Source organism: Petromyzon marinus, chromosome 68 (assembly GCF_048934315.1).
Source record: "Petromyzon marinus isolate PM22_M1 ecotype Great Lakes invasive population chromosome 68, UKy_Petmar_22M1.pri1.0, whole genome shotgun sequence".
Lineage (NCBI taxonomy): Eukaryota > Metazoa > Chordata > Hyperoartia > Petromyzontiformes > Petromyzontidae > Petromyzon > Petromyzon marinus.
The window spans coordinates 3311102-3372049 of NC_133734.1; the positions used below are offsets into that span (position 1 = coordinate 3311102).

The 60948-nt window shown below is 46.4% G+C and overlaps 2 protein-coding genes across 2 annotated transcripts in view; one reads left to right on the top strand and one right to left on the bottom strand.

Annotated features, from left to right (window-relative positions):
* Window positions 1–13420, bottom strand: part of LOC116956975 (uncharacterized) — a 20565-nt gene extending 7145 nt beyond the window's left edge. Inside the window, exons 1-2 of the mRNA XM_076054762.1 lie at window positions 13183–13420; window positions 4988–5398 (exon numbers count right to left, since the gene is read on the bottom strand). Coding sequence (XP_075910877.1) covers window positions 4988–5323 — 336 coding nt within the window. The 5' untranslated portion in view covers window positions 5324–5398; window positions 13183–13420. The remainder of the gene's footprint in view (window positions 1–4987; window positions 5399–13182) is intronic.
* A 19690-nt stretch (window positions 13421–33110) lies between these two features.
* On the top strand, window positions 33111–57727 carry LOC142906606 (uncharacterized). Its single transcript, XM_076054763.1, has 9 exons — window positions 33111–33177; window positions 37296–37374; window positions 42546–42674; window positions 45299–45445; window positions 47663–47773; window positions 49897–49989; window positions 51413–51555; window positions 54461–54590; window positions 56090–57727. The coding sequence occupies exons 1-9, from the start codon at window positions 33169–33171 to the stop codon at window positions 56284–56286; spliced, it is 1038 nt and encodes a 345-aa protein (XP_075910878.1). The 5' UTR covers window positions 33111–33168; the 3' UTR covers window positions 56287–57727.
* Window positions 57728–60948: the final 3221 nt, after the last annotated feature.

The following is a 60948-nucleotide window of genomic DNA, read 5'->3' on the forward strand; positions in this document are numbered from 1 at the left end:
TCACTCCGCCGTGGCCACGGAGGCCACCTCCTGCCGGCCCACGTGGGCCTCACCGTGACTAGTGGGGCCTCGCTCCGCCGTGGCCACAGAGGCCACCTCCTGCCGGCCCACGTGGGCCTCACCGTGGCTAGTGGGGCCTCGCTCCATCGTGGCCACAGAGGCCACAGCCTGCCGGCCCACGTGGGCCTCACCGTGACTAGTGGGGCCTCGCTCCATCGTGGCCACAGAGGCCACCTCCTGTCGGCCCACGTGGGCCTCACCGTGACTAGTGGGGCCTCGCTCCATCGTGGCCACAGAGGCCACAGCCTGCGGCCCACGTGGGCCTCACCGTGGCTAGTGGGGCCTCGCTCCATCGTGGCCACAGAGGCCACCTCCTGCCGGCCCACGTGGGCCTCACCGTGACTAGTGGGGCCTCGCTCCGCCGTGGCCACGGAGGCCACCTCCTGCCGGCCCACGTGGGCCTCACCGTGGCTAGTGGGGCCTCGCTCCGCCGTGGCCACAGAGGCCACAGCCTGCGGCCCACGTGGGCCTCACCGTGGCTAGTGGGGCCTCGCTCCGCCGTGGCCACAGAGGCCACAGCCTGCGGCCCACGTGGGCCTCACCGTGACTAGTGGGGCCTCGCTCCATCGTGGCCACAGAGGCCACAGCCTGCCGGCCCACATGGGCCTCACCGTGGCTAGTGGGGCCTCGCTCCATCGTGGCCACAGAGGCCACCTCCTGCCGGGCCAGAATGTAGAAACAGAATCTTTATTCAGGCCGGGGGAAGCGATCCGGTGAGCTGAGGATGGATCTTTTTTATTTTTATTTTTTTTTCAACCCGCAAAAAAGTCGTTTCACCGGGGTTCCACACAGACGTCCGGGTGAGTGGATAACGTGGCTGGGAGGGTGTGGGTTTGGGTGTGTGGGTGAGCGGATGAGTGTGTGTGCATGTGCGAGGTGGGTGGCTGAGTGGGCGGGTGAATGGGCGAGTGTGTGGGTAGGTGGGTGGGGTGGGTGGGGTGGGTGAGTGTGGGTGGGTGTGTACGTGGGGTAGGTGGGTGGGTGGGTGTGTGTGGGTGGGTGTGTAGGTATGTTGGGAGCGGTAGTGTAGCGGTTAGCGCTACGCTGCGCTATGAACCCGGCGACCCGGGTTCGATTCCCGCTCAACGGCCAACACCAGTGACGATTTTCTGAACCGGTCCCGGACCTCCCCTAGGTCGACTCAGCCTCTAATGAGTACCTGGTGCGGTGTGTAAACATTGCCACTGGGGAGACAAAGGCGGTCGGGCGTGGTGCTGGCCACCCACCCCCTCGTGTGCCGTCCCGGCCTTCATAGGTGCTGCTCGTTAACAGCACTTGCCCCTACAGTATGGTAAGGCTATACGGGGGATCTTTGTCTTTGTACGTGGGTAGGTGGGTGGGTGAGTGTGTGTGTGTGCTTTGGGTACGCGGTCCAAACCTCCCCAGAGACCCCTGGTTGACACAGGAGGTGTTCCGGCTGGCTGAGGAGGCTTACCGCAGCCTTCGCTCGGAGGTTCGGAGAGCCGTGAGGCGCTGCAAGGATGGGTGGTGGTCGCGGGTTGCTGAGGAGATGGAGTCTGCCTCAGTAGCCCGCGATCACAAATCGCTCTTTAGCTACATCAAAAAAGTAACTTGTAGCACCACACCTATCACCATCATTCAGAGAAAGATAGGTGATCTGGTTTCTGACCCCCAGGAACAAGTTTGTAGATTTGCTGAGCATTTCTGTGAGGTCTTGGGGGAGGGGAAATCTCTCAGCCTGGAAAACATCGTGGGACAAAGTGAGGATGACCCAGCCGAGGCTGCGGTGCCTCAAATATTGGAAGAAGTCACCCCCTGTGAGTGGCTGGCTGAGGTGCCATCTGTTGAGGTCAGTACTGAAAATCGCAGGGCAGATATGATCTCCCAAGCAAAATGCTGTGGGAGGGTGGCGTTTGTGCACAGACTGTCCTACTTTTTCAAATTTTCTTGCTGTGGTTTTCACACCTGATGATGATTGCTTGTGTTGCAGTCGAAACGTCGTGGGAATTTTAATGTTTTAGATTTTTATTATGTTATTGTTTCCCTTCTACGTGACTTTACCGAAAGAATCAAGAATATCATAACAACAGTCGGGACTACTGGGAGAGTTCCGAGTATTGGAATGATGCCCTGGTGGTCCCCCTCTTTAAGAAGGGGGACCGCACAGACTGTAACAACTACAGGGGAAATATCCTGGCAAGGATTGTTAAACATCACCTTGCCAGGCACGCTGAGGAGAGGCTTGCGGATCCCCAATGTGGTTTCAGGAAAGGGCGGTCCTGCACAGATGCCATATTTTCTGTCTGTCTGCTACAGCAGAGTTGTAAGGAATTCTAACAGGATCTACATTTTTGCTTTATTGACCTGGTCAAAGCCTATGATACCATCAGTAGGCCTTGGCTCTGGGTTGTTCTTCGTGCTTTCGGAGTCCCTGACCCTTTGCTCATAATCATTAAGGACCTTTATGGTGGTGGGAAGACATTTTTTGACCACGTGGTTCGTGAAGCGTTCGATGGCTGTACCGGAGGAATCTCCATATGGTACAGATACAACAGGATGCTGATCGATGCCCGGGTATGGTCAAGGGATGGCTCACTATTGGTCAACCACGTTACGTATGCCGATGATCTGGTGATTGATGCTCACTCAGAAAAGTTGGAGGCGCTGCTACTGAGACTGGAGCTTGCCACTAAGAGATGGGGCCTTAATATCAGCCCCACCAAAACTAAGCACCTGCCTGGGTATTTTGTACCATCAGACACTCCACCCCCACAACTCCCAATCGGTGATGGGGCAGTTGTGGAGAGAGTGGAGAGTTTCCCATACCTGGGCAGTGTGCTTATGACCGGCTCCAGTTTAACAGCAGAGGTCCCACTCCGAATCAGTCGAGCGGCAATATCTTTTCACCGGCTGCGTAACGCCGCTGTGTGGAAGCTACCTGGTCTGTCGCTCCGCACGAAGCTTCAGGTCTTCTCGGCCACGGTAATTCCCTCCCCTCTCTACGCTTACAAAAAGTGGACCCCCCCCCCCAATGGAACATCTTCACATTCAGGCTGGGCTCCTGCCCACGATCCATCCTGGGTTTAACCTGCAGGATGGATCGTGCGACGAGCTCTCAAATCCTTGACGGATCTGGACAGAGTCCGACAGGTGAGCGCCTCCGGCAGGCTGAGGCTGCGTCGTTAAATTCTGCCACCACCACCACCACCACCACCACATCAACGCAGCCCTTCAGTAGGGTTTGTCACGTTAACAGACAATGCCAAATTCTTTGGTTCCTTCGGGTAAAGTCGCGTAGATGGGCGAAGGCTGCTCGCGGTGCGATCGGAACGCCGCCGTTTTTTTTTTTGCTTTCATTTTTAATGTTACCTTGATGTTGGTTGCGGAATCCTGCACGTTAAACAGGCAAGGCCGCGTTGGCTGGGTCACGTAGCCCGCATGCCCGGCCACCGCATGCCGAAACAGCTTTTGTTCGGCCGGATCGAGGGGGCTAAGCGGGCGCGGCACGGGCTAGAGAAGAGATGGAGTGATGTGGTACAGGAGGACGTGGAGCTGAGTGGACTTGCCGATGACTGGTACCAGCGGTGTCAAGATCGGCCTCTGTGGAGGAGGCTCATGAAGGACGCCACTGGGCAGTTGGAGGCAGTCGCCCTCCAACAACAACGGAGGGCGGAGGAGCGACGCTCACAACAACGAGCGGAGCGCCGGGTGGCTAAAGCACAGCGGGTTGGCACAGTAGGGGGCACAGGTGGTGCATCAGCCAGTCATCTCGGTCAGTCGACCCGTGGCACCTGGGTCTGCCCCGTGACCTCCTGCCAGCGGGCATTCGACACTTCACGTGGCCTCAAGGTGCACATGGCCTGGCACAAGCGTCGTGGTGACGTCACCGCCACTTAATGGCGAATGGCGGTTGTTGTTGTTGTGTGCAGTGGGGAGCGGTAGTGTAGCGGTTAGCGCTACGCTGAGCTACGAACCCGGCAACCCGCTCACGGCCAACACCGTCAGAGACGATCGATCATTTTAACCGCTCGGCTGAGGTCGACTCAGCCTCAAATGTGTAAACATCGCCACTGGGGGAGACAAAGGCGGCCGGGCGTGGTGCTGGCCACCCTCCCCCTCGTGTGCCGTGCCGGCCTTCATCGGTGCTGCTACGCGCTAACGGCACTCGCCCCGACAGTCTGCCGAGGCTACACGGGGGACCTTTGTCTTGGTTTATGGAGCGGTGCACAGCGCTACCGAAACCCCGGCAAAGAGATCTGAGTTGAATTAACATCTCAGGGCCACTACCACCACTGCCCGCACCACCACCATCACCACCACCACCACCATCATCACCACCACCACCACCACCATCATCACCACCACCACCACCACCATCATCACCACCACCACCACCATCATCACCACCACCACCACCATCATCACCACCACCACCACCACCATCATCACCACCACCATCATCACCACCACCACCACCACCGCCACCACCACCATCATCACCACCACCACCACCACCATCACCTCCATCACCACCACCACCTCCATCACCACCACCACCACCATCACCACCCCCACCGCCACCACCACCATCACCACCACCACCACCCCCACCACAACCTCCCCTACCACCGCCACCACCGCCACCACCACCATCACCACCCCCACCACCACCGCCCCCACCACCACCACCTCCACCACCATCACCACCGCCACCACCACCATCACCACCACCGCCCCCACCACCACCACCACCCCCATCACCCTCACCACCACCATCATCACCACCACCTCCACCACCATCACCACCACCCCCACCACCCTCACCACCACCATCATCACCACCACCACCCCCACCACCCTCACCACCACCACCACCATTACCGCCCCCACCACCACCACCGCCCCCACCACCACCACTACCACCACCACCACCGCCCCCACCACCACCACCGCCCAAGTGAGTCACCTGCTGCTGCTGCTGCTGCTGCCGATGGCATTCTGAGACATCCCCGGCATCGGCGCTGGCGGCGCCTCCTCCTCCTCTTCCTCCTCCTCCACCTGCTCCTCCTCCACCTGCTCCTCCTCCTCCTGGTCCTCCTCCTCCTCGCTGTCCCCGCCGAGTGTCAACGAGCTCCAAGCCCTGCAGGAGGGAGCTCGCATCCCTGGGCCCCGACGGCACCTCTCCGTGGGGGCCGGAGTCCCAGGAGTCGCCGCGGCAGGCCTGGGGGTCTGGGCGCTTTCCCCTCGACGGGAGGTGGCAGCCGTCCCGCACGGCCATGTCCGGCTCCAGGTCACCCTCCATGTGGTGGTGGACAGGGAGAGATCTTCCCCCCTCTCTCTGTGTGTCTCTTATCTCTCTTTCGCTTGCTCTCTCTCTCTGGAGTGGTCACGTGAGTGGGGGCAGGGAGGGAGGAGAGGAGGGGAGGGGATGGACATCGTAAGGTGTCGAAGAGCGTGAAGGCGTTTAAGTTGTGTACATTGTGTGTGTGTGTCTGTGTGTGTGTGTCTGTGTGTGTGTGTCTGTGTGTGTGTCTCTGTGTGTGTGTGTCTGTGTGTGCGTGTGTACGTTCAACTCCATGGGCATCGTACGTGGTCAAACGCGCTCATCTGTGCCGAGTGGATGGGCGGGTGTCTGGGTGTGTGGGTGAGTGTGTGGGTGAGTGTGTGGGTGTGTGTGTGGGTGGGTGAGTGTGTGAGTGTGTGGGTGAGTGTGTGGGTGTGTGTGTGAGTGTGTGGGTGAGTGTGTGGGTGTGTGTGTGAGTGTGTGGGTGAGTGTGTGAGTGTGTGGGTGAGTGTGTGGGTGAGTGTGTGAGTGTGTGGGTGAGTGTGTGGGTGTGTGTGTGGGTGGGTGTGTGGGTGGGTGTGTGGGTAAGTGGGTGGGTGAGTGTGTGGGCGAGTGTCTGGGTGTGTGTGTGGGTGGGTGAGTGTGTGAGTGTGTGGGTGAGTGTGTGGGTGTGTGTGTGAGTGTGTGGGTGAGTGTGTGGGTGAGTGTGTGGGTGTGTGTGTGAGTGTGTGGGTGGGTGTGTGGGTAAGTGGGAGGGTGAGTGTGTGGGCGAGTGTATGGGTGTGAGTGGGTGGGTGAGTGTGGGTGGGTGTGTGGGTGGGTGTGTGGGTAAGTGGGTTGGTGGGTGTGTGGGTGAGTTGGTGAGTGGGGGAGTATGTGAGTGTGTGGGTGAGTGTGTGGGTGGGTGTGTGGGTGGGTGTGTGGGTAAGTGGGTGGGTGAGTGTGTGGGTGTGTGGGTAAGTGGGTGGGTGAGTGTGTGGGTGAGTCGGTATGTGAGTATGTGAGTGTATGTACGGGTGTGTGGGTGAGTGGCCTCAAGGTGCACATGGCCTGGCACAAGCATCGTGGTGACGTCACCGCCACTAAGTGGCGAATGGCGGTTGTTGTTGTTGTTGTGGGTGAGTGTGTGTGTGTGTGTGGGTGAGTGTGTGGGTGAGTGTGTGGGTGTGTGTGTGTGTGGGTGTGTGGGTGAGTGAGTGTGTGTGTGTGTGAGTATGTGAGTGTGTGTGTGAGTATGTGAGTGTGTGTGAGTGTGTGTGAGTATTTGAGTGTGTGTGTGGGTATGTGAGTGTGTGTGTGGGTATGTGGGTAAGTGGGTGGGTGAGTGTGTGGGTGAGTCGGTATGTGAGTATGCATGTGGAACTTCTTTCGCACCGTACGTAGCCAAACACGCTCATCGGAGGTACGGGCGAAGGACAACAAACTAAACACAACAACAAGCAGCAGTTCTAAGAAATTAGTTTGTCAATCTAGATGATGATTTATAAGTGCCTAGGTCCCAGTGGGTGCTTCATATCAGAAGGAAGAGCGTTCTAGATGGCATCACCACCACCACCACCTCCACCACCAATCAGCATGAGCCAAATAGTCTTCAATGCGTGATGTTGATTCTAAATGCGGTGGTCACAAAGCGACCAGCAGGACCACCTGCATACCAGGCGAAGGTGGTTAACATCTACTAGTCACAGTGGTGACGATGAGAGAGACGCAGACAGCATGCATCGTCAGGGTCACGGGAGCGAACCCACGAACCTCCTGCATAGTAGAGAAGAAGAAGAAAAACCTAGACACCGCAGCACTCCAGACAGACACACACACAGACAGACACACAGACAGACACACACAGACAGACAGACACAGACAGACACACACAGACAGACACACACAGACAGACACACAGACAGACACACAGACAGACACAGATAGACACACACACACAGACAGACACACACACACAGACACACAAACACAGACAGACACACACAGACAGACACACAAAGACAGACACACACACAACAACAACCGCCATTCGCCACTAAGTGGCTGTGACATCACCACGACGCTTGTGCCAGGCCATGTGCACCCTGAGGCCACGTGAAGTGTCGAACGCCCGCTGGCAGGAGGTCATGGGGCAGACCCAGGTGCCACGGGTCGACTGACTGAGATGACTGGCTGATGCACCACCTGTGCCCCCTACTGTGCCAACCTGCTGTGCTGTAGCCACCCGGCGCTCCGCTCGTTGTTGTGAGCGTTGCTCCTCCACCCTCCGTTGTTGTTGGAGGGCGACTGCCTCCAACTGCCCAGTAGCATCCTTCACGAGCCTCCTCCACAGAGGCCGATCTTGACACCGCTGGTACCAGTCATCGGCAAGTCCAATCAGCTCCACGCCCTCCTGTACCACGTCACTCCATCTCTTCTCTAGCCCGTGCCGCGCCCGTTTAGCCCCCTCGATCCAGCCGAACAAAGGCTGTTTCAGAATGCGGTGGCTGAGATGCGGGCTACATGACCCAGCCAATGTAGCCTTGCCTGCCAGAGGAGCTCACCGATGGGACCTTGCCCAGATCTTTCAAGGAATTGTGAGCTCCTCACACAATCCAGCCTGGTTAGACCCAGGATGGATCGTGGGCAGGCTAGCCTAAATGTTTCTAGCCGGCGAAGATGTTCCATTAGCCGGGTCCACGTTTCACAAGCGTAGAGAAGGGAGGGAATAACCGTGGCCGAGAAGACCTGAAGCTTAGTGCGGAGCAACAGACCAGGTAGCTTACACACAGCGTTACGCAACCGATGAAAAGATGCCGCTCAACTGATTCTGAGTGAGACCTCTGCTGTCAAACTGGATCCGGTCATGAGCACACTGCCCAGGTATGGGAAACTCTCCACTCTCTCTACAACTGCCCCATCACCGATTGGGAGTTGTGGGGGTGGAGTGTCCGATGGTACAAAATACCCAGGCAGGTGCTTAGTTTTGGTGGGGCTGATGGTAAGGCCCCACCTATTAGTGGCACGCTCCAGTCTCAGCAGCAGCGTCTCCAACTTGTCCTCTGAGTGAGTGGCAATTACCAGATCATTGAGGTACCGCAGCCTCGGCAGGGTCATCCCCACTTTGTGCCACGTTGCTTTCCAGGCTGAGGGATTTCCCCTCCCCCAGGACGTCACAGAAATGCTCAGCAAATCTTCGAACCTGCTCCTGGGGGACGGAGATTGGATCACCGTTCTTTCCCCCAAATGAGGGTAATAGGTGTGGCGCGGCAGGTTACTTTTTTTTATAGAATTAAAGAGCGATGTGTGATCCCATCAGCAACCCGCGACCACCACCCATCCTTGCAGCGCCTCACGGCTCTCCGAATTTCTGAGCGAGTCTACGGTAAGCCTCCTCATTCTCTGACGTGGTATGCTGTAGCCGATGACAGTGCGCCTGTCAATTTTTTCTCAGCCATCCTGAACACCTCCTCCGTCAGCCAGGGTCTCGGGGGAGGTCTGGACCGCGTACCCAAAGCAGCCGTTGCAGCTGCATGAGCCACAGTCCTAAGCCTCGCCCATTTACCCTCGACATCAGGAGAAGTCGGGGACAATGCCAATCCCAGCCGCAAGCGATGATGAAATTCTCGCTTGCAACTTTCATCAGATAACTGAGACCAGGCCACTTTATGTTGGAATGGGGTCCTGGGTGTACACCCACCACCGGAGTGGAAGAATGGCAGGCGCATCTTACAGATGACTAGTCGATGGTCAGAGGGCAGATCAGCTCCACGGTAGGTCCTGGTGTCAAGGACATGGGCTCGCATCCGCTGTTCCGTCACTATGCAGTCCAGCAGATGTTCTTGCTTGGACCCGGCATGCATCCATGATGTTGTGTGGATGCGCCGATGCCGGAACAGCGTGTTGGTAATTACAATCCCATGGGCTGCACAAAAATTCTAGCAGCCTCCTGCCGTTGTTATTGAGCTGATCCGGCCCATGCCTTCCAATCACTCCAGACCAGGTGCCAGCATCATGACCAACTCCGGCATTGAAGTCACCCAACAAGATGCCTCTATCCCGAGGGGCCACTTTAGCCAGCACCTGTGACAGGAGGCCTTGTCTGCATCCCTCCACGGAAACATCTCCTAGCGAGCCCAAAGTAACCTGGGGCTTACAGCTTCCCACAACTCACCGCCACGCTCCCACGCCAAACAACAGGGAGTGGCTCTTCAGAAGAAGAGCCACTCCCTGTTGTTTGGCAGTCTCCTGCCCCGAGTAGAGGACTGTCCATCGCTCATGGTGGCAGGAGCCGGACCAGGTCCACCGGACCTTTTGAATACCACAGAGATTCAGGCGGTACCGGTCCAGCTCCCGACAGCGTTCGAACATTCCACAAGGCCACACTGAGTGGTTTTTTTGTTGTTTCTGGATTCAGTCTCCTGGCTCCGCCAAATGGGGTTTGGCCAAGAGACATCATAGACGCCTGTCCCATCCGGCACAAGCTTAATACGTGTTTTTACTCATAGTTTAGTGGTAATTAATTGAAAGGTGGAGGGGTTACCAGCCCCTCGCACCCGTCCAGAGCCCCCGTTTGGCCGCTGTGGTGGTAGAGACGCCAGGAGGGGAATGGCCAATTAAAGTTGGCCATCCCCCCACAGACAGACACACAGACACACACAGAGACACAGAGAGACACAGAGACACAGAGAGACACACAGACACACATAGACACAGAGAGACACACAGACACACACAGAGACACAGAGAGACACAGAGAGACACAGAGAGACACACATAGACACAGAGAGACACAGAGACACAGAGAGACACACAGAGACACAGAGAGACACAGAGACACAGAGAGACACAGAGAGACACACAAAGACACACAGACATACACAGAGACACAGAGAGACACACAGAGACACAGAGAGACACACAGACACACATAGACACAGAGAGACACACAGACACACACAGAGACACAGAGAGACACAGAGAGACACACATAGACACAGAGAGACACACAGACACACACAGAGACACAGAGAGACACAGAGACACAGAGAGACACAGAGAGACACAGAGAGACACACATAGACACAGAGAGACACAGAGACACAGAGAGACACACAGAGACACAGAGAGACACAGAGACACAGAGAGACACAGAGAGACACACAAAGACACAGAGAGACACAGAGAGACACAGAGACACAGAGAGACACAGAGAGACACACAGAGACACAGAGAGACACAGAGACACAGAGAGACACAGAGAGACACACAGAGACACAGAGAGACACACAGAGACACAGAGAGACACACATAGACACAGAGAGACACACATAGACACAGATACACAGACACACACAGAGACACATAGACACAGAGAGACACACACAGAGACACAGAGAGACAGAGAGAGACAGAGAGACACAGAGACACAGAGAGACACACACAGAGACACAGAGAGACACAGAGACACACAGAGACACACACAGAGACACACACAGAGAGACACAAACAGACACACATAGAGACACACACAGAGACACAGAGACACAGAGAGACACACACAGAGACACACACAGAGACACACACAGACACACATAGAGACACACACACACAGAGACACAGACACAGAGACACACACAGACACACACACAGAGACACACACAGACACACACAGAGACACAGACACAGAGACACACACAGACACACACACAGAGACACACACAGACACACACAGACACACACACAGACACACACACAGAGACACACACGCAAAGAGATGCACGCACACAGAGACACGGGGAGACAGAGAGAGAGACGCAAACCCCAAAAATAGGAGGGGAGGAGCTGCTAGTAACGTTGGGTTGCTCGGTCAATGGCCAGGGTCAGTGGCGGAGCCAGGAATTTCAGGCCGGGGAGACATTCAACAGATGTTAACTTCAAGAATGATTTAGAGAGAGTCAGGCTGTTGAGCCAGACAACCAGCCCGATGTCACCCCTGTCACACCCCGCCGGCTCCGCCCCTGGCCAGGGTCACACGGCACCAGCACCACGTGGTGGTGTATTCTGCACAATATGCCCGACTGTGAGGGCGGGCACAAGCCGGCAGTGAGTAGGTTAAACGTTGAGTTTTATAAGGGGGGCACCACGGGGTGAGAAGCCCCTCCCCACCCAGCCCCTCCCTCTCCACCCAGCCCCTCCCTACCCTCTCCCACAAGGCCCACACCTCCCACGTGGACAGACATCCACAGACATACACAACAATTAATCCTCTGCCTCCTGTGAATTAATCCCGGTTTGGTTTTCCAGTCCAACAAGTTTCCCACTGCCAGGAACATTCGCATCAAACCCTGGTGCCCCTAACCACTCGCTCACCACTACGCTCACCATCACACTCACCACTACACTCACCACCACACTCACCACTACACTCACCACCACACTCACCACCACACTCACCACCACCGCTACACTCACCACCACCACTACACTCACCAACACACTCACCACTACACTCACCACCACTACACTCACCACCACCACCACACTCACCACTACACTCACCACCACACTCACCACTACACTCACCACCACACTCACCACCACACTCACCACCACCACTACACTCACCACCACCACTACACTCACCACTACACTCACCACACCACCACTACACTCACCACCACTACGCTCACCACCACACTCACCACTACACTCACCACTACACTCACCACCACACTCACCACCACCACTACACTCACCACACCACCACTACACTCACCACCACACTCACCACTACACTCACCACCACACTCACCACCACCACTACACTCACCACTACACTCACCACACCACCACTACACTCACCACCACACTCACCACTACACTCACCACCACTATGCTCACCACCACCACTACACTCACCACCACTACACTCACCACAACCCCCACACTCACCACTACACTCACCACCACACTCACCACTACACTCACCACCACACTCACCACCACTACACTCACCACCACCACACTCACCACCACACTCACCACCACACTCACCACCACCACACTCACCACTACACTCACCACCACACTCACCACCACACTCACCACTACACTCACCACTCACCACTACACTCACCACCACCACCACCATACTCACCACTACACTCACCACTACACTCACCACCACCACCACTACACTCACCACCACCACTACACTCACCACCACACTCACCACCACACTCACCACTACACTCACCACCACACTCACCACCACCACTACACTCACCACCACACTCACCACTACACTCACCACCACCACTACACTCACCACCACCACTACACTCACCACCACACTCACCACTACACTCACCACCACCACTACACTCACCACCACCACTACACTCACCACCACCACTACACTCACCACACCACCACTACACTCACCACTACACTCACCACACCACCACTACACTCACCACTACACTCACCACCACCACTATACTCACCACCACCACTACACTCACCAACACCACTACACTCACCAACACCACCACTACACTCACCACCACCACTACACTCACCACCACCACCACCATACTCACCACTACACTCACCATTACACTCACCACCACTACACTCACCACCACCACTACACTCACCACCACTACACTCACCACTACACTCACCACCACACTCACCACTACACTCACCACCACCACTCACCACTACACTCACCACCACACTCACCACCACACTCACCACTACACTCACCACCACACTCACCACTACACTCACCACCACACTCACCACCACACTCACCACTACACTCACCACTACACTCACCACCACCACCACACTCACCACTACACTCACCACCACTCACCACCACCACTCACCCAGAAGTGTCCGTGTCTATTTTGAATTCACTTCGGTGAAGGTACTGCGAAGAATCGATCACCCGATAGAATCGACTGCCGATTCCAATCAACGGTGATATATTTATCCCCCTTCGAAGGGCACACAGGACGAAGTCGACTCAAATGCAACATTTTACTTATCGATCCAAGGCTTTCGATCTCTTTATTTTAATATTTATTTGATACTTTGGCTTCAGGAAATCGTTTCTCCCGGAAATGGCGCGCGGCGGGGAATCGATTCCGACCTCGACTCCACAATTACCGGAAACGCCTTCCGACGGCCGTAGGAATCGAATCGGTTATTCCGATTCGACACGGCAACATTGAGTTTCGGATCGATTCCACGCTGGCCACGCCCCCTCCCCCGGCGGCCCGTGACACCACCACCACGTGGGCTGTGACGTCACTATGTGTGTCCCACTCATAGTTCATAGTTTTCATTTATTTTGGGGTAGCCCCTGTGAGCCATTCGGCTCTGGAATCGAGTGCAACCTCAACAAACTAAAAACACGAACAAGAGAAACGTCTTAAAGTGACTTTGTGTGTGACTGTGCAGACAGAAAATTCAGGAAAAAAATATAAAAAATATTCCTGATGCAAGTCATTAACAACAACACCAACAACCACAAGACAACTAAGATTAAAGCCATCAGTCTAACTCCGTACTACAATAAACAAAAACATGGGCCAAACCAAAAAAAACTTTTCGAAATCACCAAAATAAAGGCCATAAATGCAACGTGACAGTGATCACAGGGACTGTGACCGAATTTTTTAACAATAAACTACATAAATAAATTATAACACCAAAATCTAGAGCCATATTTTAGGCCACTGAATAGCAGTGGCAGCTAGGGGTTGTACAACTCCTCTAGAGCAAATGCAACATTCGCCAAGACTTTAAGAAAAAAGTGTTAATATGTAAACAAGTTACACATGTTCGCGGTTGCCGATAACAACAACAACAACAACGCCAATGGGCGGTAAAGCAAAACAACAACAACAACGCCAATGGGCGGTAAAGCAAAACAACAACAACAACAACGCCAATGGGCGGTAAAGCAAAACAACAACAACAACGCCAATGGGCGGTAAAGCAAAACAACAGCAACAGAACGACGTCATGGGGCAAATCGCTGCTGTGGATGTCCACGAAGTGATGCCGACGACGACGATGATGATGACGTAATAAGCCACGTGGTTGAGATGCAATCAACTACGTGATGATGATGATGATGTTATCAGCAACTTTGTTGAGATACAATCACTACGTGATGATGACGATGACGTTATCAGCAACTTGGTTGAGATGCAATCACTACATGATGATGATGTAATCAGCAACTTGGTTGAGATACAATCACTACGTGATGATGATGTTATCAGCACCTTTATTGTGATGATATCACTACGTGATGATGATGATGATATCAGCAACTTGGTTGAGATACAATCACTACGTGATGATGATGATGTTATCAGCAACTTGGTTGAGCTGATATCACTACGTGGTGATGATGATGTTATCAGCAACGTGGTTGATATGTCATCACTATGTGATGATGATGATGATGATGTTATCAGCAACTTGGTTGAGATACAATCACTACGTGATGATGATGATGATGTTATCAGCAACTTGGTTGAGATGCAATCACTACATGGTGATGATGATGATGTAATCAGCAACTTGGTTGAGATACAATCACTGCGTGATCATGATGTTATCAGCACCTTTATTGTGATGATATCACTACGTGATGATGATGATATCAGCAACTTGGTTGAGATACAATCACTACGTGATGATGATGTTATCAGCAACTTGGTTGAGCTGATATCACTACGTGGTGATGATGATGTTATCAGCAACGTGGTTGATATGTCATCACTATGTGATGATGATGATGATGTTATCAGCAACTTGGTTGAGATACAATCACTACGTGATGATGATGATGTTATCAGCAACTTGGTTGAGATACAATCACTACGTGATGATGATGATGTTATCAGCAACTTTGTTGTGATATCACTACGTGATGATGACGATGATGTTATCAGCAACTTGGTTGAGATGCAATCACTACATGATGATGATGATGTAATCAGCAACTTGGTTGAGATACAATCACTACGTGATGATGATGTTATCAGCACCTTTATTGTGATATCACTACGTGATGATGATGATGATGATATCAGCAACTTGGTTGAGATACAATCACTACGTGATGATGATGATGTTATCACCAACTTGGTTGAGCTGATATCACTACGTGGTGATGATGATGTTATCAGCAACGTGGTTGATATGTCATCACTATGTGATGATGATGATGATGATGTTATCAGCAACTTGGTTGAGATACAATCACTACGTGATGATGATGATGTTATCAGCAACTTGGTTGAGATACAATCACTACGTGATGATGATGATGATGTTATCAGCTACTTGGTTGAGCTGATATCACTACGTGATGATGATGATGTTGTTATCAGCAACTTGGTTGAGATGATATCACTACGTGATGATGATGTTATCAGCAACTTGGTTGAGATACAATCACTACGTGATGATGATGATGATATTATCAGCTACTTGGTTGAGATACAATCACTACATGGTGATGATGATGATGTTATCTGCTACTTGAGTGTGATGATATCACTATGAGATGATGATGTTATCAGCTACTTGATTGTGATGCTATCACTATGGGATGATGATGATGATCGAACCCACGACCTCCTGCGTACCAAGCGAGGCAGCTTACATCTTTACTAGATTTGAAGCTTTCGTGACTGCAAGGATCCATACTCTTTGGTTCTATTCGGTAAAGTCACGTAGAAGGTAAAAAATAAAACAACTACAAAAATCACGATGTTTTGGCCACAACACTTGATACTCCGGTCGAGACCATCGCACTACCATATATAGCAGGCGTTACTAAAAAGATTTCCAAAATTCTAAACAAACACAAGATCCAGGTCCGGTTCAATACAGTACACAAAATCCCTGACCTGATCCCATCCGTGAAGGATGTCGTTCCTGACCTACAGTACCCTGGGGTTTACAAATTGAGTTGTACCTGCGGTGATTGCTACATCGGTGAGACAAAGCGACATGTCTCTGACCGAATTCGCGAGCACAAATCAGATTTGAAACACGGCAGAACGAATTCTTCTGCCGTGGCTGATCACTGTTACAACGCTGTGGGTGATCACGATATAATTTTCTCTGACACCAAGGTCCTTTGCAAACCCACAGATTATCATCAAAGATTTGTCCACGAGGCAATTCAAGATTTACAAACACAGACACAATTTCAACCGAGAGGATGGTTTCAAATTAAGCGACCATTGGAAAGATGTTCTGAATCATGCCAAACATTAAACTAATTTCAATGGTACAGTATATTTATCCAAGTAGTGATATACCAAACTTTTGCATTGTAAAATTCCCCTCCCCCTCCCCCCTCCCCCCTCCCCCCTCCCCCGTGCTAAGTGTTCTATCAGCACTTGAAGTGTTCTATCAGCACTTTAAGTGTTCCATCAGCACTTTAGGCTAATTCCTTTGTCAAAGCGTTTGGTTTCCTCCCACACAGTTTAAAGGACTCGACCTGGGCTTGACTTTCTTCATTCCAACGCTGTCTTCGTGAAAGCACGGTCCCCCTTCGCCTGATGAAGGCCACTTGTGTTGTGGCCGAAACGTCGCGGATTTTTGTTGTTGAATTTTTTTTACCTACGTGACTTTACCGAATAGAACCTTGCCAGGGCCCGAGATGGATTCCCGCTCACGGTCACCACCAGTGACCATTATCTGGACCAGTCCTGGGCCTCCCCTAGGTCGACTCAGCCTCAAATTGGTACCCGGTGCGCTGTGTGTAGTAAAACATCGCTAGCACTGGGGGAGAGACAAAGGCGGTCGGGCGCGGTGCTGGTAGCCACCCACCCCCCCTCGTGTGCCACAGTGCCGGTAGCCTCCGTAGGTGCTGCTTCTCGCTAGCAGCACTTGCCCCTACAGTCTGTTGCAGGCTATACGGGGGATCTTTGTCTTTGTACGTGTGTGTGTGTGTGTACACAGACGGGCTAGAGAAAAGATGGAGTGATGTGGTACAGGAGGACGTGGAGCTGAGTGGACTTGCCGATGACTGGTACCAGCGGTGTCAAGATCGGCCTCTGTAGAGGAGGCTCGTGAAGGACGCTACTGAGCAGTTGGAGGCAGTCGCCCTCCAACAACAACGGAGGGCGGAGGAGCGACGCTCACAACAACGAGCGGAGCGCCGGGTGGCTAAAGCACAGCGGGTTGGCACAGTAGGGGGCACAGGTGGTGCATCAGCCAGTCATCTCAGTCAGTCGACCCGTGGCACCTGGGTCTGCCCCGTGACTTCCTGCCAGCAGGCGTTCGACACTTCACGTGGCCTCAAGGTGCACATGGCCTGGCACAAGCGTCGTGGTGACGTCACCGCCACTTAGTGGCGAATGGCGGTTGTTGTTGTTGTACACAGACGTAGTTTTCCTCTTTTAGTTTCTCTCGTTACGCATCATTGCCGTTTCGTTATTCATTTTTTTTGGAGCTTCAACTCGGCCCAAGCAGGCGCCGCACTGTCAAACCTGCACAGGGTCTGGGATCGAACCGACGGCCCTCCTGTATACCAGGTCAGGTGTGGGTGAGTTAGTGGGTGAGCAGTTGTGTAGGTGAGTGAGTGGGTGAGTAAGTGGGTGTGCGGGTGAGTGAGTGTGTGGGTGAGTGAGTGAGTGGGTCAGTGGGTGAGTGAGTGGGTGAGTGGGTGAGTGATTGAGTGAGTGTCTACGTGAGTGAGTGGGTGAGTAAGTGGGTGAGTGAGTGGGTGTGTGGGTGAGTGAGTGGGTGAGTGGGTGAGTGATTGAGTGAGTGTCTAGGTGAGTGAGTGGATGAGTAAGTGGGTGAGTGAGTGGGTGAGTGAGTTTGTGGGTAAGTGGATGGATTAGTGAGTGGGTGAGTGAGTGGGTGAGTGAGTGAGTGGGTGTGTGGGTGAGTGAGTGGGTGAGTGGGTGAGTGAGTGAGTGGGTGTGTTGTTGAATGTCTGGGTAAATGAGTGGGTGAGTGAGTGGGTGAGTGAGTAGTTGTGTAGGTGAGTGATTGAGAGTCTAGGTGAATGAGTGGGTGAGTAAGTGGGTGAGTAGGTGAGTGAGTTTGTGGGTTAGTGGATGCATGAGTGTGGGTGAGTGAGTGGGTGAGTGAGTGAGTGAGTCAGTGAGTGGGTGAGTGAGTGGGTTTGTGGGTAAGTGAGTGGGTGAGTGGGTGAGTGAGTGGGTGTGTGGGTGAGTGTGTGGGTGAGTGAGTAATTACGTGCCATAGTCCCGCTACTACTAACAGCCACTTGCCCCTACAGCCTGCTAGAGGCTACCCGGGGGATCTGTGTCTTTGCTACTAACAGCACTTGCCCCTACAGCCTGCTAGTGGCTACCTGGGGGATCTTTGTCTTTGTGCTACTACTAACAGCCACTTGCCCCTACAGCCTGCTAGAGGCTACCTGGGGGATCTTCGTCCTTTGGTGGTGGTGCTTCGGGAGATCTCAGCACAGCAGGAAGACAAAGGCGGCCCTGAGCCAGCTAGACGTAACGCCGTGTAATGGCTGCGGAGATCTTTGTCACGGTGATGGTGGTGCTGATGGTGGGAGCCTTGACAGAGGTGAGTGATGTATCTGTGTTGTCTGTGTCGTCTATGGGGGGGGGAGGGAGGGAGACAAAGGCGGCCGGGCGTGGTGTCGACCCTTCACGATAACCTCGCACCTGCGATCATCAAGATAGCAACTCAAGCAGGTGGCTGAAATCATCAACATCACGTGGACATTCATAGCAGCGGTCAAATCATCTATTCTAACAGGCGTAGAGATTTTGATTTAAAGCTTTCGTGACTGCAGGGATTCATATTATTGGTTCTTTCGGTAAAGTCACCACCACGTTAGAAGGGAAACAATAAAATAATAAAAATATAAAACAATGAAATGATTATTCTTGGTTCTTTGGGTAAAGTCACCACCACGTTAGAAGGGAAACAATAAAATAATCAAAAATATAAAACAATGAAATTATTATTCTTGGTTCTTTGGGTAAAGTCACCACCACGTTAGAAGGGAAACAATAAAAATATAAAACAATGAAATTATTATTCTTGGTTCTTTGGGTAAAGTCACCACCACGTTAGAAGGGAAACAATAAAATAATAAAAATATAAAACAATAAAATTATTATTCTTGGTTTTTTCGGTAAAGTCACCGCCACGTAGAAGGGAAATAATAAAACAATAAAATTATTGTAAAACAATAAAATTATTATTCTTGGTTCTTTCGGTAAAGTCACCACCACGTTAGAAGGGAAACAATAAAATAATACAAATATAAAACAATAAAATTATTGTAAAACAATAAAATTATTATTCTTGGTTCTTTCGGTAAAGTCACCACCATGTTAGAAGGGAAACAATAAAATAATAAAAATATAAAACAATAAAATTATTATTCTTGGTTCTTTCGGTAAAGTCATCACCACGTAGAAGGGAAACAATAAAACAATAAAATTATTGTAAAACAATAAAATTATTATTCTTGGTTCTTTCGGTAAAGTCACCACCACGTTAGAAGGGAAACAATAAAGTAATAAAAATATAAAACAATAAAATTATTGTAAAACAATAAAATTATTATTCTTGGTTCTTTCGGTAAAGTCACCACCACGTTAGAAGGGAAACAATAAAGTAATAAAAATATAAAACAATAAAATTATTGTAAAACAATAAAATTATTATTCTTGGTTCTTTCGGTAAAGTCACCACCACGTTAGAAGGGAAACAATAAAATAATAAAAATATAAAACAATAATGGAGGCATGGTCGTGGCAGAGCCAAGTTACGCTCCCAGAGAGGGGGGAATGGACTATTTTCATCACAGTAATTTTATGCAGTCACGAAAGCTTTAATACTTCATTATCACACTTCTACGGGGGAAGTTACCGTTGTAATTACGTGTAAGATGTAAGAGGTGGCCCTTTTTTGAGTTGCCGTTTTGTATTCACAAGAGGTGGTCCTTTTTTGAGCTGCCGTTTTGTATTCAGAAGAGGTGGTCATTTTTTGAGCCGCTGTTTTGTATTCACAAGAGGTGGTCATTTTTTGAGCTGCCGTTTTGTATTCACAAGAGGAGGTGGTCCTTTTTTGAGCTGCCGTTTTGTATTCACAAGAGGTGGTCATTTTTTGAGATGGCGTTTTGTATTCACAAGAGGTGGTGGTCCTTTTTTGAGCTGCCGTTTTGTATTCACAAGAGGTGATCACTTTTTGAGCCGCCGTTTTGTATTTACAAGAGGTGGTCCTTTTTTGAGCTGCCGTTTTGTATTCACAAGAGGTGGTGGTCCTTTTTTGAGCTGCCGTTTTGTATGTGTAAGATGTTGCGTGTTTGAGCTGCCGTTTTGTATTCACAAGAGGTGGTGGTCCTTTTTTGAGCTGCCGTTTTGTATTCACAAGAGGTGGTCCCTTTTTGAGCTGCCGTTTTGTATTTACAAGAGGTGGTGGTCATTTTTTGAGCTGCCGTTTTATATTCACAAGAGGTGGTCCTTTTTTGAGCTGCCGTTTTGTATTCACAAGAGGTGGTGGTCCTTTTTTGAGCTGCCGTTTTATATTCACAAGAGGTGGTCATTTTTTGAGATGCCGTTTTGTATTCACAAGAGGTGGTCATTTTTTGAGCTGCCGTTTTGTATTCACAAGAGGTGGTGGTCCTTTTTTGAGCTGCCGTTTTGTATTCACAAGAGGTGGTGGTCCTTTTTTGAGCTGCCGTTTTATATTCACAAGAGGTGGTCATTTTTTGAGATGCCGTTTTGTATTCACAAGAGGTGGTCATTTTTTGAGCTGCCGTTTTGTATTCACAAGAGGTGGTCATTTTTTGAGATGCCGTTTTGTATTCACAAGAGGTGGTCATTTTTTGAGCTGCCGTTTCGTATTCACAAGAGGTGGTCATTTTTTGAGCTGCCGTTTTATATTCACAAGAGGTGGTCATTTTTTGAGATGCCGTTTTGTATTCACAAGAGGTGGTCATTTTTTGAGCTGCCGTTTTGTATTCACAAGAGGTGGTCATTTTTTGAGCCGCCGTTTTTGTATTCACAAGAGGTGGTCATTTTTTGAGCTGCCGTTTTTGTATTCACAAGAGGTGGTGGTCCTTTTTTGAGCTGCCGTTTTATATTCACAAGAGGTGGTCATTTTTTGAGATGCCGTTTTGTATTCACAAGAGGTGGTCATTTTTTGAGCTGCCGTTTTGTATTCACAAGAGGTGGTGGTCCTTTTTTGAGCTGCCGTTTTGTATTCACAAGAGGTGGTGGTCCTTTTTTGAGCTGCCGTTTTATATTCACAAGAGGTGGTCATTTTTTGAGATGCCGTTTTGTATTCACAAGAGGTGGTCATTTTTTGAGCTGCCGTTTTGTATTCACAAGAGGTGGTCATTTTTTGAGATGCCGTTTTGTATTCACAAGAGGTGGTCATTTTTTGAGCTGCCGTTTTGTATTCACAAGAGGTGGTCATTTTTTGAGCTGCCGTTTTATATTCACAAGAGGTGGTCATTTTTTGAGATGCCGTTTTGTATTCACAAGAGGTGGTCATTTTTTGAGCTGCCGTTTTGTATTCACAAGAGGTGGTGGTCATTTTTTGAGCTGCCGTTTTTGTATTCACAAGAGGTGGTCATTTTTTGAGCTGCCGTTTTGTATTCACAAGAGGTGGTCCTTTTTGAGCTGCCGTTTTGTATTCACAAGAGGTGGTGGTCCTTTTTTGAGCTGCCGTTTTGTATGTGTAAGATGTTGCGTGTTTGAGCTGCCGTTTTGTATTCACAAGAGGTGGTCCCTTTTTGAGCTGCCGTTTTGTATTTACAAGAGGTGGTGGTCATTTTTTGAGCTGCCGTTTTATATTCACAAGAGGTGGTCCTTTTTTGAGCTGCCGTTTTGTATTCACAAGAGGTGGTGGTCCTTTTTTGAGCTGCCGTTTTATATTCACAAGAGGTGGTCATTTTTTGAGATGCCGTTTTGTATTCACAAGAGGTGGTCATTTTTTGAGCTGCCGTTTTGTATTCACAAGAGGTGGTGGTCCTTTTTTGAGCTGCCGTTTTGTATTCACAAGAGGTGGTGGTCCTTTTTTGAGCTGCCGTTTTATATTCACAAGAGGTGGTCATTTTTTGAGATGCCGTTTTGTATTCACAAGAGGTGGTCATTTTTTGAGCTGCCGTTTTGTATTCACAAGAGGTGGTCATTTTTTGAGATGCCGTTTTGTATTCACAAGAGGTGGTCATTTTTTGAGCTGCCGTTTTGTATTCACAAGAGGTGGTCATTTTTTGAGCTGCCGTTTTATATTCACAAGAGGTGGTCATTTTTTGAGATGCCGTTTTGTATTCACAAGAGGTGGTCATTTTTTGAGCTGCCGTTTTGTATTCACAAGAGGTGGTGGTCATTTTTTGAGCTGCCGTTTTTGTATTCACAAGAGGTGGTCATTTTTTGAGCTGCCGTTTTGTATTCACAAGAGGTGGTCATTTTTTGAGCCGCCGTTTTTGTATTCACAAGAGTTGGTCATTTTTTGAGCTGCCGTTTTTGTATTCACAAGAGGTGGTCATTTTTTGAGCTGCCGTTTTGTATTCACAAGAGGTGGTGGTCCTTTTTTGAGCTGCCGTTTTGTATTCACAAGAGGTGGTGGTCCTTTTTTGAGCTGCCGTTTTATATTCACAAGAGGTGGTCATTTTTTGAGATGCCGTTTTGTATTCACAAGAGGTGGTCATTTTTTGAGCTGCCGTTTTGTATTCACAAGAGGTGGTCATTTTTTGAGATGCCGTTTTGTATTCACAAGAGGTGGTCATTTTTTGAGCTGCCGTTTTGTATTCACAAGAGGTGGTGGTCATTTTTTGAGCTGCCGTTTTATATTCACAAGAGGTGGTCATTTTTTGAGATGCCGTTTTGTATTCACAAGAGGTGGTCATTTTTTGAGCTGCCGTTTTGTATTCACAAGAGGTGGTGGTCATTTTTTGAGCTGCCGTTTTTGTATTCACAAGAGGTGGTCATTTTTTGAGCTGCCGTTTTGTATTCACAAGAGGTGGTCATTTTTTGAGCCGCCGTTTTTGTATTCACAAGAGGTGGTCCTTTTTTGAGCTGCCGTTTTGTATTCACAAGAGGTGGTGGTCCTTTTTTGAGCTGCCGTTTTGTATGTGTAAGATGTTGCGTGTTTGAGCTGCCGTTTTGTATTCACAAGAGGTGGTCCCTTTTTGAGCTGCCGTTTTGTATTTACAAGAGGTGGTGGTCATTTTTTGAGCTGCCGTTTTATATTCACAAGAGGTGGTCCTTTTTTGAGCTGCCGTTTTGTATTCACAAGAGGTGGTGGTCCTTTTTTGAGCTGCCGTTTTATATTCACAAGAGGTGGTCATTTTTTGAGATGCCGTTTTGTATTCACAAGAGGTGGTCATTTTTTGAGCTGCCGTTTTGTATTCACAAGAGGTGGTGGTCCTTTTTTGAGCTGCCGTTTTGTATTCACAAGAGGTGGTGGTCCTTTTTTGAGCTGCCGTTTTATATTCACAAGAGGTGGTCATTTTTTGAGATGCCGTTTTGTATTCACAAGAGGTGGTCATTTTTTGAGCTGCCGTTTTGTATTCACAAGAGGTGGTCATTTTTTGAGATGCCGTTTTGTATTCACAAGAGGTGGTCATTTTTTGAGCTGCCGTTTTGTATTCACAAGAGGTGGTCATTTTTTGAGCTGCCGTTTTATATTCACAAGAGGTGGTCATTTTTTGAGATGCCGTTTTGTATTCACAAGAGGTGGTCATTTTTTGAGCTGCCGTTTTGTATTCACAAGAGGTGGTGGTCATTTTTTGAGCTGCCGTTTTGTATTCACAAGAGGTGGTCATTTTTTGAGCTGCCGTTTTGTATTCACAAGAGGTGGTCATTTTTTGAGCCGCCGTTTTTGTATTCACAAGAGTTGGTCATTTTTTGAGCTGCCGTTTTTGTATTCACAAGAGGTGGTCATTTTTTGAGCTGCCGTTTTGTATTTACAATAGGTGGTAATTTTTTGAGCTGCCGTTTTGTATTTACAAGAGGTGGTCCTTTTTTGAGCTGCCGTTTTGTATTCACTAGAGGTGGTCATTTTTTGAGCTGCCGTTTTGTATTCACAAGAGGTGGTGGTCCTTTTTTGAGCTGCCGTTTTGTATTCACAAGAGGTGGTCATTTTTTGAGCTGCCGTTTTGTATTCACATGAGGTGGTGGTCATTTTTTGAGCCGCCGTTTTGTATGTGTAAGATGTGCGTGTTTGAGCTGCCGTTTTGTATGTGTAAGATGTTGCGTGTTTGAGCTGCCGCTCTCGCTCTGGCCACTCCCCCCCTCCAACCGTATTTCCTATTTAAGCTTCTGTTCATCCCTCCGGCCCCCCCTCTCTCTCTCTCTGCCTCCCTGTCCGTCTTTCCTCCTTCCTTACCTCTTGGTGGACTTGTATATGTTTTTCTACCGACCGTGCACCTCGTATTTTTAATTCTATCTATGCTGGTATGTGCAATCCAAAGGTTGAACACGAAATGTAACACTCTTCTGAAATTCGTGGTCTGCCAGGAAGTGTCTAACCGTGTCGTTGGCCTAACTGGATGTGCTTCACATAATGTTTTTACAGGTTTGTTGAATTCTCGTCTCTCATCTTTTTGTGTTTGTATTTACCTCCCGTGATTTGTTCTTGACACCTGATGAAGATCACTTGCATTGTGATCGAAACGTCGTGATTGTGTTTTTTGTTTTAATATAATTTTATTGTATTTCTACATACTCGACTTTACCGAAAAAAACCAATGAGTGAGTCGTTTCATCACCGCCATCTCCGCTAGACGTTGCGCTACCACGCGGAGTAGTTTTGTCTGTCCCAGTCAGCGCCGTCAGTGTCCCTGTGATCAACTGTTACGTTGCAATTATGGCTTCATTTTTTGGTGATTTTCGAGAACGATTTTTTTTTTGGTTTGGCCATGTGTTTGTTTTGTAGTAGTACGGAGTTTAGACTGACGGCCTTAATCTTACTCGTCTTGTGGTTGTTGTTGTTGTTTGACTTGCATCCCACTGGGATTTGGTGGTGTTACCCTGTTTTTTTTTCAGGAATATTTTGCTGTTTTTTTCTCGTCGATTTTCTCTTTGCGCACAGTCACGCAAAGTCACTTGAAGATGTTTTTCTTGCTCGTGTTTTGGTTTTGTTTTGTTTGTTGCGGTTGCACTCCGATTCAAGAGCCGAATGGCTCACAGGGGCTATACCAAAATAAATAAACTCAAACTGACAACTGAAACAGTGTTTTGTACAGGCCAGGCTGAGCTACGTTGAAGAGAGTGTGGACGAGATCGTGGACGCTGTTAATAAAGAAGGTGCCTCCTATAAACTCTGTCTTTGAATCGTTGACACTACACAAGGACTCCCGTACTTACAAACGTTCGACTGACAAACTTTCAGAGATTTGAACAAAACTTGGTCCGTATATCCAGTTGGCTGTTCAAACCGAGAGTCGTAAGAGCAATAGATGGCGGTGGTGACATCTACATCTGCAGAACGTGAAGAACCAGTGACATTTACATTTATAGGAGATTATACAACTTTTAAAGCCATTCCCCGTATTTAGTGAACATGCCGTACAACACTGAAACTCATAGTAATAGGTTTAACCCTTTTAACTCGCACAAAAACTGACACCTTTATTCAATGCATCATGTTTGCAATAACCACAACACAAGCAGTCAAAATACAAACAAAAGAGACAACTCTGATAATAATAATATTGGCACTGTCCTTGAATTTGATTGGTCCACACCCGAGACGGCTTTTCTTAGAGCCTAGTCTCCACTGGTGTTGGATCAGAAGACGCCAAAAGGCGTACAACTCAAAAACAGCGCACTATCAGAGTTATTGAGGGCTCGGGGTGAGCATTTACATTATGGGACTTCCTTTGCCAGTAACAAGATATAGTAATAGGTTTTACCCTTTGAACTCGCACAAAAACTGACACCTTCATTCAAGGCATCATGTTTGGAATAACCACAACACAAGCAGTCAAAATGCAAAACAAAAAAGACAACTCTGATAATAATATTGGCACTGTCCTTGAATTTGATTGGTCCACACCCGAGACGGCTTTTCTTAGAGCCCTTTAGTCTCCACTGGTGTTGGGCCAGAAGACGCCAAAAGGTGTCAGTTTTTGTGCCAGTTAAAAGGGTAAAACCTATTACTATATCTTGTTACTGGCAAAGGAGGTCTCATAATGTAACGTTTGAAACTCATTGGCCTACACCAGAGAGGGCCATATTCTGTCTCGTCTTGTCTCTGTACGAATGTTTGACCAACGCCATGATGTGAATGGGCTGTGCAGTCTGTGGATGATGTGGGTTTAGGGGTGGATGCAGCTTAGTGGAAGATCAAAAATTCCTCAGGGGGTCTTTCCGAATGACAGAGGAATCCAATCGGACAACACTCACCTACTCAATCACTCACTCACACACCCACTCAATCACTCACTCACTCACACACTCAATCACTCACTCACACACTCAATCACTCACTCACCCACTCAATCACTCACACACCCACTCAATCACTCACTCACCCACTCAATCACTCACTCACTCACACACCCACTCAACCACTCACTCGCCCACTCAATCACTCACTCACCCACTCACTCACTAACTCACCGACCTTCCCACTCACCTATCCACTCAATCAATTACTCACTCAAGGACCTACCAACTCACTCACCCACCCACTCAATAAAGTCACCCACCCACTGAATTCCTCGCCCACCTACCGACTCATCCACTCATTAACCCACGCACTCAGTCACTCACCCACCCACTCAATCATTCACCCACTCGCCCTATCAATCAGTCACCCACCCACTCGCCAACTCACCCACCCACTCGATCAGTCACCACTTCCCTCAACCACCCATTCACCCAACACACTAACCCACTCACCCACTTACCCACTCGCCAACTCACCACCCATTCACCCACCAACACACTAACCCACTCACCCACTTACCCACCCACCTATCAACTCACCTAGTCTCTTACCCACCCACCCACCCACTCAACCACCCACTCACCCACTAACTCACTCAATCACTCACCCACCCATTCACATACCCACCTACCCACTCAATCACTTACTCAACCACTCACCCACCAAATCAATCACTAACCCACCCACCTACCCACTAACACTCACCCACGCATCTACCAACTCACTCACTCACTAACCCACTAACTCAATCAGCCACACACTCATCCACCAAACCATTCATTTAGCTACACACCCAACTCACTCACCCATTCGCTCAGCTACTCAATCACTAACCCACCCACCCACTCACTCACCCACACACTCACTAACTCATTCACCCACTCACTCACTAATACACTAACTCACTCACCCACTAACCCAACCACTTACCTGCCTACTCACGAACTCACCCACTAACCCACTCACTTACCCACTCACCCTCTAACTCACTCACTGAATCACTCACTTACCTACATAACCCACTCACCTACCCACTCATCCACTCACCCACTCACCCATCCACCCACTAACTCAGTCAATCACTCACCCACTCACTCATACAACCACCTACCCACCAACTCAATCACTCACCCACCACCCCTCCTGACTTTGTACATGTGCACCAATCACTAATCAACATAGCCACTCACCCACTAACCCACCCACCTACTCATCCACCCACCCACTCATCCACTGACTCACTAACCCATTCACCCACTACCCCACTCACCCACTAACTCAATCACGCACCCACTCACCAACCCACTAACTCACCGACCTACTCAATCACTCACCAACCAACTGATTCACTCACCCACCCACTCACCGAACCACCAACTCACTAACCCACTCACTCACCCATTCACTAACCCACCCACCCAATCACCTAACTCAATCACCCACTCACCAACCCACTCATTCACCCACCCACTAACCCACTCACTCACCCACCCACTCACTAACCCACTCACTCATCCATCCACCCACTCACCTAACTCAATTACTCACGAACTCACATGCCCACTCACGATCTCACCCACCTACTCACCCACTCACTCACTAACCCACTCACTCATCCACCCACCTACTCACCCACCTACCCACTCACCAACTGACTCACTCACTTACTCACCCAACTACTCATGTACCCACTCACTAACCCACTCACTTACCCACCCATTCACTCACCTAAATCAATTACTCACCCACTCACCAACCCACTCACTCACTCATCCACCTACTCACTCACTAACCCACTAACCCACCCACCCACTAACCCACTCACCCATCCACTAACGTCCTCACTCACCCACCAAACCCCTCACTCACTAATCCACCAACCCACTCCCTCACCCAACCACCCACCCACCCCTCCTAACGTTACCTGTGGCGGACAGGTAAGAAGGGAAGTGAAAGAGGAAACCAGAATTGTTCCGCGTGATGTCACGAAACCGCGGAGAGAAGCAAAACATAAATTCGAAAAGCGTCCACCGAAGGTTCGTCGCCTGAGTGAGTTTCTTAACTCTGCTGGTGGTGTTGTTGATGTTGTTGTTGTTGATGTTGTTGATTATGTTGTTGATGTTGTTCTTGTTGATGTTGTTAATGTCGCTCGTTTCTCTGTGGGTAATGTGTGTCTGTATGGGTCTCTGTGTATCTCTATGGGTCTCTGTGTATCTCTATGGGTCTCTGTGTATATCTATGGGTCTCTGTGTATCTCTATGGGTCTCTGTGTGTCTATATGGGTCTCTGTGTATCTATATGGGTCTCTGTGTATCTCTATGGGTCTCTGTGTATCTCTATGGGTCTCTGTATATCTCTATGGGTCTCTGTGTATCTCTATGGGTCTCTGTGTATCTCTATGGGTCTCTGTGTATCTCTATGGGTCTCTGTGTGTCTATATGGGTCTCTGTGTATCTATATGGGTCTCTGTGTATCTCTATGGGTCTCTGTGTATCTCTATGGGTCTCTGTATATCTCTATGGGTCTCTGTGTATCTCTATGGGTCTCTGTGTATCTCTATGGGTCTCTGTGTATCTCTATGGGTCTCTGTGTATCTCTATGGGTCTCTATGTATCTCTATGGGTCTCTGTGTATCTCTATGGGTCTCTATGTCTGTATGGGTCTCTGTGTCTGTATGGGTCTCTGTGTCTATATGGGTCTCTGTGTCTGTATGGGTCTCTATGTATCTCTATGGGTCTCTGTGTATCTCTATGGGTCTCTATGTCTGTATGGGTCTCTGTGTATCTCTATGGGTGTCTGTGTATCTTTATGGGTCTCTGTGTCTGTATGGGTCTCTGTGTATCTCTATGGCTCTCTGTATCTGTATGGGTCTCTGTCTGTATGGGTCTCTATGTCTCTATGGGTCTCTGTATCTCTATGGGTCTCTGTGTCTGTATGGGTCTCTGTGTCTCTATGGGTCTCTGTGTATCTGTATGGATCTCTGTGTCTGTATGGGTCTCTGTGTATCTCTATAGGTCTCTGTGTATCTCTATCGGTCTCTGTGTATCTATATGGGTATCTGTGTATCTACATGAGTCTCTGTGTATCTCGATGGGTCTCTGTGTATCTCTATGGGTCTCTGTGTGTCTCTGTGTATCTCTATGGGTCTCTGTGTCTCTATGGGTCTCCTTGCATTCAGATGATGATGAATAACCACGTCCATACGTTTGTTGAACTTCTTTCGCAACCGCACGCAGGCAACGGCGGTGGCTGCGTGCGGATTGGGGAAAGACAAAATACACAACAAGCAACAGCAGCAGCAGTTCTATAGACATGAGTTGTCAATGTGGTGTAGTGTATAGTGTAGTGTATAGTCGTGTAGTGTATAGTGTAGTGTACAGTAGTGTATAGTAGTGTAGTGTATAGTAGTGTCGTGTATAGTGGTGTAGTGTGTAGTAGTGTAGTGTATAGTGGTCTAGTGTATAGTGTAGTGTATAGTGTAGTGTATACTGTAGTGTATAGTAGTATAGTAGTGTAGTGTATAGTAGTGTCGTGTATAGTAGTGTATAGTAGAGTATAGTGTAGTGTATGGTAGTGTAGTGTATAGTGGTGTAGTGCGTAGTAGTGTATTGTATAGTGGTGTAGTGTGTAGTAGTGTATAGTGGTGTAGTAGTGTATTGTATAGTGGTGTAGTGTGTAGTGGTGTAGTGTATAGTAGTGTAGTGTATTGTAGTGTATAGTGGTGTAGTGTATAGTAGTGTAGTGTATGGTAGTGTAGTGTATAGTGGTGTAGTGTATGGTAGTTTAGTGTATAGTGGTGTAATAGTGTATTGTATGGTAGTGTAGTATGCAGTAGTCTAGTGTATGGTAGTATGGTGTATAGTGGCGTAGCGTAGTAGTGTATTGTGGTGTAGTGTCTAGTGTGTAGTAGTGTAGTGAATAGTGGTGTAGTGTATAGTGGTGTAGTGCATAGTGTAGTGTATAGTGGTGTAGTGTATAGTGGTGTCGTGTATAGTGGTGTAGTGTGTAGTAGTGTAGTGTACTATGGTGTAGTGTATAGTGATGTAGTGCATAGTGTAGTGTATAGTGGTGTAGTGTATAGCATAGTGGTTTATTGTTATAGTGTTCTTAATAGTGTTTTTTTGCTATAGTGTGTTGTATAATGTAGTGTAGAGTGTAGTGTATAGTGCTGGCGTGTTATAGTGTGTTGTGTATAGTAGTGTAGTGTGTAGTGTATAGCATAGTGGTGTAGTGTTATAGTGTGGTGTATAAAGTAGGGTAGTGCATAGTGGTATAGTGTATAGGGTAGTGTAATGGCATAGTCTGTAGTGTATATTATAATGGTGGTGGTGTATAGTTTTTCCTGAATTGTACAGTGTGGGGTATATTGTATAGCGTAGTGTATAGTGGTGGTGTATAATAGCGTAGTGTATAATATGGTGTATTGTGTAAAGCATAATAGCATGGTGTATAGTGTAGTGTATAATAGGGTAGTGTATAGTGTAGTGTATAATAGCATGGTGTATAGTGTAGTGTATAATAGCGTGGTGTATAGTGTATTGTATATTAGTGTGGTGTATAGTGTATTGTATATTAGCGTGGTGTATAGTGTATTGTATAATAGCGTGGTGTATAGTGTAGTGTATACTAGCGTGGTGTATAGTGTAGTGTATACTAGCGTGGTGTATAGTGTAGTGTATACTAGTGTGGTGTATAGTGTAGTGTATATTAGTGTGGTGTATAGTGTAGTGTATATTAGCGTGGTGTATAGTGTAGTGTATACTAGCGTGGTGTATAGTGTAGTGTATACTAGCGTGGTGTATAGTGTAGTGTATACTAGCGTGGTGTATAGTGTATTGTATAATAGCGTGGTGTATAGTGTAGTGTATACTAGCGTGGTGTATAGTGTAGTGTATACTAGCGTGGTGTATAGTGTATTGTATAATAGCGTGGTGTATAGTGTAGTGTATAATAGCGTGGTGTATAGTGTAGTGTATAATAGCGTGGTGTATAGTGTATTGTATAATAGCGTGGTGTATAGTGTAGTGTATACTAGCATGGTGTATAGTGTAGTGTATACTAGCGTAGTGTATAGTGTAGTATATACTAGCGTGGTGTATAGTGTAGTGTATAATAGCGTGGTGTATAGTGTAGTGTATAATAGCGTGGTGTATAGTGTATTGAATAATAGCGTGGTGTATTGTGTAGTGTATAATTGCGTACTGCATAGTGTAGTGTATAATAGCGTAGTGTATAGTGTAGTGTATACTAGCGTAGTGTATAGTGTATTATATATTAGTGTGGTGTATTGTGTAGTGTATAATAGCGTGGTGTATAGTGTAGTGTATAATAGCATGGTGTATTGTGTAGTGTATACTAGCATGGTGTATAGTGTATTGTATAATTGCATGGTGTATAGTGTAGTGTATACTAGCGTGGTGTATAGTGTAGTGTATACTAGCGTGGTGTATAGTGTATTTATACTAGCGTAGTGTATAGTGTATTGTATAATTGCGTGGTGTATAGTGTAGTGTATAATAGCGAGGTGTATAGTGTAGTGTATAATAGCGAGGTGTATAGTGTAGTGTATACTCGCATGGTGTATAGTGTATTGTATACTAGCGCAGTGTATAGTGTATTGTATAATAGCGTGGTGTATAGTGTAGTGTATAATAGCGTGGTGTATAGTGTATTGAATAATAGCGTGGTGTATAGTGTAGTGTATACTAGCATGGTGTATAGTGTAGTGTATACTAGCGTAGTGTATAGTGTAGTGTATAATAGCATGGTGTATAGTGTATTGAATAATAGCGTGGTGTATATTGTATTGTATAATAGCGTGGTGTATAGTGTAGTATATACTAGCGTAGTGTATAGTGTAGTGTATAATAGCGTGGTGTATAGTGTATTTATACTAGCGTAGTGTATAGTGTAGTGTATAATTGTGTGGTGTATAGTGTAGTGTATACTATCGTGGTGTATAGTGTAGTGTATACTAGCGTAGTGTATAGTGTAGTGTATAATAGCGTGGTGTATAGTGTAGTGTATATTAGCGTGGTGTATAGTGTAGTGTATAATAGTGTGGTGTATAGTGTAGTGTATAACAGCGCAGTGTAGAGTGTTGTATAGTGCGTAGTGTGTGGCGTAGTGTAAAAGCACGTGCACGTGACCAATGCCCATCTTCCTTTCGCACGCCAGCCAGCAAGCGCTAATCGGAGGCAGCCCCAACGCACGAAAAACAGGAACGGTGAATCACGCTCACTCGCTTGTACCGAGGGACGGAGTTAAGCTGCCGTACTCCGCAAGAGGGTGAACTCCGTCCGGTACAAAAATAAACCCGCGATCTCTCTGCGACAATGGTGGCGGTGGCGATGGCGGTGGTGGCGGTGGTGGCGGTGGTGGCGGTGGTGGTGGGAGTTGCGGTGCCATCGGCTGCCACAGCAACTGTGGCGATGATGCAGGTGAGGAAGGATGTCCCCGTGCGCGTAGAGAAGTCACAGCGATGGGAAGAGTCATGCGGGCCTCTTCATTCAATTATGCCCAACACCTCACCGGCTGTTTAAGCTAAAGACAAAACGCCTTCGGCGTCACCAAATGATAGCAGCTCAACCAAGTGGCTGATATCGTCGTCGTCACGTTGGACATCGATAGCAGCAGCCAGATCCTCTAAACGCATAGAGACACATGGAGCGATGCACAGAGACCCGTATAGATGCATGGAGACCAATACACATACACAGAGATCCGTAGAGACACACAGAGACCTGTGGAGATACATAGAGACCCATACAGACACAGAGACCCATAGAGATACAGAGACCCATACAGACATAGAGACCCATACAGACACAGAGACCCATACAGACACAGAGACCCATCGAGATACACAAAGACTCATATAGATACACAGAGACCCATATAGATACACAGAGACCCATAGAGATAGAGATACACAGAGACCTATAGAGATACACAGAGACCCATACAGACACAGAGACCTATACAGGTACACAGAGACCCATAGAGATACACAGAGACCCATAGAGATACATAAAGACCCATAGAGATACACAGAGACCCGTAGAGACACACAGAGACCCATAGAGATACAGAGACCCATACAGACATAGAGACCCATACAGACACAGAGACCCATACAGACACAGAGACCCATCGAGATACACAAAGACTCATATAGATACACAGAGACCCATATAGATACACAGAGACCCATAGAGATAGAGATACACAGAGACCTATAGAGATACACAGAGACCCATACAGACACAGAGACCTATACAGGTACACAGAGACCCATAGAGATACACAGAGACCCATAGAGATACATAAAGACCCATAGAGATACACAGAGACCCGTAGAGATACACAGAGACCCATAGAGATACACAGAGACCCATAGAGATACATAAAGGCCAACATAGATAGACTCAGACCCACATTGAAACGAAACAATTTTCATATTACCATAGGGGCCCCCACTGAGCAGCGATGTCACTTCCTGTTCAGAAGCGGTACCTGGCCATCACAGGTCACGACAGCAGCTCAAGCAAGTGGCTGATATAATCATCATCATCATCACGTGGAAATGTACAGCAGCAGCCAAATACTCTGAACGCGTGGCGATGTCGATTCTAAATGTGGATGTTAAAAACCGGAAGACCCGCAGAGAAATCCACGCGGCCGTCACGGGGAGAGAGAGAGAGAGACGCAAGACTCCAAATGATACAGCAGGCCTCAGGGTCCAGATGAAAACCCACGGCCTTCTGTTATACCATTACTGGTGGTGGCGTTAGCTCTGCCTCCCAGTGACAGAGCGTTCCAGACGGCCGCAGAAGCAGCGGAGCGCAATCTGAAAGCGCCCGCGAGCGATGATGTGGTGACCACCGTCTTTGTTCTGATGGTTAGCCACTCACCCACCCACTCATCCACCCACTCACTCATTCACCCACCCACTCATCCACCCACCCACTCATCCACCCAGTCACTCATCCAACCTCTCGCCCACCCACCCACTCATTCAACCTCTTACCCATCCACCCACCCATTCACGCATCCACCCACCCACTCACCCACTCATCCATCCACCCACCCACTCACCCACTCACCCGTCCACCCACCCACTCACCCACCTACCCACCCAGTCACCCACACACAGACAAATTCTCGGCTACTGCTGCTGCTGCTGCTATAAACGTCCACGTGATGATGATGATGACATCAGCCACGTGGTTGACACTGCCATGATTTGTGATGGCCAGGTCGCTTCTGATAGGCCTTAAACCGGGTAAAATTAAAGACGAAATAGAAAAAAAACGGATGTATACAGGGTGTTTGAACAGAATGGACCCGATTCAAAATCGCCTTATCTCTGCAACCACGAACCGCCACATGAATGAAACTCTTACCACTTGAAAGGGGGCGGGGCATAGATAGGGCGGGGCATAGAGAGGGCGGGGCATAGAGAGGGCGGGGCATAGAGTTTTTGAAATGATTACCGCTCGGTGCCTCTCCCAGCGCACAAACAGCCCCTGGCCTCAAGTCATTCACGAGACGGTGACCTCACCGCAAGCACAAGGGGCGTTTTGCAGTTCAGCAGTTCGGCAATTCGGCAAGGCCGAATCCCTAATTGCGGTGCGGAGTGCGTTTCGACGGCGTCTTGGCGTCGATCCGCCGATGTCAAAGAGCGTTCGTCGTTGGTACCGACGATCTGGGGAAACGGGCTGCTGTTGATGTAAGGGGCAGAGCACGGGGGCGACCACGCAGCTCGGAGGGAAACGCGAAGAAGAGACCCGTTTGGGACGAATTCAACCATCGTTGTCGACGTTGTCCGTACAGAAGGTGGAGGGCGCACGCAGAGCATTGATAAAAATTATTAGTTAAACTTGATAACTCATTGAACATACTTAGGGACATACTTCACACTCACTGAGCTAAACTCTTTTTTTTTATATATATATAAAATGTGATTATGCGAGGATACACCCAGTAGCCTAACGTCGGAAAAAGAGCAACGGAGTAGCTTAGTGACGCCGTACCTGGTAAAATAAGATTCAAATCAAGATTAAAATAAAGAAATAGTTTAGTTTTTGTATGGATCTCTATGTATCTCTATGGGTCTCTGTGTATCTATGTAGGTTTCTATATATATGGGGCTTCATGTATTTCTATGGGGCTCTATGGATCTATACGGGTCTATGGGTCTCTCTATCTATATAGGTATCTATGTATCTCTATGTATCTATGTGAGTCTCTGTGTCTCTATGCATCGATATGGGTTTCTATATATTGGGCTTTATGTATTTCTATGGGGCTCTATATGGCTCTATGGGTCTCTTGATCTATATAGGTCTCTATGGGTATCTATCGGTATCTATGTATCTGCACGGGTCTCTATGTATCTATATGGGTCTCTATATATATGGGGCTTCATGTATTTCTATGGGGCTCTATGTATCTATACGGGTCTATGGGTCTCTCTATCCATATAGGTCTCTATGGGTATCTATGTATCTGCACGGGTCTCTATGTATCTATATGGGTCTCTATATATATGGGGCTTCATGTATTTCTATGGGGCTCTATGGATCTATACGGGTCTATGGGTCTCTCTCTATATATAGGTCTCTATGGGTATCTATGTATCTGCACGGGTCTCTATGTATCTATATGGGTCTCTATATATATGGGGCTTCATGTATTTATATGGGGCTCTATGGATCTATACGGGTCTATGGGTCTCTCGATCTATATATAGGTCTCTATGGGTCTCTATGGGTATGTATGTATCTGCACGAGTCTCTATGTATCTATATGGGTCTCTATATATATGGGGCTTCATGTATTTCTATGGGGCTCTATGGATCTATACGGGTCTATGGGTCTCTCTATATATAGGTCTCTATGGGTATCTATGTATCTGCACGGGTCTCTATGTATCTATATGGGTCTCTATATATATGGGGCTTCATGTATTTCTATGGGGCTCTATGTATCTATACGGGTCTATGGGTCTCTCTCTATATATAGGTCTCTATGGGTATCTATGTATCTGCACGTGTCTCTATGTATCTATATGGGTCTCTATATATATGGGGCTTCATGTATTTCTATGGGGCTCTATGGATCTATACGGGTCTATGGGTCTCTCTCTATATATAGGTCTCTATGGGTATCTATGTATCTGCACGTGTCTCTATGTATCTATATGGGTCTCTATATATATGGGGCTTCATGTATTTATATGCGGCTCTATGTATCTATACGGGTCTATGGGTCTCTCTATATATATAGGTCTCTATGGGTATCTATGTATCTGCACGGGTCTCTATGTATCTATAGGTCTCTACGTATCTCTATGCGTTATACATATCCACGTGCTGCTATAAATATCCACGTGATGATGATATCAGCCACTTCGTTCGGCTATTATGTGTGGTGGCCAGGTCATTTATGATACAGAGCTATACAGCAGCTTAGTGGCGCTTTAACCTGGTGGAATAAAACAAAGTTTTTGGCTTTGGTTGAGTTATCAATAACGCTTCCCTCTACCCCTCCACAGGCAACCAAAGCCGGCGAGTGCCCGCGTGGATTCTACCGGTCAGCAAGCGGTGCCGTTTGCTGTCAGCAGTGCGAAGCAGGTGAAGGAAATTGGCCCTAAATGTTTACTTGAAACTTTCGTGACGGCAGGAATTCAAATTCTTTGGTTCTTTCGGTAAAGTCACGTAGACAGAAACACCATAACGAAAACAATAAAGTGAATAAATATTTTAAAAAAATCATGAAAGTGTTTTTTATTTGTTATTTTTGTATAGATATTTTTTTTAAATTGACTTTATTTTATTTTTATATCTACGTGACCCCACAAAGAATAGAAATTGACCTCTCCTAGTAGAACAAAACATTTTTTACGATCGATATATTTTAAAGTTCACAGATATAGCAGCGGTGTTGTTTTCTCAAAACAAGCCGAGGAAAACCATTCTATTGGCAGTGCAGCTCTTGTTAAGAGACCTTTGTGTTCTGAGTGAGTGTACGAGTGTGTTGATCTTCTCTCGCACCACAGCACGTAGCTAACCACGCGAATCGGATGTGGCAGAGGAAGAACAACAAACCACAAACACATAAATCAGTTCTAAATAAATAAGTCCTCAATGCGGCATAGCAGTGGTGTAGTGTATAATGTAGTGTATAGTGTAATGTATTGGGGAGTAGTATAATGTATAGTGTGTGGTGTGTAGTGTATAGTGGTGTAGTGCATAGTGGTGTAGTGTATAGTGTAGTAGCATAATGTAGAGTGTGTGTTGTGTAGTGTATAGTAGTTGTGTACAATGGTGTAGTGTATAGTGGCGTAGTGTAGTGTAATGTAGGTTGTGTAGTAGAATAATATATAGTGTGTGTAGAATCGGAGGTGGCAGGCGATGTAGTGTATAGTTGTGTAGTGTATAGTGGAGTGTAATGTAGTGTAGTGTGTAGTAGTATCATGTATATTGTGTGTTGTGGAGTGTATAGTAGTGTAGTGTATATTGTGTGTTGTGGAGTGTATAGTAGTGTAGTGTATAGGGTGTGGTGCGTAGTGTATAGTAGTGTAGTGTATAGGGTGGGTGTGTAGTGTATAGTAGTGTAGTGTATATTGTGTGTTGTGTAGTGTATGGTAGTGTAGTGTATATTGTGTGTTGTGTAGTGTATAGTAGTGTAGTGTATAGTGTGTGGTGTGTAGTGTATAGTAGTGTAGTGTATATTGTGTGTTGTGGAGTGTATAGTAGTGTAGTGTATAGGGTGTGGTGTGTAGTGTATAGTAGTGTAGTGTATATTGTGTGTTGTGTAGTGTATAGTAGTGTAGTGTATATTGTGTGTTGTGTAGTGTATAGTAGTGTAGTGTATATTGTGTGTTGTGGAGTGTATAGTAGTGTAGTGTATATTGTGTGTTGTGTAGTGTATAGTAGTGTAGTGTATATTGTGTGTTGTGTAGTGTATAGTAGTGTAGTGTATAGTGTGTGGTGTGTAGTGTATAGTAGTGTAGTGTATAGGGTGTGGTGTGTAGTGTATAGTAGTGTAGTGTATATTGTGTGTTGTGTAGTGTATAGTAGTGTAGTGTATAGTGTGTGGTGTGTAGTGTATAGTAGTGTAGTGTATAGGGTGTGGTGTGTAGTGTATAGTAGTGTAGTGTATATTGTGTGTTGTGTAGTGTATAGTAGTGTAGTGTATAGGGTGTGGTGTGTAGTGTATAGTAGTGTAGTGTATATTGTGTGTTGTGTAGTGTATAGTAGTGTAGTGTATAGTGTGTGTTGTGGAGTGTATAGTAGTGTAGTGTATAGGGTGTGGTGTGTAGTGTATAGTAGTGTAGCGTGGTGCCGTGTAGTGGAGTAGTGTGTGGTGTATAGCGTGTAGTGTATTGTATAGTGCAGTGTATAATGTAGTGTATAGTCTATAGTAGTTTGGTGTATAGTATGTGGTGTGTAGTATGTAGTGTATGGTGGTGTGTTTAGCAGTGTATTGTAGTGTATAGTGTATAGTATGTGGTGTGCAGTATGTAGTGTATGGTGTACTGTTTAATAGTGTATTGTAGTGTATAGTATGTGGTGTGCAGTATGTAGTGTATGGTGGTGTGTTTAGCAGTGTATTGTAGTGTATAGTGTATAGTATGTGGTGTGTAGTATGTAGTGTATGGTGGTGTATTTAGTAGTGTATTGTAGTGTATGGTGTATAGTATGTGGTGTGTAGTATGTAGTGTATGGTGGTGTGTTTAGCAGTGTATTGTATAGTGTGTGGTGTGCAGTATGTAGTGTATGGTGGTGCGTTTAGCAGTGTATTGTAGTGTATAGTGTATAGTATGTGGTGTGTAGTATGTAGTGTATGGTGGTGTGTTTAGCAGTGTATAGTGTATAGTATGTGGTGTGTAGTATATAGTGTATGGTGTACTGTTTAATAGTGTATTGTAGTGTATAGTATGTGGTGTGCAGTATGTAGTGTATGGTGGTGTGTTTAGCAGTGTATTGTAGTGTATAGTATGTGGTGTGCAGTATGTAGTGTATGGTGGTGTGTTTAGTAGTGTATTGTAGTGTATAGTGTATAGTATGTGGTGTGTAGTATGTAGTGTATGGTGTACTGTTTAATAGTGTATTGTAGTGTATAGTAGAGTCTATGCTAAACTTCTTTGTCACCGTACGGAGCCAACCACGAATTGGAGGTGTGGGAGAAGAATCACAAATTACAAATACAAAATGGCAATTGTGAAATCACGGTACAATTTGGGGTGCCATTGTGGCTAGGAGATGTTAACTACCTCGCTTGGTTTGCGGGAGGTCGTGGGTTAGATCCTGAGCCCTGCGAGACGTTAACTACCTCGCTTCGTATCCATGAGGTCGTGGGTTAGATCCTGGACCCTGCGAGATGTTAACTACCTCGCCTGGTATGCAGGAGGTCGTGGGTTAGATCCTGGGCCCTGCGAGACGTTAACTACCTCGCCTGGTATCCATGAGGTCGTGGGTTAGATCCTGGGCCCTGCGAGACGTTAACTACCTCGCCTGGTATCCATGAGGTCGTGGGTTAGATCCTGGACCCTGCGAGATGTTAGCTACCTCGCCTGGTATGCGGGAGGGCGTGGGTTCGATCCTGGACCCTGCGAGATGTTAACTACCTCGCCTGGTATCCATGAGGTTGTGGGTTCGATCCTGGACCCTGCGAGATGGTAACTACCTCGCCTGGTATGCGGGAGGTCGTGGGTTCGATCCTGGACCCTGCGAGATGTTAACTACCTCGCCTGGTATCCATGAGGTCGTGGGTTCGATCCTGGACCCTGCGAGATGTTAACTACCTCGCCTGGTATGCAGGAGGTCGTGGGTTATATCCTGGGCCCTGCGAGACGTTAACTACCTCGCCTGGTATCCATGAGGTCGTGGGTTAGATCCTGGACTCTGCCTCTCTCTCTCTCCCCTCGTGGATTTTTCTCCGGGTCCTCCGGTTCCCCCCCCCCCCCAAGTTTAAACATCAAGCGGATAGAGTATTTAGATTATTTTATTGCTACACAGTGAGGGGAAAAAAGTATTTGATCCCTTGCTGATTTTGTACGTTTGCCCACTGACAAAGAAATGATCAGTCTATAATTTTAATCGTAGGTTTATTTGAACAGTGAGAGACAGAATAACAACAACAAAATCCAGAAAAACGCATGTCAAAAAAGTTACAAATTGATTTGCATTTTATTTAGGGAAATAAGTATTTGACCCCATTGCAAAACATGACTTAGTACTTGGTGGCAAACCCCTTGTTAGCAATCACAGAGGTCAGACGTTTCTTGTAGTTGGCCACCAGGTTTGCACACATCTCAGGAAGGATTTTGTCCCACTCCTCTTTGCAGATCTTCTCCAAGTCATTAAGGTTTCGAGGCTGACGTTTGGCAACTCGAACCTTCAGCTCCCTGGAGACTGGCTAGGCCACTAAAGGACCTTAATGTGCTTCTTCTTGAGCCACTCCTTTGTTGCCTTGGCCATGTGTTTTGGGTCATTGTCATGCTGGAATACCCGTCTACGACCCATTTTCAATGCCCTGGCTGAGGGAAGGCGGTACATGGCCCGGTCCATCGTCCCTTTGATGCGGTGAAGTTGTCCTGTCCCCTTAGCAGAAAAACACCCCCAGAGCATAATGTTTCCACCTCCATGATTGACGGTGGGGATGGTGTTCTTGGGGTCATAGGCAGCCTTCCTCCTCCTCCAAACACGGCGAGTTGAGTTGATGCCAAAGAGCTCCATTTTGGTCTCATCTGACCACAACACTTTCACCCAGTTGTCCTCTGAATCATTCAGATGTTCATTGGCAAACTTCAGACAGACATGTATATGTGCTTTCTTGAGCAGGGGGACCTTGTGGGCGCTGCAGGATTTCAGTCCTTCACGGCGTAGTGTGTTACCAATTGTTTTCTTGGTGACTATGGTCCCAGCTGCCTTGAGATCATTGACAAGATCCTCCCGTGTAGTTCTGGGCTGATTCCTCACCGTTCTCATGATCATTGCAACTCCACGAGGTGAGATTTTGCATGGAGCCCTAGGCCGAGGGAGATTAACAGTTATTTTGTGTTTCTTCCATTTGCGAATAATCGCACCAACTGTTGTCACCTTCTCACCAAGCTGCTTTCCAATGGTCTTGTAGCCCATTCCAGCCTTGTGTAGGTCTACAATCTTGTCCCTGACATCCTTGGAGAGCTCTTTGGTCTTGGCCATGGTGAGAGTTTGGAATCTGATTGATTGATTGCTTCTGTAGACAGGTGTCTTTTATACAGGTAACAAGCTGAGATTAGGAGCACTCCTTTTAAGAGTGTGCTCCTAATCTCAGCTCGTTACCTGTATTAAAGACAGCTTAGAGCCAGAAATCTTTCTGATTGAGAGGGGTCAAATATTTATTTCCCTCATTAAAATGCAAATCAATTCATAACATTTTTGACATGCGTTATTCAGGATTTTGTTGTTGTTATTCTGGCTCTCACTGTTCAAATAAACCTACCATTAAAACTATAGACTGATCATTTCTTTGTCAGTGGGCAAACGTACAAAATCAGCAGGGGATCAAATACTTTTTTCCCTCACTGTAAATATCCACGCGATAATGACATCAGCCACTTGGTTGAGTTGCTATCATTTGCGATTGCCAGATGCCGCTTCTGACAAAGATCTACATAGCTCAGTGGGGCCTTGCACCTGGTAGATTGAAAAAAATCGAGTTTAGCTCAGTACATTTTGTTGGAAAATTCCAACGAAAACGATCATTTATGAGCGTTTGTCCGTGCGTGCCCGTGTTTGTGCTTTGCTCCCAACAGGGAAGTATTTAATATCGGACTGCACAGCTGAACAGGGACACTCCGGCTGTCAAGTCTGCGACAGTGGCACTTATACCGCGTTACCAAACAGCTCAGGAAATTGCCTTATGTGCACACCTTGTCAGTCCGGTGAGCGACTATACACTACACTATACACTACACTATACACTACACTATACACTACTATACACTATACACTACACTACTATACACTATACACTACACTATACACTACACTATACACTATTCTCTACACAACACTATACACTACACTATACACTACACTATGCACAACACTATACACTACACTACACACTACTATACACTACACTATACACTACACTATTCACTACTATACACTACACTATACACTACACTACTACACACTCACTATACACTACACTATACACTACACTACTACACACTCACTATACACTACACTATACACTACACTACTACACACTCACTATACACTACACTATACACTACACTACTACACACTCACTATACACTACACTATACACTACACTACTGTAGAGGTGATCACCACTCACCATTCATTAACCTGCAGTACCACTGAGGACTATACACAATACACTACACTATACAATACACACTGAACTATACACTACACAACACTATACACTACACTATACACTACACTATGCACAACACTATACACTACACTACACACTACTATACACTACATTATACACTACACTATTCACTACTATACACTACACTATACACTACACTACTACACACTCACTATACACTACACTATACACTACACTACTACACACTCACTATACACTACACTATACACTACACTACTACACACTCACTATACACTACACTATACACTACACTACTACACACTCACTATACACTACACTATACACTACACTACTGTAGAGGTGATCACCACTCACCATTCATTAACCTGCAGTACTACTGAGGACTATACACAATACACTACACTATACACTACACACTGAACTATACACTACACAACACTATACACTACACTATACACTACACTATACACTACACAACTATACACTACACAACTATACACTACACTATACACTACACACTCAACTATACATTACACTATACACTACACTATACACTACACCATACACTACACCATACACTACACCATACACTAAGCAACTATACACTGAGTGTCAATGGGGAAATGGCCGGGCTCAAACAGAGGTGAGAGCGGATCAGAACGACGGATTGGGAAGGGCCAATCAGAGAGTTCCAAGCAAAGGGGCGTGGCTGGGGCGGAGCCAGCCAACGGATGAGTATAAAAGCCAGGGCGCTGGGAGCTTTCCACACCAAGACCGGGCTGAAGATAGACAGGACCCTGGAAGCCCTTCTCAGTGTTGAGGCGCGGTGCAACAGGTGGTCGGGTCCCACAGACCCAGTGGTCGTGTCCGTTAGCCTCCCCCAGGTCCCGGCCCTGAGGACGTTAGGTTAGCGGGTAACCCGTGAGTAGGTCCCGCCAAGTCCGGAGGCCGTAGCCGACTAGGTATCGGGTAAGGGGGGCCGTGTACCCCTTGTGTGGGTTAGGGGCCGTGTCGAAAGATAGACGATAAACTGTGTGTGCCTCATATAGAAGTTTATTCGTCCGTGATTACAACACTACGCTGCTATACACTACACTACTATACTATACACTGCTATAGATCATTACCATACACTACACTACTATACACTACTATACACTACACTACTATACACTACACTACTATACACTACTATATATCATTACTATACACTACACTACTATACTATACACTGCTATAGATCATTACTATACACTACTATACACTACACTACTATACTATACACTACTATAGATCATTACTATACACTACACTACTATACACTACACTATTATACTATACACTACTATAGATCATTACTATACACTACACTACTATACACTACTATACTATACACTGCTATAGATCATTACTATACACTACACTACTATACACTACACTACTGTACACTACTATACATTAATATACACTACACTACTATACACTACACTACTATACACTACTATACACAACACTACTATAGATCACTACTATACACTACACTACTATACATTACTATACACTACACTACTATACACTACACTACTATACTATACACTACACTACTATACTATACACTACTATACACAACACTACTATAGATCACTACTATACACTACACTGCTATACATTACTATACACTACTGTACACTACTCTACTATACTATACACTACACTACTATAGATCACTACTATACACTACACTACTATACACTACTATACACTACTATCCACTACACTACTATACACTACACTACTATAGATCACTACTATACACTACTCTACTATACACTATACACTACACTATACACTACACTACTATAGATCACGACTATACAATGCTATACACTACTGTACACTACTCTACTATACACTATACACTACACTATACACTACTATACACTACACTATACACTACACTATACACTACACTATACACTACACTATACACTACTATACACTACTATACACTACACTATGCACTACACTATACACTACTATACACTACTATACACTACACTATACACTACACTATACACTACACTATACACAACACTATACACTACTATACACTACACTATACACTACACTATACACTACACTATACACTACTTGATATTTTTCTCTAATCCACAGATGAGGATGAGGAGCAGGAATGCAGCACAACCGCAGACAGACGGTGCAGATGCAAACCCGGCTATCATAAGCGTGGCAGCGAGCATTTCTGCAGAGAGGATTCTGTTGCACCTGTGACATCAAGTACAACCCGTCCCCCTGACTCAGGTGCGCTTCTACGGTCTCGTCACGGAGAGATATAAACCATCGTCATCATCGTCATCATCATCGTCATCGTCTTCATCATATAAACCATCGTCATCATCGTCATCATCATCGTCATCATCATCGTCATCGTCTTCATCATATAAACCATCGTCATCATCGTCATCATCATCCTCACAGCAGCAACAGCAGCAGGCGAATGAAGATGTTCAACGCCTCATCAAGTGGCGCTTTCAGATGCTATACACTACACTATACACTACACTACACACTACACTATACACTGCACTATACACTACACTACAGACACACACAGACACATAGAGACACACACACAGACACATAGAGACACACAGACACACACACAGACACATAGAGACACACAGACGCACTGCAGATACAGATAGACTCATAAAGACACACAACTACAACAACCGCCATTCGCCACTAAGTGGCGGTGACGTCACCACGACGCTTGTGCCAGGCTACGTGCACCTCGAGGTCACGTGAAGTGTCGAACGCCCAGCTGGGCAAACCCAGGTGCCACGGGTCGACTGCTTGAGACGACACACAGACACACACACACAGATACAGAGAGACACATAGAGACACCACACAGTTACAACACACAGACAAAGACAGACACATAGAGACACACAGACACACACAGATGAAGGCAGACACACAGACACACGCACAGGCACACACACACACAGATAGACACACAGACAGACACACAGACACACACAAACACAGACACACACAGACAGACACACAGACAACAACAACAACCGCCATTCGCCACTAAGTGGTGGTGACGTCATAATGGCGCCTGAGCCAGGCCCACTTTGAGTCCACGTGAAGGCTCACTGACAGGAGGTCACGGGGCAGACCCAGCAGGTGCCATTGGTTGGCTGACTGAGATGACTGGCTGATGCACCACCTGTGCCCCCTACTGTGCCAACCTGCTGTGCTTTAGCCACCCGGCGCTCCGCTCGTTGTTGTGAGCGTCGCTCCTCCGCCCTCCGTTGTTGTTGGAGGGCGACTACCTCCAACTGCCCAGTAGCAGCGTCCTTCACGAGCCTCATCCACAGAGGCCGATCTTGACACCGCTGGTACCGGTTATCGGCAAGTCCACTCAGCTCCACGTCCTCCTGTTCCACATCACTCCATCTCTTCTCTAGCCCGTGCCGCACCCAGTTAGGCCCCTCGATCTGGCTGAACAAAAGCTGTTTCGGCATGCGGTGGCTGGGCATGCGGGCTACATGACCCAGCCATCGCAGCCTTGCCTGCCGGTGGAGCTCACTGATGGGAATTTTGTCCAGATCTTTCAAGGTTTTGTGAGCTCCTCACACAATCCAGCCTAGTTAAACCCAGGATAGATCGCAGGCAGGTCAGCCTAAATGTTTCTAACCGGCGCAGATGTTCCATTAGAGGGGTCCACATTTTACAAGCATAGAGAAGGGAGGGCATGACTGTAGCCGAGAAGACCTGAAGCTTCATGCGGAGTGACAGACCAGGTAGCTTCCACAAAGCATTGCGCAGCCGATGAACAGATAACGCCGCCTGACTGATTGGGAGTGAGACCTCTCCTGTGTAACTAGGAGCTGGTCATGAGCACACTGCCCAGGTATGGGAAACTCTCCACTCTTTCCACAACTGCTCCATCACACAAAATACCCATACTTTGTTTTGGTGGGGCTGATGGTAAGACCCCACCTCTTAGTGGCACACTTCAGGTTCAGCAGCAGCTCCACCAACTCCTCCTTTGAGTGAGCAGCAATCACCAGATAATCAACATACATAGACACATACAAATATCCCCCATATAGCTTTAACATTCTGTAGGGGCGAGTGCTGTTAGCGAGCACCTATGAAGGCCGGAACGGTACACGAAGGGGTGGGTGGCCAGCACCACGCCCGGCCGCCTTTGTCTCCCCAGTGGCAATGTTTACACACCGCACCAGGTACTCATTTGAGGCTGAGTCGACCTAGGGGAGGCCCGGGACCGGTTCAGATAATCGTCACTGGCGGTGTTGGCCGTGAGCGGGAATCGAACCCGGGTGGCCAGGTTCATAGCGCAGCGTAGTGCTAACCGCTACTACACTACCGCTCCCCACACACACACACACACAGAGAAACACACAGAGACACAGAGAGAAGGCGACACACACAGACACACACACACATACAACTCTGCACGTATTTATTTTCAAACAGGAAGAGGCAAGGCGGCGGCCATTGTGGTGGCCGTGGTTTGGCTGCTTCTCATTATCGCTGCTGGCGCTGCTGCGTTCATTCACAAGAAGAAGCGGCGGAAATTTCCACGCGGTAAGGCAGCGAGCATCTTCACTTCTCCCGCATTGCACCTGTAAACTAGAATCTTTATTTATTCACATATTGTAGGAGGAGATAATCCCAAGAGCCGTGAAGCTCTTCATTGACCTCATGTCCAGTTTGTGCACGGGGTCAGAAAGTTGAGAATCAGAATTTTTTTATATATATACTGAAGCTCTTAATTCACTCATGGTCCATTAAGGGGGCGTGAGGTCACAAAGTTCAGAATCATTTTATTTATTTATATTGATACAACTGGAGGAAATCTGATGACCTATGAAGCTCTTCTGTTTCCCAAAGATGGCGCCAGAAAGTTTTTCAGCAGACCGGGTAAAAGCGTGACAGAACGTGACCACCGCTGGACTTGTCTGCTGCTATAAATGTCTACACGACGGTGGATGAGCCCACTTGGTTGAGCTGCTCTCTTTTACGATGGCCAGGTCATCATTAGAACTCCTTTGCCAGTACCAAAATTTAATAATAGGGTTTGTCCCCTTTTTTCTGGCAACAAAATTGAAACCTTTTTGCGATGATTCCTGTCTGTATTAACCACAATACCTGCAGTCAAAATGCAAACAAAAAACAACATACACTATGATAATATTTGACGCCTTTTGGCGTCATCTGGTCGAGCACCAATTGGGTCGAGGCTCAAAAGAAAGCCGTCCCTTGGTGTGGACCAATCAGTGTCAAGGACAATGCCAATATATTATCATAGTGTGTTTTTTTTGTTTGCATTTTGACTGTAGGTATTGTGGTGAATGTAGACATGAATCCTTGTAAAAAGGTTTCAGTTGTCAGAAAAAAGGGGAAAAACCACTATTATTATTATTATATGATGGCCAGGTCGCTTCTAAAAAGAATAGCTCAGAAGCGTCTCTGTCTCACGTGGTAGTCACGTGGCTGTTTCTCTCCACGTTTAGAATCAACGGCACGCAGTGTTGGGCTGTTGCTATACATATTTAGGCGAGGATGATGATGATGGTAATCAGGTACCTTATCAAGCCAATATCTTTTTATTTAAAGCTTTCGTGACTGCAGGGATTCATATTCTTGGTTCTTTCGGTAAAGTCACCGCCACGTAGAAGGGAAACAATAAAATAATAAAAATATAAAACAATAAAATTATTGTAAAACAATAAAATTATTATTCTTGGTTCTTTCGGTAAAGTCACCACCACGTTAGAAGGGAAACAATAAAATAATAAAAATATAAAACAATAAAATTATTATTCTTGGTTCTTTCGGTAAAGTCACCACCACGTTAGAAGGGAAACAAAAAAATAATAAAAATATAAAACAATAAAATTATTATTCTTGGTTCTTTCGGTAAAGTCACCGCCACGTAGAAGGGAAACAATAAAATAATAAAAATATAAAACAATAAAATTATTATTCTTGGTTCTTTCGGTAAAGTCACCGCCACGTAGAAGGGAAACAATAAAATAATAAAAATATGAAACAATAAAATTCTCACGACGTTTCGACTGCAACACAAGAAGCAATCATCATCAGGTGTGATGGGTACATCTGAACAAACTGTCGAATCGCTCTCCGTGGTGCTAACGTTTAAAATAACCGCCATTTTTTGAATAAAAATATTTCTTGCTGTGGTTTTCACACCTGATGATGATTGCTTCTTGTGTTGCAGTCGAAACGTCGTGAGAATTCTATTGTTTTATATTTTTATTATTGTATTGTTTCCCTTCTACGTGGTGGTGACTTTACCGAAAGAACCAAGAATAATAATTTTATTGTTTTATATTTTTATTATTTTATTGTTTCCCTTCTAACGTGGTGGTGACTTTACCGAAAGAACCAAGAATAATTATTTTATTGTTTTATATTTTTATTATTTTATTGTTTCCCTTCTACGTGGTGGTGACTTTACCGAAAGAACCAAGAATATGAGCCATTATCATTTGTGATAGCCAGTCACGTAGCTCAGTGGGGCTTTACCCGGTAAAATAAAAAATAAAAATTCCTTTTCGTAAAAATGAAGCATCCCAAACATCCTTGGTGGTGTGAACGGGTAGTATCCTGGGTGCACACCCCTCTTTAAACATTTTGCCTGCATTCATTTGATTATTGTTTTACTTCTCTCGTTCAACCTCCAGACGGGAAGCCTGGTAACTCTGATCAGCCCGGATCGACTGCATCGCCTCTTCTTGCGAAGGATAAACAAAACCCTGAGGCTGGACCTTCCGCAGGTCAAGATGAACATCAAATCCGTATTCTAAACATTTCATCGTTTTGAATTGGTAGCAAAAAAAAACCCCAATCGATACAAATTAAGGTTTTTTTTAATTAATTATGTTGAAGTTTTAAAAATGTAACATTTACGCAGCTGCATGTCCTCAGGCCCCCACCCCTCTCACCAAACAACAACAACAACAGCAGCCGCCATTCACCGCTATGGGGCGCCATGGGAGCTAGGATATGTTAACTCCCTCGCCTGATGTACAGGAGGTCGTGGGTTCGATCCAGACCGTGTGAGATGTTAACTACCTCGCCTGGTTTACAGGAGGTCGTGGGTTCGATCCAGACCGTGTGAGATGTTAACTCCCTCGCCTGATGTACAGGAGGTCGTGGGTTCGATCCAGACCGTGTGAGATGTTAACTACCTCGCCTGGTGTACAGGAGGTCGTGGGTTCGATCCAGACCGTGTGAGATGTTAACTACCTCGCCTGGTGTACAGGAGGTCGTGGGTTCGATCCCGACCCTGTGAGATGTTAACTCCCTCGCCTGGTGTACAGGAGGTCGTGGGTTCGATCCCGACCCTGTGAGATGTTAACTCCCTCGCCTGGTATACAGGAGGTCGTGGGTTCGATCCCGACACTGTGAGATGTTAACTCCCTCGCCTGGTGTACAGGAGGTCGTGGGTTCGATCCCGACCCTGTGAGATGTTAACTCCCTCGCCTGGTATACAGGAGGTCGTGGGTTCGATCCAGACCCTGTGAGATGTTAACTCCCTCGCCTGATATACAGGAGGTCGTGGGTTCGATCCAGACCGTGTGAGATGTTAACTACCTCGCCTGGTTTACAGGAGGTCGTGGGTTCGATCCAGACCCTGTGAGATGTTAACTCCCTCGCCTGGTGTACAGGAGGTCGTGGGTTCGATCCCGACCCTGTGAGATGTTAACTACCTCGCCTGGTGTGCAGGAGGTCGTGGGTTCGATTCCCGGATCCTGTGAGATGTTGACTACCTCGCCTGGTGTACAGGAGGTCGTGGGTTCGATCCCGACCCTGTGAGATGTTAACTACCTCGGCTGGTGTGCAGGAGGTCGTGGGTTCGATCCCGACCCTGTGAGATGTTAACTCCCTCGCCTGGTGTACAGGAGGTCGTGGGTTCGATCCCGACCCTGTGATATTTCAACTCACTTGCTTGATATAGAGGAGTTCGTGAGATCGATCCCGACTGTGCGAGATGTTAACTACCTCGCCTGGTATACAGGAGTTCGTGGGTTCGATCCCGACCCTGTTTTTTGGACTTTGTTGTTGTAACGTTCTGACCCAGTGACCCCCTTACTGGAACGTCTGCGATCAAAGAGCTTCATAGCTCATCGGATTCCTCTTGCGGAATGCAATACAACATTCTGATTCTCGTGATTATTTTTCACTTAAACTTTGCAGATTCAATCGAAGTAAAATTCATCAAAGACAACCGCGCCGAGATCATCCGCCTTGTCTGTGACGATCCGGGCAGCTTGCTGGACGAGGTGGAATCGCTGGGATACGCAGATGTGTACAGCACAGCCATTGCTCAGACAAATAAGGTAACTTGCAATTCAAAACGACGTACGTTGTGCAGTGTGTAGTGTATAGAATTGTTTAAATTCCCTACACCTCTGCTCTAGCAGACTGATAGAGAATGTCATCCGTGTAGGTCTGACCTGGTTTGAACAATATCGGGGCTCCACAAGCCTCTCCTCAGCGTGCCCGGCAAGGCGATGGTGGAATAACTCTTGCCAGGACCTTTCCAGGAACACACTCAGAAGAGAGATGCCCCTGTAGTTGTTTAAAATATGTACGGTCCCCCTGTTAAAGAGGGAGACCACCAGGGCATTCTTGCAATCCTGCGAAACCCGTCCTGTGGTCCAGACAGTTGTGATGTCATATATAAGAATAGGTTTTACCCTTTCTGGCAATAAAATAGTTTGTGTTAGGATGTTAAAACACCGAACAGAAACCTTTTGCAAGGAATAATGTCTGCATTAACCACGTGGTACTCGTGGTGGACATGGAAACAAAAAAACATGCTCTGGAGGTATATGATGATGCATCGTCCTTGAAACTGATTGGTCCACACCAGAGACAGCTTTCACTAGAGCCTCGTCTCACTAATAGTGTCTGACCAGAGGATAACACCAAAAAGCGAACAGTACAATGACAACGCCACTATCAGGACATTGAGAGCTCGGGGTGAGCTGTGATGTCATCTAGCACAGTCTGCACACAGACGTCACCCTCCCTCAGCAGTTCGCTTGGGAGATCGACCCCCCGCCCAGCGCTTTTCCTCGTCTCAGATTCCGGATCGTCCCACGCGCTTCCTCCACAGATGGCACCTGAGCCAACCACTCCGGAGGGGTGGAAACTTCTGCCAAAGTTTGAGGCACGGCAGCCCTGGCAGAGGTCGTCCCCACCTTGCCCCGTGACCTTGTCTGGGCTGAGGGATTCTCCTCCCTCGAGACCTCACGAAAAATGATTCTGCAAACCTGCAGACCGGTTCCTGGGGGTCCGAGATCAATCAGATTACCATTCTTTCCCTGAAGGACGGTGATAGGTGAGGCGCTTGCAAATTGCTGTTTTTGATGGAATTAAACAGCGAAGGCTGCGGCAAGTCTTCTCATTCTCCTACGTGGGATGTTGTAGCTGAGACCAGGCCACTGTGGGGTTTGAATGGGGTCCTAGAGACACGCACGCAGAGAGACACAGACTCCAAATGTACAGCAGCAGGCATTGCCAGGGTCATGGTATCGAAACCCCAGGACCTCCTGTGCACACGGACGAGGTTAGTTAACGTGGCACATTAGGAAGGGACCACTCTTTTAATGATATCCTTGTGCAGCAACGGAGTAAAAGTGTGGTTCTATGAACGTCCTGATGTGCTGCGCAGTGCATCAGTGCGTGTGTGTACAGCAGGGTTCATGATTAACCGCGCTTGTAAACCCGCCACGTGGTTAATGGCGACTCGGAAGACATGCTGTGTGTGTGACGCAAAGGTTGTTTTTGATCGTTATATAAATGCTCTAGACTTTTGTAGATTATGAGACCTCCTTTGCCAGTAACAAGATATAGGAATAGGTTTTACCCTTTTAACTGGCACAAAAACTGACACCTTTATTCAAGGCATCGTGTTTGCTAAAACCACAACACAAGCAGTCAAAATGCAAACAAAAAAGACAACTCTGATAATAATATTGGCACTGTCCTTGAATTTGATTGGTCCACACCCGAGACGGCTTTTCTTAGAGCCTAGTCTCCACTGGTGTTGGACCAGAAGACGCCAAAAGGCGTACAACTCAAAAACAGCGCACCATCAGAGTATTGAGGGCTCGGGGTGAGCATTTACATTATGAGACCTCCTTTGCCAGTAACAAGATATAGTAATAGGTTTTTACCCTTTTAACTGGCACAAAAACTGACACCTTTATTCAAGGCATGATGTTTGCTAAAACCACAACACAAGCAGTCAAAATGCAAACAAAAGAGACAACTCTGATAATAATATTGGCACTGTCCTTGAATTTGATTGGTCCACACCCGAGACGGCTTTTCTTAGAGCCCAGTCTCCATTGGTGTTGGACCAGAAGACGCCAAAAGGCGTACAACTCAAAAACAGCGCACTATCAGAGTATTGAGGGCTCGGGGTGAGCATTAACATTATGATACCTCCTTTGCCAATGTACATTATTGCATTTTGACTGCTTGTGTTGTGGTTTTAGCAAACATGATGCCTTGAATAAAGGTGTCAGTTTTTGTGCCAGTTAAAAGGGTAAAACCTATTCCTATGCTCTAGACTTGTTCTAGACGTTAAGCTTGGCTTTGAATTGTTCGTTTGTGATATATGCAATTAGAGGAGTTTTAGCACTGTAATTACCTACTGTCATTGTAATTCTTTAACTCTGACATTGTTTAGTCTATAACCATGCCCATGTACCCAGAGTATGACTACTTGCAATGCTATTGAGAATAGAACACATGTAAATAGTAAGCTGTACAATGGTGATATACAGTGCGTATACTGTACACATACAGTACATATAATGGGTGTAAGACACCGAGATAAGTGGATGGTATAGATAGACATACAGCTTAGGATTAAAGTAATATTCGAATAGTGATGTGCAAATGTGAGTGTCAAAGACAAAGATGGTTTGTCAGTCGTAGAATTGGGTGTAAGAGACAACTGTGAATGATTAACCGCGCTTGTAAACCCGCCACATGGTTAATGGCGACTCGGAATAAATGCTGTGTGTGTGTGACACACGTGTTGGTGCATTTTACAGAGTGACGGTGCTGTTCTTCACAAGATTACAGATTAACCACAATAAATGTGCTTGCCCTCGATTTGGAGCACTTGCCCATGTCATTCATTTCGAGTGTGCAACATTAACATCTCCATAGCCACCGTGATGGACCCCTGAGACAAAGGGATGGGTGCCTACCGTTTCTTTGCAGGAGTATCAATGCGAAACGCTCATCGACGAGATGATGTCCCTTGGGCAGAAGGCTTGCCAGGACCTCATTCGAGCCCTCGACGCCGTGCAGGATAAACACGAAGGTCTACAGCAACTCCTGAACATGATCAGTAAGTCACCAGCGCCACCATCACCACGACCGCTACCACCACAATTACAAAATAACCACCACCAACCACCTCGACCCACCGCCACAACCACTACCCACAACCACTACCCACCAGCACCAACAACCACCACCACCAACCACCACCACCAACCACCCACCACCACCACCGCCGGCCACAACAACAATAACCACGGCCAACACACGATTCACAGCGCGCGCGTATTTTCGAATTGTATCCGGACGCAAGCGTTCGATCGATGACACGAGCGCTTGATAGGCTCGCTGAGACGACACGTGCCGCGGCAGCCTATCAGCTGTTCGTATCGCGTTCGTGGGGGGCAGCCAGGCGTGGCGCTGGCGAGCCGTCCGCTCTGTGTGTGCCACAGTGCCAGCAGCCTTCATAGGCTGCTGCTGCTGCTGCTACTCGCCACTACGAACAGCCACTTGCCCCAACACTTTGTTACAGGCTACACGGAGGGGGGCTCTTTGTCGTTGTTCTTGTATGTGTGTGTGTGTGTCATTATGGTGTCAACTAAACGACGATTGATTCTTCAGATGGAGGTTTGATGCTGCTAATATTAATAATAATAAACCCTGGAGGTGCCTATGGGTTGTACTGCTGCTGTGCCAGGCTAGGTGCAGGAGGTCACGGGACAGACCCTGTAGGTGCCATGGGTTGTACTGCTGCTGTGCCAGGCTAGGTGCAGGAGGAGGTCACGGGACAGACCCTGTAGGTGCCATGGGTTGTACTGCTGCTGTGCCAGGCTAGGTGCAGGAGGAGAGAGATTACGGGACAGACACTGCAGGTGCCATGGGTTGACCAAGTGAAATGACTCCAGGCAGATGCACCACCACCACCACCACCAGCACCAGATGTGCCCCATGCTGTGCCAACTCGCTGCGCTTTATCCGCCTGGCGCTCCGCTCGTTGTTGTGAGCAGCATCGCTCCTCCGCCGTCCGTTGTTGCTGCTGGAGGGCCAATACCCTCCCAACTTGCTCCCCCCCACCCCCCCCCCAAAGTAAGCGTCCTCAACCGTGCACCTAGCCTGGCACGGCCCCAGCAGCAGCAGCAGCAGCGTCCTTCACGAGCCTCCTCCTCTGCAGTGGCGCACCCACCTTGACTTTGACATTTTGATTTAAAGCTTTCGTGACTGCAGTAATTCATATTCTTAGCTCTTTCGGTAAAGTCACGTTATTATTATTATTATTTTTTATTAAAAATTTTCACATTTTTATTTTTTTGTTTTATTTTTTAATATTTTATATTTATTATTTTTTTTATTTTTTATATTTATTATTTTTGTTTTTTATATATTTTTTATATTTTTAATATTTTTATTTCTTTTTCAATTTTTTATTGTTTTATATACATTTTTTTATTTTATTGTTTCCCTTCAACGTGACTTTACCGAAAGAGCTAAGAATTTGACTTTGACATGTTTCATTTTCCTTTTCCCACCCACCTCGATCCGTCACTCCCACCTCTGGCCGACGTCAAGACGACTCCGGCTCCGCTGGACGTCCGCTGCACGGAAATCCGTCAGCCTCAGAGTCCGATGCGGATCAAAGGAAATCGCAAACCACGACGCACCCCGATGGTCCCGATGGAGACCAACGCGGAGTGGCCGAGACCGGCGAAGAGCCTCTGAATAATCCTGAAGATGGCGATGAGTTGCGATCAACCATTTGCGTGTAACACACGTGAACAACGCCTGCGACATGTTTTACTACCTCGCCTGCTAATGCAGGAGGTGTCGTGGGTTAGATACCGGGACCCTGCGAGATGTTGATTACCTCGCCTGGTATGCAGGAGGTGTCGTGGGTTCGATACCGGGACCCTGTGAGATGTTGATTACCTCGCCTGGTATGCAGGAGGTGTCGTGGGTTCGATCCTGTGACCCTGTGAGATGTTAACTACCTCGCCTGGTATGGAGGAGGTCATGGGTTAGATCCCGGATTATGCGAGATGTTAACTACCTCGCCTGGTATGGAGGTCATGGGTTAGATCCCGGATTATGCGAGATGTTAACTACCTCGCCTGGTATGCAGGAGGTGTCGTGAGTTCGAACCCTGACGATGCCTGCTGTTGTATATTTGTATTTTTTGCGTGTCTCTCTTTCTCTCACTGCGTGTTTTTTTCGCCCCTCCACATTTTAGAATCAACATCACCACGCGTATTTGACAATGATATCAGCCACTTGGTTGAGATGTCATTTGTGATGGCGATGTCGCTTCTGAAAAAGAGCCACACAGTAGCTCAGGGGGGGGCCCTTACCTGGTACAATTAAAAGAGTTTATATTCTTGGTTTTTTTTCGGTAAAATTACCACCACGTTAGAAGGGAAACAATTAAATAGTAAAAATATAAAACAATAAAATTATTATTCTTGGTTCTTTCGGTAAAGTCACCACCACGTTAGAATGGAAACAATAAAATAATAAAAATATAAAACAATAAAATTATTATTCTTGGTTCTTTCGGTAAAGCCACCACCACGTTAGAAGGGAAACAATTAAATAATAAAAATATAAACCAATAAAATTATTATTCTTGTTTCTTTCGGTAAAGTCACCACCACGTTAGAATGGAAACAATGAAATAATAAAAAATAAGACGATAAAATTCTCACGACGTTTCGACTGCAACACAAGAAGCAATCATCATCAGGTGCGAAAACCACAGCAAGAAAATTTGAAAGAAAGGGCGTTTTTTTTTCTTCAAATTGTTCTTGCTGTGGTTTTCACACCTGATGATGATTGCTGCTTTGTGTTGCAGTCGAAACGTCGTGAGAATTTTATTGTTTTATATATATTTTTATTATTTTATTGTTTCCCTTCTAACGTGGTGGTGACTTTACCGAAAGAACCAAGAATATGAATCCCTGCAGTCACGAAAGCTTTAAATTAAAAGAGTTTAGTTTTAGTATGGGTCGCTATCTTACCCGTAAATTAATTTTTTTGTCTCTGTCTGTTTATCTGTCTGTCTGCCTGTGCATGCCTTGCAACGCTTTTCACTGAAAAAACAGTTGGGTCTACGTTTCAACAAAGTACACAGATACAACGCACTAAGCCACCGGACGAAAAAGTGCTATTTGTTTTTGACCTTGCTCAAATGTAAAAAAATAAAATCACGCTTTGTAACAATTCATTGTCACGCTGATCGAGGCGCCAAAGCACGCATCTGCGCATGCGTGGAAAAGATGAATCACGATTGCCCCTAGCGACGCACATGGGCTTGGGTCGACGGGAGGGAGGTTCACCTAAGCGTTAAAAAGGCAACAGAATACAAACAACATTGGGTTCTATCCTGAACGGTGTCATGTCCTCGTCTCCCCCCTCACCCCAACGGGTGCAGTTACTACTACAGAGTCAGTAAATACTACTATAGAGTCAGTAGATACTACTACAGAGTCAGTAAATACTACTATAGAGTCAGTAGATACTACTATAGAGTCAGTAGATACTACTGTAGAGTCAGTAGATACTACTATAGAGTCAGTAGATACTACTATAGAGTCAGTAGATACTACTATAGTCAGTAGATACTACTATAGAGTCAGTAGATACTACTATAGAGTTAGTAGATACTACTATAGAGTCAGTAGATACTACTATAGAGTCAGTAGATACTACTATAGTCAGTAGATACTACTATAGTCAGTAGATACTACTATAGTCAGTAGATATTGCTATAGAGTCAGTATATACTACTATAGAGTCAGTAGATACTACTATAGTCAGTAGATACTACTATAGTCAGTAGATACTACTATAGTCAGTAGATACTACTATAGTCAGTAGATATTGCTATAGAGTCAATAGATACTACTATAGAGTCAGTAGATACTACTATAGTCAGTAGATACTGCTATAGAGTCAATAGATACTACTATAGAGTTAGTAGATACTACTATAGTCAGTAGATACTACTATAGAGTCAGTAGATACTACTATAGCCAGTAGATACTACTATAGTCAGTAGATACTACTATAGTCAGTAGATACTACTATAGAGTCAGTAGATACTACTATAGAGTTAGTAGATACTACTATAGTCAGTAGATACTACTATAGTCAGTAGATACTACTATAGTCAGTAGATACTACTATAGTCAGTAGATATTGCTATAGAGTCAGTATATACTACTATAGAGTCAGTAGATACTACTATAGTCAATAGATACTACTATAGTCAGTAGATACTACTATAGTCAGTAGATACTACTATAGTCAGTAGATATTGCTATAGAGTCAATAGATACTACTATAGAGTCAGTAGATACTACTATAGTCAGTAGATACTGCTATAGAGTCAATAGATACTACTATAGAGTTAGTAGATACTACTATAGTCAGTAGATACTACTATAGAGTCAGTAGATACTACTATAGCCAGTAGATACTACTATAGTCAGTAGATACTACTATAGTCAGTAGATACTACTATAGAGTTAGTAGATACTACTATAGTCAGTAGATACTACTATAGAGTCAGTAGATACTACTATAGCCAGGAGATACTACTATAGTCAGTAGATACTACTATAGTCAGTAGATACTACTATAGAGTTAGTAGATACTACTATAGTCAGTAGATATTGCTATAGAGTCAGTAGATACTACTATAGTCAGTAGATATTGCTATAGAGTCAGTAGATACTACTATAGAGTTAGTAGATACTACTATGGAGTCAGTATATACTACTATAGTCAGTAGATGTTGCTATAGAGTCAGTAGATACTACTATAGTCAGTAGATACTGCTATAGAGTTAGTAGATACTACTATAGTCAGTAGATACTACTATAGAGTTAGTAGATACTACTATAGTTAGATACTACTATAGTCAGTAGATACTACTATAGTCAGTAGATTTTGCTATAGAGTTAGTAGATACTACTATAGTCAGTAGATACTACTATAGAGTTAGTAGATACTACTATGGAGTCAGTATATACTACTATAGTCAGTAGATGTTGCTATAGAGTCAGTAGATACTACTATAGTCAGTAGATACTGCTATAGAGTTAGTAGATACTACTATAGTCAGTAGATACTACTATAGAGTTAGTAGATACTACTATAGTTAGATACTACTATAGTCAGTAGATACTACTATAGTCAGTAGATTTTGCTATAGAGTTAGTAGATACTACTATAGTCAGTAGATACTACTATAGAGTTAGTAGATACTACTATAGTCAGTAGATATTACTATAGTTAGTAGATACTACTATAGTCAGTAGATACTACTATTGTCAGTAGATACTACTATAGTCAGTAGATACTACTATAGAGTCAGTAGATATTACTATAGTCAGTAGATGTTGCTATAGAGTCAGTAGATACTACTATAGTCAGTAGATACTACTATAGAGTCAGTAGATACTACTATGGAGTCAGTATATACTACTATAGTCAGTAGATGTTGCTATAGAGTCAGTATATACTACTATAGTCAGTAGATATTGCTATAGAGTCAGTAGATACTACTATAGTCAGTAGATATTGCTATAGAGTCAGTAGATACTACTTTAATAGGTTCAACGGAGTCGCAGACGCAGACTTGGAGGCAACACATTTATTCAGTTCCACCACACGGGGTAACTTTCCCCTTAACAGAATAACAACCTGTGGTGGTGACCACCAGGCTAGTAACACTAGTTACTACACTAGTTACTACGTAGTTAGTGTAGTTAACCTGGTGGTGACCGCCAGGCTAACTACACTAGTTACTACACTAGTTACTACACTAGTTACTACACTAGTTACAACGTAGCTAGTGTAGTTAACCTGATAGTGACCGCCAGGCTAACTACACTAGTTACTACACTAGTTACTACACTAGTTACTACGTAGCTAGTGTAGTTAACCTGGTGGTGACCACCAGGTTAACGACACTAGTTACTACACTAGTTACTACGTAGTTAGTGTAGTTAACCTGGTGGTGACCACCAGGCTAACGACACTAGTTACTACACTAGTTACTACGCTAGTTACTACGTAGTTAGTGTAGTTAACCTAGTGGTGACCACCAGGCTAGCTACACTAGTTACTACACTAGTTACTACACTAGTTACTACGTAGTTAGTGTAGTTAACCTGGTGGTGACCACCAGGCTAACGACACTAGTTACTACACTAGTTACTACGCTAGTTACTACGTAGTTAGTGTAGTTAACCTAGTGGTGACCACCAGGCTAGCTACACTAGTTACTACACTAGTTACTACACTAGTTACTACGTAGTTAGTGTAGTTAACCTGGTGGTGACCGCCAGGCTAACTACACTAGTTACTACACTAGTTACTGCACTAGTTACTACACTAGTTACTACACTACTACACTAGTTACTACACTA

Coding starts and splice junctions, on each gene's coding strand:
- LOC142906606 (XM_076054763.1), top strand. Junction 45,446..47,662: donor AACCCGTCCCCCTGACTCAG/GTGCGCTTCTAC, acceptor ATTTTCAAACAG/GAAGAGGCAAGGCGGCGGCC. Junction 49,990..51,412: donor TGAGGCTGGACCTTCCGCAG/GTCAAGATGAAC, acceptor TAAACTTTGCAG/ATTCAATCGAAGTAAAATTC.